This window comes from Schistocerca nitens, chromosome 6, assembly GCF_023898315.1.
Source record: "Schistocerca nitens isolate TAMUIC-IGC-003100 chromosome 6, iqSchNite1.1, whole genome shotgun sequence".
Lineage (NCBI taxonomy): Eukaryota > Metazoa > Arthropoda > Insecta > Orthoptera > Acrididae > Schistocerca > Schistocerca nitens.
In genome coordinates, this window is record NC_064619.1 from 74,026,151 (window position 1) to 74,098,239 (window position 72,089).

Below are 72,089 nucleotides of genomic sequence, written 5' to 3' on the forward strand. Positions count from 1 at the left end.
AAGCTGATGAAACAGAAGAGAATAGCCATACTCAAGGGGGTCACATTTGAAATCAGGTATTTCATAAAAATACGTTAATGGACATCTGGTTGTAGATACTAATATTTCCCTTTTTTCATTTTTCAGATGCATATCGAGTGGACACCAAAAGACTTGTGAAACGAAGAAAAGGCTACTTGTGGTGGTTTGATGTTTAAAAGAGCAGCTATATATCCGCAAGTGACAGCTGCATACTAAAAGAAAATGAAAAGTGGAGATCCATCACATCTGAGGGCAAGTCGTACTTTATCTCAATACAGCGTCTATTAGAAATGCCTGCAGTCTGTTATTTTACAGAAAGTAATGCCATTCAGCTTTTTTCTTTCAGGTGGTTACAGATTAGACTGCTGATGGTTTGCGAAAGTGAGAACAAGGCCCATCTACTATCTCCTGATTAAAGACGACTTTAAATAACTTACAGTGGTACCCATCTTTTTACGAAGATGACTAATGACTGAAAATATATTGGACTCGTACGTAAGTCATACTTGAAGTGAAGTGGCGGTCATGTAATAAAAACAGTGATGCTCATTTTGTAACACGTAATCTTTCTCATGTTTGTGTTTCACTTGGGAATAAAATAAAGTCCATGACAGGTGTAAAGTTGAAAAAGAAAACTAACTGAGAAATATCGATCAAAAACTCAGTGATAGGGATATAATATACGACGCACCATTCTCCATGGCAGATAGCTGTGGAACGCAATTGGTGTTGGAGGTAAGTCGAAGTTTTTACAGATAGTTGCCCAGGAAACACTGCTGGTGTTGATGATGAATTAGAAATTAAATAATTTATTTTCTATTTCCAGATATATGTCGGATTAGCAGCGAAGTATTTAAATCATGAAACCGTGATGTTGGTCCTGATGACTGATTTAAGGCGTCAGGTACAGCGTGTAATGTACCCTCTAGCGGAATGGAAAGCTGATCAAACAGAAGTGAATAGGCATACTCAAGGGCGTCACATTTGAAATCAGGTATTTCATAAAAATACGTTAATGGACATCTGGTTGTAGATACTAATATTTCCCTTTTTTCATTTTTCAGATGCATATCGAGTGGACACCAAAAGACTTGTGAAACGAAGAAAAGGCTACTTGTGGTGGTTTGATGTTTAAAAGAGCAGCTATATATCCGCAAGTGACAGCTGCATACTAAAAGAAAATGAAAAGTGGAGATCCATCACATCTGAGGGCAAGTCGTACTTTATCTCAATACAGCGTCTATTAGAAATGCCTGCAGTCTGTTATTTTACAGAAAGTAATGCCATTCAGCTTTTTTCTTTCAGGTGGTTACAGATTAGACTGCTGATGGTTTGCGAAAGTGAGAACAAGGCACATCTACTATCTCGTGATTAAAGACGACTTTAAATAACTTACAGTGGTACCCATCTTTTTACGAAGAAGACTAATGAGTGAAAATATATTGGACTCGTACGTAAGTCATACTTGAAGTGAAGTGGCGGTCATGTAATAAAAACAGTGATGCTCATTTTTTAACAGGTAATCTTTCTCATGTTTGTGTTTCATTTGGGAATAAAATAAGGTCCATGACAGGTGTAAAGTTGAAAAAGAAAACTAACTGAGTAATATCGATCAACAACTCAGTGAAAGGGATATAATATACGACGCACCATTCTCCATGGCAGAAAGCTGTGGAACGCAATTGGTGTTGGAGGTAAGTCGAAGTTTTGACAGATAGTTGCCCAGGAAACACCGCTGGTGTTGATGATGAATTAGAAATTAAATAATTTATTTTCTATTTCCAGATATATGTCGGATTAGCAGCGTAGTATTTAAATCATGAAACCCTGATGTTGGTCCTGATGAATGATTTAAGGCGTCAGGTACAGCGAGTAATGTACCCTCTAGCGGAAAGGAAAGCTGATCAAACAGAAGTGAATAGGCATACTCAAGGGCGTCACATTTGAAATCAGGTATTTCATAAAAATACGTTAATGGACATCTGGTTGTAGATACTAATATTTCCCTTTTTTCATTTTTCAGATGCATACCGTGTGGACACCAAAAGACTTGTGAAACGAAGAAAAGGCTACTTGTGGTGGTTTGATGTTTAAAAGAGCAGCTATATATCCGCAAGTGACAACTGCATACTACAAGAAAATGAAAAGTGGAGATCCATCACATCTGAAGGCAAGTCGTACTTTATCTCAATACAGCGTCTATTAGAAATGCCTGCAGTCGCTTATTTTACAAAAACTAATGCTATTCATCTTTTTTCTTTTAGGTGGTTACAGATTAGACTGCTGATGGTTTGCGAAAGTGAGAACAAGGCCCATCTACTATCTTGTGATTAAAGACGTATTTAAATAACGTACAGTGGTACCCAGCTTTTTACGAAGACTAATGAGTGGAAATATAGTGGACTCGTACGTAAGTCATACTTGAAGTGAAGTGGCGGTCATGTAGTAAAAACAGTGATACTCATTTTGTAACACTTAATCTTTCGCATGCTTGTGTTTCACTTGGGAATAAAATAAGGTCCATGACAGGTGTAAAGTTGAAAATGAAAACTAACTGAGGACTATCGATCAAAAACTCAGTGAAAAGGATATAATATACGTCGCACCATTCTCCATGGCAGAGAGCTGTGGAACGCAATTGGTGTTGGAGGTAAGTCTAATTTTTGACAGATAGTAGCCCAGGAAACACCGCTGGTGTTGATGATGAATTAGAAATTAAATAATTAATTTCCTATTTCCAGATATGTTGGATTGGCAGCGTAGTATTTGAATAATGAAACCTTGATGTTGGTCCTGTTGTCTGGGTTAAGGTGTCAGGTACACCGTGTAATGTACCCTCTAGCGGAATCGAAAGCTGATCAAACAGAAGAGAATAGCCATACTCAAGGGGGTCACATTTGAAATCAGGTATTTCATAAAAATACGTTAATGGACATCTGGTTGTAGATACTAATATTTCCCTTTTTTCATTTTTCAGATGCATACCGAGTGGACACCAAAAGACTTGTGAAACGAAGAAAAGGCTACTTGTGGTGGTTTGATGTTTATAAGAGCAGCTATATGTCCGCAAGTGAGAGCTGCATACAACAAGAAAATGAAAAGTGGAGATCCATCACATCTGAGGGCAAGTCGTACTTTATCTCAATACAGCGTCTATTAGAAATGCCTGCAGTCGCTTATTTTACAAAAACTAATGCTATTCATCTTTTTTCTTTTAGGTGGTTACAGATTAGACTGCTGATGGTTTGCGAAAGTGAGAACAAGGCTCATCTACTATCTTGTGAGTAAGAAGGAATTTAAATAACTTACAGTGGTACCCAGCTTTTTACGAAGAAGACTAATGCGTGAAAATACACTCCTGGAAATTGAAATAAGAACACCGTGAATTCATGGTCCCAGGAAGGGGAAACTTTATTGACACATTCCTGGGGTCAGATACATCACATGATCACACTGACAGAACCACAGGCACATAGACACAGGCAACAGAGCATGCACAATGTCGGCACTAGTACAGTGTATATCCACCTTTCGCAGCAATGCAGGCTGCTATTCTCCCATGGAGACGATCGTAGAGATGCTGGATGTAGTCCTGTGGAACGGCTTGCCATGCCATTTCCACCTGGCGCCTCAGTTGGACCAGCGTTCGTGCTGGACGTGCAGACCGCGTGAGACGACGCTTCATCCAGTCCCAAACATGCTCAATGGGGGACAGATCCGGAGATCTTGCTGGCCAGGGTAGTTGACTTACACCTTCTAGAGCACGTTGGGTGGCACGGGATACATGCGGACGTGCATTGTCCCGTTAGAACAGCAAGTTCCCTTGCCGGTCTAGGAATGGTAGAACGATGGGTTCGATGACGGTTTGGATGTACCGTGCACTATTCAGTGTCCCCTCGACGATCACCAGTGGTGTACGGCCAGTGTAGGAGATCGCTCCCCACACCATGATGCCGGGTGTTGGCCCTGTGTGCCTCGGTCGTATGCAGTCCTGATTGTGGTGCTCACCTGCACGGCGCCAAACACGCATACGACCATCATTGGCACCAAGGCAGAAGCGACTCTCATCGCTGAAGACGACACGTCTCCATTCGTCCCTCCATTCACGCCTGTCGCGACACCACTGGAGGCGGGCTGCACGATATTGGGGCGTGAGCGAAAGACGGCCTAACGGTGTGCGGGACCGTAGCCCAGCTTCATGGAGATGGTTGCGAATGGTCCTCGCCGATACCCCAGGAGCAATAGTGTCCCTAATTTCCTGGGAAGTGGCGGTGCGGTCCCCTACGGCACTGCGTAGGATCCTACGGTCTTGGCGTGCATCCGTGCGTCGCTGCGGTCCCGTCCCAGGTCGACGGGCACGTGCACCTTCCGCCGACCACTGGCGACAACATCGATGTACTGTGGTGACCTCACGCCCCACGTGTTGAGCAATTCGGCGGTACGTCCACACGGCCTCCCGCATGCCCACTATTCGCCCTCGCTCAAAGTCCGTCAACTGCACATACGGTTCACGTCCACGCTGTCGCGGCATGCTACCAGTGTTAAAGACTGCGATGGAGCTCCGTATGCCACGGCAAACTGACTGACACTGACGGCGGCGGTGCACAAATGCTGCGCAGCTAGCGCCATTCGACGGCCAACACCGCGGTTCCTGGTGTGTCCGCTGTGCCGTGCGTGTGATCATTGCTTGTACAGCCCTCTCGCAGTGTCCGGAGACAGTATGGTGGGTCTGACACACCGGTGTCAATGTGTTCATTTTTCCATTTCCAGGAGTGTATATTGGACTCGTACGTATGTCATACTTGAAGTGAATTGGCGGTCATGTAATATAGACAGTGATGCTCATTTTGTAACACCTAATCATTCGCATGCTTGTGTTTCACTTGGGAATAAAATAACGTCCATGACAGGTGTAAAGTTGAATATGAATACTAACTGAGTAATATCGATCAAAAACTCAGTGAAAGGGATATAATATACGTCGCACCATTCTCCATGGCAGAGAGCTGTGGAACGCAATTGGTGTTGGAGGTAAGTCGAATTTTTGATAGATAGTTGCCCAGGAAACACCGCTGGTGTTGATGATGAATTAGAAATTAAATAATTAATTTTCTATTTCCAGATATATGTTGGATTGGCAGCGTAGTATTTGAATCATGAAACCGTGATGTTGGTCCTGATGTCTGGATTAAGGTGTCAGGTACAGCGTGTAATGTACCCTCTAGCGGAATGGAAAGCTGATCAAACAGAAGAGAATAGCCATACTCAGGGGGGCCACATTTGAAATCAGGTATTTCATAGAAATACGTTAATGGACATCTGGTTGTAGATACTAATATTTCCCTTTTTTCATTTTTCAGATGCATACCGAGTGGACACCAAAAGACTTGTGAAACGAAGAAAAGGCTACTTGTGGTGGTTTGATGTTTATAAGAGCAGCTATATGTCCGCAAGTGAGAGCTGCATACTACAAGAAAATGAAAACTGGAGATCCATCACATCTTAGGGCAAGTCGTACTTTATCTCAATACAGCGTCTATTAGAAATGCCTGCAGTCTGTTATTTTACAGAAAGTAATGCCATTCAGCTTTTTTCTTTCAGGTGGTTACAGATTAGACTGCTGATGGTTTGCGAAAGTGAGAACAAGGCCCATCTACTATCTCGTGATTAAAGACGACTTTAAATAACTTACAGTGGTACCCAGCTTTTTACGAAGAAGACTGATGCGTGAAAATATATTGGACTCGTACGTATGTCATAATTGAAGTGAATTGGCGGTCATGTAATAAAAACAGTCATGCTCATTTTGTAACACCTAATCTTTCGCATGCTTGTGTTTCACTTGGGAATAAAATATCGTCCATGACAGGTGTAAAGTTGAAAATGAAAACTAACTGAGGACTATCGATCAAAAACTCAGTGAAAAGGATATAATATACGTCGCACCATTCTCCATGGCAGAGAGCTGTGGAACGCAATTGGTGTTGGAGGTAAGTCGAATTTTTTACAGATAGTTGCCCAGGAAACACCGCTGGTGTTGATAATGAATTAGAAATTAAAAAATTAATTTTCTATTTCAAGATATATGTTGGATTGGCAGCGTAGTATTTGAATCATGAAACCGTGATGTTGGTCCTGATGTCTGGATTAAGGTGTCAGGTACAGCGTGTAATGTACCCTCTAGCGGAATGGAAAGCTGATCAAACAGAAGAGAATAGCCATACTCAAGGGGGTCACATTTGAAATTAGGTATTTCATAAAAATACGTTAATGGACATCTGGTTGTAGATACTAATGTTTCCCTTTCTTCATTTTCCAGATGCATACCGAGTGTACACCAAAAGACTTGAGAAACGAAGAAAAGGCTACTTGTGGTGGTTTGATGTTTAAAAGAGCAGCTATATATCCGCAAGTGACAGCTGCATACTACAAGAAAATGTAAAGTGGAGATCCATAACACCTGAGGGCAAGTCGTACTTTATCTCAATACAGCGTCTATTAGAAATGCCTGCAGTCGCTTATTTTACAAAAACTAATGCTATTCATCTTTTTTCTTTTAGGTGGTTACAGATTAGACCGCTGATGGTTTGCGAAAGTGAGAAAAAGTCCCATCTAGTATCTCCTGATTAAAGACGACTTTAAATAACTTACAGTGGTACCCATCTTTTTACGAAGAAGACTAATGAGTGAAAATATATTGAACTCGTACGTACGTCATACTTGAAGTGAAGTGGCGGTCATGTAGTAAAAACAGTGATGCTCATTTTGTAACACCTAATCTTTCGCATGCTTGTGTTTCACTTGGGAATAAAATAAGATCCATGACAGGTGTAAATTTGAAAATGAAAACTAACTGAGGACTATCGATCAAAAACTCAGTGAAAAGGATATAATATACGTCGCACCATTCTCCATGGCAGAGAGCCGTGGAACGCAATTGGTGTTGGAGGTAAGTCTAATTTTTGACAGATAGTAGCCCAGGAAACACCGCTGGTGTTGATGATGAATTAGAAATTAAATAATTAATTTCCTATTTCCAGATATATGTTGGATTGGCAGTGTAGTATTTGAATCATGAAACCGAGATGTTTGGATTAAGGTGTCAGGTACAGCGTGTCATGTACGCTCTAGCGGAATGGAAAGCTGATGAAACAGAAGAGAATAGCCATACTCAAGGGGGTCACATTTGAAATCAGGTATTTCATAAAAATACGTTAATGGACATCTGGTTGTAGATACTAATATTTCCCTTTTTTCATTTTTCAGATGCATATCGAGTGGACACCAAAAGACTTGTGAAACGAAGAAAAGGCTACTTGTGGTGGTTTGATGTTTAAAAGAGCAGCTATATATCCGCAAGTGACAGCTGCATACTAAAAGAAAATGAAAAGTGGAGATCCATCACATCTGAGGGCAAGTCGTACTTTATCTCAATACAGCGTCTATTAGAAATGCCTGCAGTCTGTTATTTTACAGAAAGTAATGCCATTCAGCTTTTTTCTTTCAGGTGGTTACAGATTAGACTGCTGATGGTTTGCGAAAGTGAGAACAAGGCCCATCTACTATCTCCTGATTAAAGACGACTTTAAATAACTTACAGTGGTACCCATCTTTTTACGAAGATGACTAATGACCGAAAATATATTGGACTCGTACGTAAGTCATACTTGAAGTGAAGTGGCGGTCATGTAATAAAAACAGTGATGCTCATTTTGTAACACGTAATCTTTCTCATGTTTGTGTTTCACTTGGGAATAAAATAAAGTCCATGACAGGTGTAAAGTTGAAAAAGAAAACTAACTGAGAAATATCGATCAAAAACTCAGTGATAGGGATATAATATACGACGCACCATTCTCCATGGCAGATAGCTGTGGAACGCAATTGGTGTTGGAGGTAAGTCGAAGTTTTTACAGATAGTTGCCCAGGAAACACTGCTGGTGTTGATGATGAATTAGAAATTAAATAATTTATTTTCTATTTCCAGATATATGTCGGATTAGCAGCGAAGTATTTAAATCATGAAACCGTGATGTTGGTCCTGATGACTGATTTAAGGCGTCAGGTACAGCGTGTAATGTACCCTCTAGCGGAATGGAAAGCTGATCAAACAGAAGTGAATAGGCATACTCAAGGGCGTCACATTTGAAATCAGGTATTTCATAAAAATACGTTAATGGACATCTGGTTGTAGATACTAATATTTCCCTTTTTTCATTTTTCAGATGCATATCGAGTGGACACCAAAAGACTTGTGAAACGATGAAAAGGCTACTTGTGGTGGTTTGATGTTTAAAAGAGCAGCTATATATCCGCAAGTGACAGCTGCATACTAAAAGAAAATGAAAAGTGGAGATCCATCACATCTGAGGGCAAGTCGTACTTTATCTCAATACAGCGTCTATTAGAAATGCCTGCAGTCTGTTATTTTACAGAAAGTAATGCCATTCAGCTTTTTTCTTTCAGGTGGTTACAGATTAGACTGCTGATGGTTTGCGAAAGTGAGAACAAGGCCCATCTACTATCTCGTGATTAAAGACGACTTTAAATAACTTACAGTGGTACCCATCTTTTTACGAAGAAGACTAATGAGTGAAAATATATTGGACTCGTACGTAAGTCATACTTGAAGTGAAGTGGCGGTCATGTAATAAAAACAGTGATGCTCATTTTTTAACAGGTAATCTTTCTCATGTTTGTGTTTCATTTGGGAATAAAATAAGGTCCATGACAGGTGTAAAGTTGAAAAAGAAAACTAACTGAGTAATATCGATCAACAACTCAGTGAAAGGGATATAATATACGACGCACCATTCTCCATGGCAGAAAGCTGTGGAACGCAATTGGTGTTGGAGGTAAGTCGAAGTTTTGACAGATAGTTGCCCAGGAAACACCGCTGGTGTTGATGATGAATTAGAAATTAAATAATTTATTTTCTATTTCCAGATATATGTCGGATTAGCAGCGTAGTATTTAAATCATGAAACCCTGATGTTGGTCCTGATGAATGATTTAAGGCGTCAGGTACAGCGAGTAATGTACCCTCTAGCGGAAAGGAAAGCTGATCAAACAGAAGTGAATAGGCATACTCAAGGGCGTCACATTTGAAATCAGGTATTTCATAAAAATACGTTAATGGACATCTGGTTGTAGATACTAATATTTCCCTTTTTTCATTTTTCAGATGCATACCGTGTGGACACCAAAAGACTTGTGAAACGAAGAAAAGGCTACTTGTGGTGGTTTGATGTTTAAAAGAGCAGCTATATATCCGCAAGTGACAACTGCATACTACAAGAAAATGAAAAGTGGAGATCCATCACATCTGAAGGCAAGTCGTACTTTATCTCAATACAGCGTCTATTAGAAATGCCTGCAGTCGCTTATTTTACAAAAACTAATGCTATTCATCTTTTTTCTTTTAGGTGGTTACAGATTAGACTGCTGATGGTTTGCGAAAGTGAGAACAAGGCCCATCTACTATCTTGTGATTAAAGACGTATTTAAATAACGTACAGTGGTACCCAGCTTTTTACGAAGACTAATGAGTGGAAATATAGTGGACTCGTACGTAAGTCATACTTGAAGTGAAGTGGCGGTCATGTAGTAAAAACAGTGATACTCATTTTGTAACACTTAATCTTTCGCATGCTTGTGTTTCACTTGGGAATAAAATAAGGTCCATGACAGGTGTAAAGTTGAAAATGAAAACTAACTGAGGACTATCGATCAAAAACTCAGTGAAAAGGATATAATATACGTCGCACCATTCTCCATGGCAGAGAGCTGTGGAACGCAATTGGTGTTGGAGGTAAGTCTAATTTTTGACAGATAGTAGCCCAGGAAACACCGCTGGTGTTGATGATGAATTAGAAATTAAATAATTAATTTTCTATTTCCAGATATATGTTAGATTGGCAGCGTAGTATTTGAATCATGAAACCGTGATGTTGGTCCTGATGTCTGGATTAAGGTGTCAGATACAGCGTGTAATGTACCCTCTAGCGTAATGGAAAACTGATCAAACAGAAGAGAATAGCCATTCTCAAAAGGGTCACATTTGAAATAAGGTATTTCATAAAAATACGTTAATGGACATCTGGTTGTAGATACTAATATTTCCCTTTTTTCAGTTTTCAGATGCATACCGAGTGGACACCAAAAGACTTGTGAAACGAAGAAAAGGCTACTTGTGGTGGTTTGATGTTTAAAAGAGCAGCTATATATCCGCAAGTGAGAGCTGCATACTACAAGAAAATGAAAAGTGGAGATCCATCACATCTGAGGGCAAGTCGTACTTTATCTAAATACAGCGCCTATTAGAAGTGCCTGCAGTCTCTTATTTTACAGAAAGTAATGCCATTCAGCTTTTTTCTTTCAGGTGGTTACAGATTAGACTGCTGATGGTTTGCGAAAGTGAGAACAAGGCCCTTCTACTATCTTGTGATTAAGAAGGAATTTAAATAACTTACAGTGGTACCAAGCTTTTTACGAAGAAGACTAATGGGTGGAAATATAGTGGACTCGTACGTAAGTCGTACTTGAAGTGAAGTGGCGGTCATGTAATAAAAACAGTGATGCTCATTTTGTAACACCTAATCTTTCGCATGCTTGTGTTTCACTTGGGAATAAAATAAGGTCCATGACAGGTGTAAAGTTGAAAATGAAAACTAACTGAGTAATATCGATCAAAAACTCGGTGAAAAGGATGTAATATACGTCGCACCATTCTCCATGGCAGAGAGCTGTGGAACGCAATTGGTGTTGGAGGTAAGTCGAATTTTTGACAGATAGTAGCCCAGGAAACACCGCTGGTGTTGATGATGAATTAGAAATTAAATAATTATTTTTCTATTTCCAGATATATGTCGGATTGGCAGCGTAGTATTTGAATCTTGAAACCGTGATGTTGGTCCTGATGACTGGATTAAGGTGTCAGGTACAGCGTGTAATGTATCCTCTAGCGGAATGGAAAGCTGATCAAAAAGACGTGAATAGGCATACTCAAGGGGGTCACATTTGAAATAAGGTATTTCATAAAAATACGTTAATGGACATCTGGTTGTAGATACTAATATTTCCCTTTTTTCATTTTTCAGATGCATACCGAGTGACACCAAAAGACTTGTGAAACGAAGAAAAGGCTACTTGTGGTGGTTTGATGTTTAAAAGAGCAGCTATATATCCGCAAGTGACAGCTGCATACTACAAGAGAATGAAAAGTGGAGATCCATCACATCTGAAGGCAAGTCGTACTTTATCTCAATACAGCGCCTATTAGAAATGCCTGCAGTGGCTTATTTTACAAAAACTAATGCTATTCATCTTTTTTCTTTTAGGTGGTTACAGATTAGACTGCTGATGGTTTGCGAAAGTGAGAACAAGGCCCTTCTACTATCTTGTGATTAAGAAGGAATTTAAGTAACTTACAGTGGTACCAAGCTTTTTACGAAGAAGACTAATGGGTGAAAATATATTGGACTCGTACGTAAGTCATACTTGAAGTGAAGTGGCGGTCATGTAGTAAAAACAGTGATGCTCATTTTGTAACACCTAATCTTTCGCATGCTTGTGTTTCACATGGGAATAAAAAAAGGTCCATGACAGGTGTAAAGTTGAAAATGAAAACTAACTGAGGACTATCGATCAAAAACTCAGTGAAAGGGATATAATATACGTCGCACCATTCTCCATGGCAGAGAGCTGTGGAACGCAATTGGTGTTGAAGGTAAGTTGAATTTTTGACATAGTACCCCAGGAAACACCGCTGGTGTTGATGATGAATTAGAAATTAAATAATTAATTTTCTATTCCAGATATATGTTGGATTGGCAGCGTAGTAATTGAATCATGAAACCGTGATGTTGGTCCTGATGTCTGGATTAATGTGTCAGGTACAGCGTGTAATGTACCCTCTAGCGGAATGGAAAACTGATCAAACAGAGGAGAATAGCCTTACTCAACGGGGTCACATTTGAAATCAGGTATTTCATAAAAATACGTTAATGGACATCTGGTTGTAGATACTAATATTTCCCTTTTTTCATTTTTCAGATGCATACCGAGTGGACACGAAAAACTTGTGAAACGAAGAAAAGGCTACTTGTGGTGGTTTGATGTTTAAAAGAGCAGCTATATATCCGCAAGTGACAGCTGCATGCTACAAGAGAATGAAAAGTGGAGATCCACCACATCTGAGGGCAAGTCGTACTTTATCTCAATACAGCGTCTATTAGAAATGCCTGCAGTCGCTTATTTTACAAAAACTAATGCTATTCATCTTTTTTCTTTTAGGTGGTTACAGATTAGACTGCTGATGGTTTGCGAAAGTGAGAACAAGGCCCATCTACTATCTTGTCATTAAAGACGTATTTAAATAACTTACAGTGGTACCCAGCATCTTACGAAGAAGACTAATGGGTGAAAATATATTGGACTCGTACGTAAGTCATACTTGAAGTGAGGTGGCGGTCATGTAGTAAAAACAGTGATGCTCATTTTGTAACACCTAATCTTTCGCATGCTTGTGTTTCACATGGGAATAAAATAAGGTCCATGACAGGTGTAAAGTTGAAAATGAAAACTAACTGAGGACTATCGATCAAAAACTCAGTGAAAAGGATATAATATACGTCGCACCATTCTCCATGGCAGAGAGCTGTGGAACGCAATTGGTGTTGGAGGTAAGTCGAATTTTTGACAGATAGTAGCCCAGGAAACACCGCTGGTGTTGATGATGAATTAGAAATTAAATAATTAATTTTCTATTCCAGATATATGTTGGATTGGCAGCGTAGTAATTGAATCATGAAACCGTGATGTTGGCCCTGATGTCTGGATTAAGGTGTCAGATACAGCGTGTAATGTACCCTCTAGCGGAATGGAAAACTGATCAAACAGAGGAGAATAGCCTTACTCAACGGGGTCACATTTGAAATCAGGTATTTCATAAAAATACGTTAATGGACATCTGGTTGTAGATACTAATATTTCCCTTTTTTCATTTTTCAGATGCATACCGAGTGGACACGAAAAACTTGTGAAACGAAGAAAAGGCTGCTTGTGGTGGTTTGATGTTTAAAAGAGCAGCTATATATCCGCAAGTGACAGCTGCATACTACAAGAAAATGAAAAGTGGAGATCCATCACATCTGAGGGCAAGTCGTACTTTATCTCAATAAAGCGTCTATTAGAAATTCCTGCAGTCGCTTATTTTACAAAAACTAATGCTATTCATCTTTTTTCTTTCAGGTGGTTACAGATTAGACTGCCGATGGTTTGCGAAAGTGAGAACAAGGCCCATCTACTATCTTGTGATTAAAGACGAATTTAAATAACTTACAGTGATACCCAGCTTTTTACGAAGAACACTAATGAGTGGAAATATATTGGACTCGTACGTAAGTCATACTTGAAGTGAAGTGGCGGTCATGTAGTAAAAACAGTGATGCTCATTTTGTAACACCTAATCTTTCGCATGCTTGTGTTTCACTTGGGAATAAAATGAGGTCCATGACAGGTGTAAAGTTGAAAATGAAAACTAACTAAGGACTATCGATCAAAAACTCAGTGAAAAGGATATAATATACGTCGCACCATTCTCCATGGCGGAGAGCTGTGGAACGCAATTAGTGTTGGAGGTAAGTCGAATTTTTGACAGACAGTAGCCCAGGAAACACCGCTGGTGTTGATGATGAATTAGAAATTAAATAATTAATTTTCTATTTCCAGATATATGTTGGATTGGCAGCGTAGTATTTGAATCATGAAACCGTGATGTTGGTCCTGATGTCTGGATTAAGGTGTCAGGTACAGCGTGTAATGTACCCTCTAGCGGAATGGAAAGCTGATCAAACAGAAGAGAATAGCCATACTCAAGGAGGTCACATTTGTAATCAGGTATTTCATAGAAATACGTTAATGGACATCTGGTTGTAGGTACTAATATTTCCCTTTTTTCATTTTTCAGATGCATACCGAGTGGACACCAAAAGACTTGTGAAACGAAGAAAAGGCTACTTGTGGTGGTTTGATGTTTAAAAGAGCAGCTATATATCCGCAAGTGAAAAGCTGCATACTACAAGAAAATGAAAAGTGGAGATCCATCACATCTGAGGGCAAGTCGTACTTTATCTCAATACAGCGTCTATTAGAAATGCCTGCAGTCGCTTATTTTACAAAAACTAATGGAATCCATCTTTTTTCTTTTAGATGGTTATAGATTAGACTGCTGATGGTTTGCGAAAGTGAGAACAACGCCCATCTACTATCTTGTGATTAAAGACGTATTAAAATAACTTACAGTGGTACCCAGCTTTTTACGAAGAAGACTAATGAGGGGAAATATATTGGACTCGTACGTAAGTCATACTTGAAGTGAAGTGGCGGTCATGTAGTAAAAACAGTGATGCACATTTAGTAACACTTAATCTTTCGCATGCTTGTGTTTCCCTTGGGAATAAAATAAGGTCCATGACAGGTTTAAAGTTGAAAATGAAAGCTAACTGAGGACTATCGATCAAAAACTCAGTGAAAAAATATAATATACGTCGCACCATTCCCCATGGCAGAGAGCTGTGGAACGCAATTGGTGTTGGAGGTAAGTCTAATTTTTGATAGATTGTAGCCCAGGAAACACCGCTGGTGTTGATGAAAATGGAAATTACAAATTAATTTTCTATTTCCAGATATATTTTGGATTGGCAGCGTAGTATTTGAACCATGAAACCGTGATGTTGGTCCTGATGACTGGATTAAGGTGTCGGGTACAGCGTGTAATGTACCCTCTTGCGGAATGGAAAGCTGATCATACAGAAAAGAATAGCCATACTCAAAAGGGTCACGTTTGAAATCAGGTATTTCATAAAAATACGTTAATGGACATCTGGTTGTAGATACTAATATTTCCCTTTTTTCATTTTTCAGATGCATACCGAGTGGACACCAAAAGACTTGTGAAACGAAGAAAAGGCTACTTGTGGTGGTTTGATGTTTAAAAGAGCAGCTATATATCCGCAAGTGAGAGCTGCATACTACAAGAAAATGAAAAGTAGAGATCCATCACATCTGAGGGCAAGTCGTACTTTATCTCAATTCAGCGTCTATTAGAAATGCCTGCAGTCGCTTATTTTACAAAAACTAATTTTATTCATCTTTTTTCTTTTAAGTGGTTACAGATTAGACTGCTGATGGTTTGCGAAAGTGAGAACAAGGCCAATCTACTATCTTGTGATTAAAGACGTATTTAAATAACTTACAGTGGTACCCAGCTTTTTACGAAGAAGACTAATGAGTGAAAATATATTGGACTCGTACGTAAGTCATACTTGAAGTGAAGTGGCGGTCATGCAGTAAAAACAGTCATGCTCATTTTGTAACACCTAATCTTTCGCATGCTTGTGTTTCCCTTGGGAATAAAATAAGGTCCATGACAGGTGTAAAGTTGAAAATGAAGCTAACTGAGGACTATCGATCAAAAACTCAGTGAAAGGAATATAATATACGACGCACCATTCTCCATGGCAGAGAGCTGTGGAACGCAATTGGTGTTGGAGGTAAGTCGAATTTTTGACAGATAGTAGCCCAGGAAACACCGCTGGAGTTGATGATGAATTAGAAATTAAATAATTAATTTTCTATTTCCAGATATATGTCGGATTGGCAGCGTAGTATTTGAATCATGAAACCGTGATGTTGGTCCTGATGACTGGATTAAGGTGTCAGGTACAGCGTGTAATGTATCCTCTAGCGGAATGGAAAGCTGATCAAACAGACGTGAATAGGCATACTCAGGGGGGTCACATTTGAAATACGGTATTTCATAAAAATACGTTAATGGACATCTGGTTGTAGATACTAGTATTTCCCTTTTTTCATTTTTCAGATGCATACCGAGTGGACACCAAAAGACTTGTGAAACGAAGAAAAGGCTACTTGTGGTGGTTTGATGTTTATAAAAGAGCAGCTATATATCCGCAAGTGACAGCTGCATACTACAAGAGAATGAAAAGTGGAGATCCATCACATCTGAAGGCAAGTCGTACTTTATCTCAATACAGCGTCTATTAGAAATGCCTGCAGTCGCTTATTTTACAAAAACTAATGCTATTCATCTTTTTTCTTTTGGGTGGTTACAGATTAGACTGCTGATGGTTTGCGAAAGTGAGAACAAGGCCCATCTACTATCTTGTGATTAAAGACGTATTTAAATAACTTACAGTGGTACCCAGCTTTTTACGAAGAAGACTAATGAGTGAAAATATATTGGACTCGTACGTAAGTCATACTTGAAGTGAAGTGGCGGTCATGCAGTAAAAACAGTCATGCTCATTTTGTAACACCTAATCTTTCGCATGCTTGTGTTTCCCTTGGGAATAAAATAAGGTCCATGACAGGTGTAAAGTTGAAAATCAAGCTAACTGAGGACTATCGATCAAAAACTCAGTGAAAAGATATAGTATACGTAGCACCATTCTCCATGGCAGAGAGCTGTGGAACGCAATTGGTGTTGGAGGTAAGTCTAATTTTTGACAGATAGTAGCCCAGGAAACACCGCTGGTGTTGATGATGAACTAGAAATTAAATAATTAATTTTCTATTCCAGATATATGTTGGATTGGCAGCGTAGTAATTGAATCATGAAACCGTGATGTTGGTCCTGATGTCTGGAATAAGGTGTCAGGTGCAGCGTGTAATGTACCCTCTAGCGGAATGGAAAGCTGATCAAACAGACGTGAATAGGCATACTCAAGGGGGTCACATTTGAAATCAGGTATTTCATAAAAATACGTTAATGGACATCTGGTTGTAGATTCTAATATTTCCCTTTTTCGTTTTTCAGATGCATACCGAGTGGACACCAAAAGACTTGTGAAACGAAGAAAAGGCTACTTGTGGTGGTTTGATGTTTAAAAGTGCAGCTATATATCCGCAAGTGACAGCTGCATACTACAAGAAAATTGAAAAGTGGAGATCCATCACATCAGAAGGTAAGTCGTACTTTATCCCAATACAGCGTAATTAGAAAAGCCTGCAGTCGCTTATTTTACGGAAAGTAATACCATTCAGCTTTTTTCTTTTAGGTGGTTACAGATTAGACTGTTGATGGTTTGCTGAAGTGAGAACAATGCCAATCTACATTCTTGTGATTAAAGACGAGCTTAAATAACTTACAGTGGTACCCAGCTTTTTACGAAGAAGACTAATGAGTGAATATATATTGGACTCGTACGTAAGTCGTACTTGAAGTGAAGTGGAGGTCATGTAGTAAAAACAGTGATGCTCATTTTGTAACACCTATTCTTTCGCATGCTTGTGTTTCACATGGGAATAAGATAAGGTCCATGACAGGTGTAAAGTTGAAAATGAAAAGTAACTGAGGACTATCGATCAAAAACTCAGTGAAAAGGATATAATATACGTCGCTCCATTCTCCATGGCAGAGAGCTGTGGAACGCAATTGGTGTTGGAGGTAAGTCGAATTTTTGACAGATAGTAGCCCAGGAAACACCGCTGGTGTTGATGATGAATTAGAAATTAAATAATTAATTTTCTATTTCCAGATATATGTCGGATTGGCAGCGTAGTATTTGAATCATGAAACCGTGATGTTGGTCCTGATGACTGGATTAAGGTGTCAGGTACAGCGTGTAATGTATCCTCTAGCGGAATGGAAAGCTGATCAAACAGACGTGAATAGGCATACTCAAGGGGGTCACATTTGAAATAAGGTATTTCATAAAAATACGTTAATGGACATCTGGTTGTAGATACTAATATTTCCCTTTTTTCATTTTTCAGATGCATACCGAGTGGACACCAAAAGACTTGTGAAACGAAGAAAAGGCTACTTGTGGTGGTTTGATGTTTAAAAGAGCAGCTATATATCCGCAAGTGACAGCTGCATACTACAAGAGAATGAAAAGTGGAGATCCATCACATCTGAAGGCAAGTCGTACTTTATCTCAATACAGCGTCTATTAGAAATGCCTGCAGTCGCTTATTTTACAAAAACTAATGCTATTCATCTTTTTTCTTTTAGGTGGTTACAGATTAGACTGCTGATGGTTTGCGAAAGTGAGAACAAGGCCCATCTACTATCTTGTCATTCAAGACGTATTTAAATAACTTACAGTGGTACCCAGCGTTTTACGAAGAAGACTAATGGGTGAAAATATATTGGACTCGTACGTAAGTCATTCTTGAAGTGAAGTGGCGGTCATGTAGTAAAAACAGTCATGCTCATTTTGTAACACCTAATCTTTCGCATGCTTGTGTTTCACATGGGAATAAAAAAAGGTCCATGACAGGTGTAAAGTTGAAAATGAAAAGTAACTGAGGACTATCGATCAAAAACTCAGTGAAAAGGATATAATATACGTCGCACCATTCTCCATGGCAGAGAGCTGTGGAACGCAATTGGTGTTGGAGGTAAGTCGAATTTTTGACAGATAGTAGCCCAGGAAACACCGCTGGTGTTGATGATGAATTAGAAATTAAATAATTAATTTTCTATTTCCAGATATATGTCGGATTGGCAGCGTAGTATTTGAATCATGAAACCGTGATGTTGGTCCTGATGACTGGATTAAGGTGTCAGGTACAGCGTGTAATGTATCCTCTAGCGGAATGGAAAGCTGATCAAACAGACGTGAATAGGCATACTCAAGGGGGTCACATTTGAAATAAGGTATTTCATAAAAATACGTTAATGGACATCTGGTTGTAGATACTAATATTTCCCTTTTTTCATTTTTCAGATGCATACCGAGTGGACACCAAAAGACTTGTGAAACGAAGAAAAGGCTACTTGTGGTGGTTTGATGTTTAAAAGAGCAGCTATATATCCGCAAGTGACAGCTGCATACTACAAGAGAATGAAAAGTGGAGATCCATCACATCTGAAGGCAAGTCGTACTTTATCTCAATACAGCGTCTATTAGAAATGCCTGCAGTCGCTTATTTTACAAAAACTAATGCTATTCATCTTTTTTCTTTTAGGTGGTTACAGATTAGACTGCTGATGGTTTGCGAAAGTGAGAACAAGGCCCATCTACTATCTTGTCATTAAAGACGTATTTAAATAACTTACAGTGGTACCCAGCGTTTTACGAAGAAGACTAATGGGTGAAAATATATTGGACTCGTACGTAAGTCATACTTGAAGTGAGGTGGCGGTCATGTAGTAAAAACAGTCATGCTCATTTTGTAACACCTAATCTTTCGCATGCTTGTGTTTCACATGGGAATAAAAAAAGGTCCATGACAGGTGTAAAGTTGAAAATGAAAAGTAACTGAGGACTATCGATCAAAAACTCAGTGAAAAGGATATAATATACGTCGCACCATTCTCCATGGCAGAGAGCTGTGGAACGCAATTGGTGTTGGAGGTAAGTCTAATTTTTGACAGATAGTAGCCCAGGAAACACCGCTGGTGTTGATGATGAATTAGAAATTAAATAATTAATTTTCTATTCCAGATATATGTTGGATTGGCAGCGTAGTAATTGAATCATGAAACCGTGATGTTGGTCCTGATGTCTGGATTAAGGTGTCAGGTACAGCGTGTAATGTACGCTCTAGCGGAATGGAAAACTGATCAAACAGAGGAGAATAGCCTTACTCAACGGGGTCACATTTGAAATCAGGTATTTCATAAAAATACGTTAATGGACATCTGGTTGTAGGTACTAATATTTCCCTTTTTTCATTTTTCAGATGCATACCGAGTGGACACGAAAAACTTGTGAAACGAAGAAAAGGCTACTTGTGGTGGTTTGATGTTTAAAAGAGCAGCTATATATCCGCAAGTGACAGCTGCATACTACAAGAGAATGAAAAGTGGAGATCCACCACATCTGAAGGCAAGTCTCAATACAGCGTCTATTAGAAATGCCTGCAGTCGCTTATTTTACAAAAATTAATGCTATTCATCTTTTTTCTTTTAGGTGGTTATAGATTAGACTGCTGATGGTTTGCGAAAGTGAGAACAAGGCCCATCTACTATCTTGTAATTAAAGACGTATTTAAATAACTCACAGTGGTACCCAGCTTTTTACGAAGGAGACTAATGAGTGGAAATATATTGGACTCGTACGTAAGTCATACTTGAAGTGAAGTGGCGGTCATGTAATAAAAACAGTGATGCTCATTTTGAAACACCTAATCTTTCGCATGCTTGTGTTTCACTTTGGAATAAAAAAAGGTCCATGACAGGTGTAAAGTTGAAAATGAAAACTAACTAAGGACTATCGATCAAAAACTCAGTGAAAAGGATATAATATACGTCGCACTATTCTCCATGGCGGAGAGCTGTGGAACGCAATTGGTGTTGGAGGTAAGTCGAATTTTTGACAGATAGTAGCCCAGGAAACACCGCTGGTGTTGATGATGAATTAGAAATTAAATAATTAATTTTCTATTTGCAGATATATGTTGGATTGGCAGCGTAGTATTTGAATCATGAAACCGTGATGTTGGTCCTGATGTCTGGATTAAGGTGTCACATACAGCGTGTAATGTACCCTCTAGCGGAATGGAAAACTGATCAAACAGAAGAGAATAGCCATACTCAAGGGGGTCACATTTGAAATCAGGTATTTCATAAAAATACGTTAATGGACATCTGGTTGTAGATACTAATATTTCCGTTTCTTCATTTTTCAGATGCATACCGAGTGGACACCAAAAGACTTGTGAAACGAAGAAAAGGCTACTTGTGGTGGTTTGATGTTTAAAAGAGCAGCTATATATCCGCAAGTGACAGCTGCATACTACAAGAGAATGAAAAGTGGAGATCCATCACATCTGAGGGCAAGTCGTAATTTATCTCAATACAGCGTCTATAAGAAATGCCTGCAGTCTCTTATTTTACAGAAAGTAATGCCATTCAGCTTTTTTCTTTCAGGTGGTTACAGATTAGACTGCTGATGGTTTGCGAAAGTGAGAACAAGGCCCATCTACTATCTTGCGATTAAAGACGTATTTAAATAACTTACAGTGGTACCCAGCTTTTTACGAAGAAGACTAATGAGTGGAAATATAGTGGACTCGTACGTAAGTCATTCTTGAAGTGAAGTGGCGGTCATGTAGTAAAAACAGTGATGCTCATATTGTAACACCTATTCTTTCGCATGCTTTTGTTTCTCTTGGGAATAAGGTAAGGTCCATGACAGGTGTAAAGTTGAAAATGAAATGTAACTGAGGACTATCGATCAAAAACTCAGTGAAAAGGATATAATATACGTCGCACCATTCTCCATGGCAGAGAGCTGTGGAACGCAATTGGTGTTGGAGGTAAGTCTAATTTTTGACAGATAGTAGCCCAGGAAACACCGCTGGTGTTGATGATGAATTAGAAATTAAATAATTAATTTTCTATTTCCAGATATATGTCGGATTGGCAGCGTAGTATTTGAATCATGAAACCGTGATGTTGGTCCTGATGACTGGATTAAGGTGTCAGGTACAGCGTGTAATGTATCCTCTAGCGGAATGGAAAGCTGGTCAAACAGAAGAGAATAGCCATACTCAAGGGGGTCACATTTGAAATAAGGTATTTCATAAAAATACGTTAATGGACATCTGGTTGTAGATTCTAATATTTCCCTTTTTCGTTTTTCAGATGCATACCGAGTGGACACCAAAAGACTTGTGAAACGAAGAAAAGGCTACTTGTGGTGGTTTGATGTTTAAAAGAGCAGCTATATATCCGCAAGTGACAGCTGCATACTACAAGAGAATGAAAAGTGGAGATCCATCACATCTGAAGGCAAGTCGTACTTTATCTCAATACAGCGTCTATTAGAAATGCCTGCAGTCGCTTATTTTACAAAAACTAATGCTATTCATCTTTTTTCTTTTAGGTGGTTACAGATTAGACTGCTGATGGTTTGCGAAAGTGAGAACAAGGCCCATCTACTATCTTGTGATTAAAGACGTATTTAAATAACTTACAGTGGTACCCAGCTTTTTACGAAGAAGACTAATGAGTGAAAATATATTGGACTCGTACGTAAGTCATACTTGAAGTGAAGTGGCGGTCATGCAGTAAAAACAGTCATGCTCATTTTGTAACACCTAATCTTTCGCATGCTTGTGTTTCCCTTGGGAATAAAATAAGGTCCATGACAGGTGTAAAGTTGAAAATCAAGCTAACTGAGGACTATCGATCAAAAACTCAGTGAAAAGATATAGTATACGTAGCACCATTCTCCATGGCAGAGAGCTGTGGAACGCAATTGGTGTTGGAGGTAAGTCTAATTTTTGACAGATAGTAGCCCAGGAAACACCGCTGGTGTTGATGATGAACTAGAAATTAAATAATTAATTTTCTATTTCCAGATATATGTTGGATTGGCAGCGTAGTATTTGAATCATGAAACCGTGATGTTGATCCTGATGTCTGGAATAAGGTGTCAGGTGCAGCGTGTAATGTACCCTCTAGCGGAATGGAAAGCTGATCAAACAGACGTGAATAGGCATACTCAAGGGGGTCACATTTGAAATCAGGTATTTCATAAAAATACGTTAATGGACATCTGGTTGTAGATTCTAATATTTCCCTTTTTCGTTTTTCAGATGCATACCGAGTGGACACCAAAAGACTTGTGAAACGAAGAAAAGGCTACTTGTGGTGGTTTGATGTTTAAAAGTGCAGCTATATATCCGCAAGTGACAGCTGCATACCACAAGAAAATTGAAAAGTGGAGATCCATCACATCAGAAGGTAAGTCGTACTTTATCCCAATACAGCGTAATTAGAAAAGCCTGCAGTCGCTTATTTTACGGAAAGTAATACCATTCAGCTTTTTTCTTTTAGGTGGTTACAGATTAGACTGTTGATGGTTTGCTGAAGTGAGAACAATGCCAATCTACATTCTTGTGATTAAAGACGAGCTTAAATAACTTACAGTGGTACCCAGCTTTTTACGAAGAAGACTAATGAGTGAATATATATTGGACTCGTACGTAAGTCGTACTTGAAGTGAAGTGGAGGTCATGTAGTAAAAACAGTGATGCTCATTTTGTAACACCTATTCTTTCGCATGCTTGTGTTTCACATGGGAATAAGATAAGGTCCATGACAGGTGTAAAGTTGAAAATGAAAAGTAACTGAGGACTATCGATCAAAAACTCAGTGAAAAGGATATAATATACGTCGCACCATTCTCCATGGCAGAGAGCTGTGGAACGCAATTGGTGTTGGAGGTAAGTCGAATTTTTGACAGATAGTAGCCCAGGAAACACCGCTGGTGTTGATGATGAATTAGAAATTAAATAATTAATTTTCTATTTCCAGATATATGTCGGATTGGCAGCGTAGTATTTGAATCATGAAACCGTGATGTTGGTCCTGATGACTGGATTAAGGTGTCAGGTACAGCGTGTAATGTATCCTCTAGCGGAATGGAAAGCTGATCAAACAGACGTGAATAGGCATACTCAAGGGGGTCACATTTGAAATAAGGTATTTCATAAAAATACGTTAATGGACATCTGGTTGTAGATACTAATATTTCCCTTTTTTCATTTTTCAGATGCATACCGAGTGGACACCAAAAGACTTGTGAAACGAAGAAAAGGCTACTTGTGGTGGTTTGATGTTTAAAAGAGCAGCTATATATCCGCAAGTGACAGCTGCATACTACAAGAGAATGAAAAGTGGAGATCCATCACATCTGAAGGCAAGTCGTACTTTATCTCAATACAGCGTCTATTAGAAATGCCTGCAGTCGCTTATTTTACAAAAACTAATGCTATTCATCTTTTTTCTTTTAGGTGGTTACAGATTAGACTGCTGATGGTTTGCGAAAGTGAGAACAAGGCCCATCTACTATCTTGTCATTAAAGACGTATTTAAATAACTTACAGTGGTACCCAGCGTTTTACGAAGAAGACTAATGGGTGAAAATATATTGGACTCGTACGTAAGTCATTCTTGAAGTGAAGTGGCGGTCATGTAGTAAAAACAGTCATGCTCATTTTGTAACACCTAATCTTTCGCATGCTTGTGTTTCACATGGGAATAAAAAAAGGTCCATGACAGGTGTAAAGTTGAAAATGAAAAGTAACTGAGGACTATCGATCAAAAACTCAGTGAAAAGGATATAATATACGTCGCACCATTCTCCATGGCAGAGAGCTGTGGAACGCAATTGGTGTTGGAGGTAAGTCGAATTTTTGACAGATAGTAGCCCAGGAAACACCGCTGGTGTTGATGATGAATTAGAAATTAAATAATTAATTTTCTATTTCCAGATATATGTCGGATTGGCAGCGTAGTATTTGAATCATGAAACCGTGATGTTGGTCCTGATGACTGGATTAAGGTGTCAGGTACAGCGTGTAATGTATCCTCTAGCGGAATGGAAAGCTGATCAAACAGACGTGAATAGGCATACTCAAGGGGGTCACATTTGAAATAAGGTATTTCATAAAAATACGTTAATGGACATCTGGTTGTAGATACTAATATTTCCCTTTTTTCATTTTTCAGATGCATACCGAGTGGACACCAAAAGACTTGTGAAACGAAGAAAAGGCTACTTGTGGTGGTTTGATGTTTAAAAGAGCAGCTATATATCCGCAAGTGACAGCTGCATACTACAAGAGAATGAAAAGTGGAGATCCATCACATCTGAAGGCAAGTCGTACTTTATCTCAATACAGCGTCTATTAGAAATGCCTGCAGTCGCTTATTTTACAAAAACTAATGCTATTCATCTTTTTTCTTTTAGGTGGTTACAGATTAGACTGCTGATGGTTTGCGAAAGTGAGAACAAGGCCCATCTACTATCTTGTCATTCAAGACGTATTTAAATAACTTACAGTGGTACCCAGCGTTTTACGAAGAAGACTAATGGGTGAAAATATATTGGACTCGTACGTAAGTCATACTTGAAGTGAGGTGGCGGTCATGTAGTAAAAACAGTCATGCTCATTTTGTAACACCTAATCTTTCGCATGCTTGTGTTTCACATGGGAATAAAAAAAGGTCCATGACAGGTGTAAAGTTGAAAATGAAAAGTAACTGAGGACTATCGATCAAAAACTCAGTGAAAAGGATATAATATACGTCGCACCATTCTCCATGGCAGAGAGCTGTGGAACGCAATTGGTGTTGGAGGTAAGTCTAATTTTTGACAGATAGTAGCCCAGGAAACACCGCTGGTGTTGATGATGAATTAGAAATTAAATAATTAATTTTCTATTCCAGATATATGTTGGATTGGCAGCGTAGTAATTGAATCATGAAACCGTGATGTTGGTCCTGATGTCTGGATTAAGGTGTCAGGTACAGCGTGTAATGTACCCTCTAGCGGAATGGAAAACTGATCAAACAGAGGAGAATAGCCTTACTCAACGGGGTCACATTTGAAATCAGGTATTTCATAAAAATACGTTAATGGACATCTGGTTGTAGGTACTAATATTTCCCTTTTTTCATTTTTCAGATGCATACCGAGTGGACACGAAAAACTTGTGAAACGAAGAAAAGGCTACTTGTGGTGGTTTGATGTTTAAAAGAGCAGCTATATATCCGCAAGTGACAGCTGCATACTACAAGAGAATGAAAAGTGGAGATCCACCACATCTGAAGGCAAGTCTCAATACAGCGTCTATTAGAAATGCCTGCAGTCGCTTATTTTACAAAAATTAATGCTATTCATCTTTTTTCTTTTAGGTGGTTATAGATTAGACTGCTGATGGTTTGCGAAAGTGAGAACAAAGCCCATCTACTATCTTGTAATTAAAGACGTATTTAAATAACTCACAGTGGTACCCAGCTTTTTACGAAGGAGACTAATGAGTGGAAATATATTGGACTCGTACGTAAGTCATACTTGAAGTGAAGTGGCGGTCATGTAATAAAAACAGTGATGCTCATTTTGAAACACCTAATCTTTCGCATGCTTGTGTTTCACTTTGGAATAAAAAAAGGTCCATGACAGGTGTAAAGTTGAAAATGAAAACTAACTAAGGACTATCGATCAAAAACTCAGTGAAAAGGATATAATATACGTCGCACTATTCTCCATGGCGGAGAGCTGTGGAACGCAATTGGTGTTGGAGGTAAGTCGAATTTTTGACAGATAGTAGCCCAGGAAACACCGCTGGTGTTGATGATGAATTAGAAATTAAATAATTAATTTTCTATTTGCAGATATATGTTGGATTGGCAGCGTAGTATTTGAATCATGAAACCGTGATGTTGGTCCTGATGTCTGGATTAAGGTGTCACATACAGCGTGTAATGTACCCTCTAGCGGAATGGAAAACTGATCAAACAGAAGAGAATAGCCATACTCAAGGGGGTCACATTTGAAATCAGGTATTTCATAAAAATACGTTAATGGACATCTGGTTGTAGATACTAATATTTCCGTTTCTTCATTTTTCAGATGCATACCGAGTGGACACCAAAAGACTTGTGAAACGAAGAAAAGGCTACTTGTGGTGGTTTGATGTTTAAAAGAGCAGCTATATATCCGCAAGTGACAGCTGCATACTACAAGAGAATGAAAAGTGGAGATCCATCACATCTGAGGGCAAGTCGTAATTTATCTCAATACAGCGTCTATAAGAAATGCCTGCAGTCTCTTATTTTACAGAAAGTAATGCCATTCAGCTTTTTTCTTTCAGGTGGTTACAGATTAGACTGCTGATGGTTTGCGAAAGTGAGAACAAGGCCCATCTACTATCTTGCGATTAAAGACGTATTTAAATAACTTACAGTGGTACCCAGCTTTTTACGAAGAAGACTAATGAGTGGAAATATAGTGGACTCGTACGTAAGTCATTCTTGAAGTGAAGTGGCGGTCATGTAGTAAAAACAGTGATGCTCATATTGTAACACCTATTCTTTCGCATGCTTTTGTTTCTCTTGGGAATAAGGTAAGGTCCATGACAGGTGTAAAGTTGAAAATGAAATGTAACTGAGGACTATCGATCAAAAACTCAGTGAAAAGAATATAATATACGTCGCACCATTCTCCATGGCAGAGAGCTGTGGAACGCAATTGGTGTTGGAGGTAAGTCGAATTTTTGACAGATAGTAGCCCAGGAAACACCGCTGGTGTTGATGATGAATTAGAAATTAAATAATTAATTTTCTATTTCCAGATATATGTCGGATTGGCAGCGTAGTATTTGAATCATGAAACCGTGATGTTGGTCCTGATGACTGGATTAAGGTGTCAGGTACAGCGTGTAATGTATCCTCTAGCGGAATGGAAAGCTGGTCAAACAGAAGAGAATAGCCATACTCAAGGGGGTCACATTTGAAATAAGGTATTTCATAAAAATACGTTAATGGACATCTGGTTGTAGATACTAATATTTCCCTTTTTTCATTTTTCAGATGCATACCGAGTGGACACCAAAAGACTTGTGAAACGAAGAAAAGGCTACTTGTGGTGGTTTGATGTTTAAAAGAGCAGCTATATATCCGCAAGTGACAGCTGCATACTACAAGAGAATGAAAAGTGGAGATCCATCACATCTGAAGGCAAGTCGTACTTTATCTCAATACAGCGTCTATTAGAAATGCCTGCAGTCGCTTATTTTACAAAAACTAATGCTATTCATCTTCTTTCTTTTAGGTGGTTACAGATTAGACTGCTGATGGTTTGCGAAAGTGAGAACAAGGCCCATCTACTATCTTGTCATTAAAGACGTATTTAAATAACTTACAGTGGTACCCAGCGTTTTACGAAGAAGACTAATGGGTGAAAATATATTGGACTCGTACGTAAGTCATACTTGGAGTGAGGTGGCGGTCATGTAGTAAAAACAGTCATGCTCATTTTGTAACACCTAATCTTTCGCATGCTTGTGTTTCACATGGGAATAAAAAAAGGTCCATGACAGGTGTAAAGTTGAAAATGAAAAGTAACTGAGGACTATCGATCAAAAACTCAGTGAAAAGGATATAATATACGTCGCACCATTCTCCATGGCAGAGAGCTGTGGAACGCAATTGGTGTTGGAGGTAAGTCTAATTTTTGACAGATAGTAGCCCAGGAAACACCGCTGGTGTTGATGATGAATTAGAAATTAAATAATTAATTTTCTATTCCAGATATATGTTGGATTGGCAGCGTAGTAATTGAATCATGAAACCGTGATGTTGGTCCTGATGTCTGGATTAAGGTGTCAGGTACAGCGTGTAATGTACCCTCTAGCGGAATGGAAAGCTGATCAAACAGAGGAGAATAGCCTTACTCAACGAGGTCACATTTGAAATAAGGTATTTCATAAAAATACGTTAATGGACATCTGGTTGTAGATACTAATATTTCCCTTTTTTCATTTTTCAGATGCATACCGAGTGGACACGAAAAACTTGTGAAACGAAGAAAAGGCTACTTGTGGTGGTTTGATGTTTAAAAGAGCAGCTATATATCCGCAAGTGACAGCTGCATACTACAAGAGAATGAAAAGTGGAGATCCATCACATCTGAAGGCAAGTCTCAATACAGCGTCTATTAGAAATGCCTGCAGTCGCTTATTTTACAAAAATTAATGCTATTCATCTTTTTTCTTTTAGGTGGTTATAGATTAGACTGCTGATGGTTTGCGAAAGTGAGAACAAAGCCCATCTACTATCTTGTAATTAAAGACGTATTTAAATAACTCACAGTGGTACCCAGCTTTTTACGAAGGAGACTAATGAGTGGAAATATATTGGACTCGTACGTAAGTCATACTTGAAGTGAAGTGGCGGTCATGTAGTAAAAACAGTGATGCTCATTTTGTAACACCTAATCTTTCGCATGCTTGTGTTTCACTTGGGAATAAAATGAGGTCCATGACAGGTGTAAAGTTGAAAATGAAAACTAACTAAGGACTATCGATCAAAAACTCAGTGAAAAGGATATAATATACGTCGCACCATTCTCCATGGCGGAGAGCTGTGGAACGCAATTGGTGTTGGAGGTAAGTAAAATTTTTGACAGATAGTAGCCCAGGAAACACCGCTGGTGTTGATGATGAATTAGAAATTAAATAATTAATTTTCTATTTCCAGATATATGTTGGATTGGCAGCGTAGTATTTGAATCATGAAACCGTGATGTTGGTCCTGATGTCTGGATTAAGGTGTCGGGTACAGCGTGTAATGTCCCCTCTTGCGGAATGGAAAGCTGATCAAACAGAAAAGAATAGCCATACTCAAAAGGGTCACGTTTGAAATCAGGTATTTCATAAAAATACGTTAATGGACATCTGGTTGTAGATACTAATATTTCCCTTTTTTCATTTTTCAGATGCATACCGAGTGGACACCAAAAGACTTGTGAAACGAAGAAAAGGCTACTTGTGGTGGTTTGATGTTTAAAAGAGCAGCTATATATCCGCAAGTGACAGCTGCATACTACAAGAAAATGAAAAGTGGAGATCCATCACATCTGAGGGCAAGTCGTACTTTATCTCAATACAGCGTCTATTAGAAATGCCTGCAGTCGCTTATTTTACAAAAACTAATTTTATTCATCTTTTTTCTTTTAAGTGGTTACAGACTAGACTGCTGATGGTTTGCGAAAGTGAGAACAAGGCCCATCTACTATCTTGTGATTAAAGACGTATTTAAATAACTTACAGTGGTACCCAGCTTTTCACGAAGAAGACTAATGAGTGAAAATATATTGGACTCGTACGTAAGTCATACTTGAAGTGAAGTGGCGGTCATGTAGTAAAAACAGTCATGCTCATTTTGTAACACCTAATCTTTCGCATGCTTGTGTTTCACTTGGGAATAAAGTAAGGTCCATGACAGGTGTAAAGTTGAAAATGAAGCTAACTGAGGACTATCGATCAAAAACTCAGTGAAAAGATATAATATACGTAGCACCATTCTCCATGGCAGAGAGCTGTGGAACGCCATTGGTGTTGGAGGTAAGTCTAATTTTTGACAGATAGTAGCCCAGGAAACACCGCTGGTGTTGATGATGAACTAGAAATTAAATAATTAATTTTCTATTTCCAGATATATGTTGGATTGGCAGCGTAGTATTTGAATCATGAAACCGTGATGTTGATCCTGATGTCTTGATTAAGGTGTCAGGTACAGCGTGTAATGTACCCTCTAGCGGAATGGAAAGCTGATCAAACAGACGTGAATAGGCATACTCAAGGGGGTCACATTTGAAATCAGGTATTTCATAAAAATACGTTAATGGACATCTGGTTGTAGATTCTAATATTTCCCTTTTTCGTTTTTCAGATGCATACCGAGTGGACACCAAAAGACTTGTGAAACGAAGAAAAGGCTACTTGTGGTGGTTTGATGTTTAAAAGTGCAGCTATATATCCGCAAGTGACAGCTGCATACTACAAGAAAATTGAAAAGTGGAGATCCATCACATCTGAAGGTAAGTCGTACTTTATCCCAATACAGCGTAATTAGAAAAGCCTGCAGTCGCTTATTTTACGGAAAGTAATACCATTCAGCTTTTTTCTTTTAGGTGGTTACAGATTAGACTGTTGATGGTTTGCGGAAGTGAGAACAATGCCAATCTACATTCTTGTGATTAAAGACGAGCTTAAATAACTTACAGTGGTACCCAGCTTTTTACGAAGAAGACTAATGAGTGAATATATATTGGACTCGTACGTAAGTCATACTTGAAGTGAAGTGGCGGTCATGTAGTAAAAACAGTGATGCTCATTTTGTAACACCTAATCTTTCGCATGCTTGTGTTTCACTTGGGAATAAAATAAGGTCCATGACAGGTGTAAAGTTAAAACTGAAAACTAATTGAGGACTATCGATCAAAAACGCAGTGAAAGGGATAAAATATACGTCGCACCGTTCTCCATGGCACAGAGCTGTGGAACGCAATTGGTGTTGGAGGTAAGTCGAATTTTTGACAGATAGTAGCCCAGGAAACACCGCTGATGTTGATGATGAATTATAGATTAAATAATTAATTTTCTATTTGCAGATATATGTTGGATTGGCAGCGTAGTATTTGAATCATGAAACCGTGATGTTGGTCCTGATGTCTGGATTAAGGTGTCAGGTACAGCGTGTAATGTACGCGCTAGCGGAATGGAAAGCTGATCAAACAGAAGAGAATAGCCATACTCAGGGGGGTCACATTTGAAATCAGGTATTACATAGAAATATGTTAATGGACATCTGATTGTAGATACTAATATTTCCCTTTTTTCATTTTTCAGATGCATACCGAGTGGACACCAAAAGACTTGTGAAACGAAGAAAAGGCTACTTGTGGTGGTTTGATGTTTAAAAGAGCAGCTATATATCCGCAAGTGACAGCTGCATACTACAAGAGAATGTAAAGTGGAGATCCATCACATCTGACGGCAAGTCGAATTTTATCTCAATACAGCGTCTATTAGAAATGCCTGCAGTCGCTTATTTTACAAAAACTAATGCTATTCATCTTTTTTTCTTTTAGGTGGTTACAGATTAGACTGCTGATGGTTTGCGAAAGTGAGAACAAGGCCCATCTACTATCTTGTGATTAAGGACGAATTTAAATAACTTACAGTGGTACCCAGCTTTCTACGAAGAAGACTAATGAGTGAAAATATATTGGACTCGTACGTAAGTCATACTTGAAGGGAAGTGGCGGTCATATAGTAAGAACAGTGATGCTCATTTTGTAACACCTTATCTTTCGCATGCTTGTGTTTCACATGGGAATAAAATAAGGTCCATGACAGGTGTAAAGGTGAAAATGAAAACTGAGTAATATCGATCAAAAACTCAGTGAAGAGGATATAATATAGTCGCAGCATTCTGCATGGCAGAGAGCTGTGGAACGCAATTGGTGTTGGAGGTAAGTCGAATTTTATACAGATAGTAGCCCAGGAAACACCGCTGGTGTTGATGATGAATTAGAGATTAAATAATTAATTTTCTATTTCCAGATATATGTTGGATTGGCAGCGTAGTATTTGAATCATGAAACCGTGATGTTGGTCCTGATGTCTGGATTAAGGTGTCAGGTACAGCGTGTAATGTACCCTCTAGCGGAATGGAAAGCTGATCAAACAGAAGAGATTAGCCATACTCAAGGGGGTCACATTTGAAATCAGGTATTTCATAAAAATACGTTAATGGACATCTGGTTGTAGACACCAATATTTCCCTTTTTTGATTTTTCAGATGCATACCGAGTGGACACCAAAAGACTTGTGAAAAGGAGAAAAGGCTACTTGTGGTGGTTTGATGTTTAAAAGAGCAGCTATATAAACGCAAGTGACAGCTGCATACTACAAGAAAATTGAAAAGTGGAGATCCATCACATCTGAAGGTAAGTCGTACTTTATCCCAATACAGCGTAATTAGAAAAGCCTGCAGTCGCTTATTTTACAGAAAGTAATGCCATTCAGCTTTTTTCTTTCAGGTGGTTACAGATTAGACTGCTGATGGTTTGGGAAAGTGAGAACAAGGCCCATCTACTATCTTGTGATTAAAGACGAGTTTAAATAACTTACAGTGGTACCCAGCTTTTAACGAAGAAGACTAATGAGTGAAAATATATTGGACTCGTACGTAAGTCATACTTGAAGTGAAGTGGCGGTCATGTGGTAAAAACAGTGATGCTCATTTTGTAACACCTAATCGTTCGCATGCTTGTGTTTCACTTGGGAATAAAATAAGGTCCATGACAGGTGTAAAGTTGAAAATGAAAACTAATTGAGGACTATCGATCAAAAACTTAGTGAAAGGGATAAAATATACGTCGCACCGTTCTCCATGGCACAGAGCTGTGGAACGCAATTGGTGTTGGAGGTAAGTCGAATTTTTGACAGATAGTAGCCCAGGAAACACCGCTGGTGTTGATGATGAATTAGAGATTAAATAATTAATTTTCTATTTCCAGATATATGTAGAATTGTCAGCGTAGTATTTGAATCATGAAACCGTGATGTTGGACCTGATGTCTGGATTAAGGTGTCAGGTACAGCGTGTAATGTACCCTCTAGCGGAATGGAAAGCTGATCAAACAGAAGAGATTAGCCATACTCAAGGGGGTCACATTTGAAATCAGGTATTTCATAAAAATACGTTAATGGACATCTGGTTGTAGACACCAATATTTCCCTTTTTTCATTTTTCAGATGCATACCGAGTGGACACCAAAAGACTTGTGAAAAGGAGAAAAGGCTACTTGTGGTTGTTTGATGTTTAAAAGAGCAGCTATATAACCGCAAGTGACAGCTGCATACTACAAGAAAATTGAAAAGTGGAGATCCATCACATCTGAAGGTAAGTCGTACTTTATCCCAATACAGCGTAATTAGAAAAGCCTGCAGTCGCTTATTTTACAGAAAGTAATGCCATTCAGCTTTTTTCTTTCAGGTGGTTACAGATTAGACTGCTGATGGTTTGCGAAAGTGAGAACAAGGCCCATCTACTATCTTGTCATTAAAGACGAGTTTAAATAACTTACAGTGGTACCCAGCTTTTAACGAAGAAGACTAATAAGTGAAAATATATTGGACTCGTACGTAAGTCATACTTGAAGTGAAGTGGCGGTCATGTAGTAAAAACAGTGATGCTCATTTTGTAACACCTAATCTTTCGCATGCTTGAGTTTCACTTGGGAATAAAATAAGGTCCATGACAGGTGTAAAGTTGAAAATGAAAACTAATTGAGGACTATTGATCAAAAACTCAGTGAAAGGGATGAAATATACGTCGCACCGTTCTCCATAGCACAGAGCTGTGGAACGCAATTGGTGTTGGAGGTAAGTCGAATTTTTGACAGATAGTAGCCCAAGAAACACCGCTGGTGTTGATGATGAATTAGAGATTAAATAATTAATTTTCTATTTCCAGATATATGTTGGATTGGCAGCGTAGTATTTGAATCATGAAACCGTGATGTTGGTCCTGATGTCTGGATTAAGGTGTCAGGTACAGCGTGTAATGTACCCTTTAGCGGAATGGAAAGCTGATCAAACAGAAGAGAATAGCCATACTCAAGGGGGTCACATTTGAAATCAGTTATTTCATAAAAATATGTTAATGGATATCTGGTCGTAGATACTAATATTTCCCTTTTTTCAATTTTCGGATGCATACCGAGTGGACACCAAAAGACTTCTGAACTGAAGAAAAGGCTACTTGTGAGGGTTTGATTTTTAAAAGAGCAGCTATATATCCGCAAGTGACAGCTGCATACTACAAGAAAGTTGAAAAGTGGAGATCGATCACATCTGTATGTAAGTCGTACTTTATCTCAATACAGCGTAATTAGAAAAGCCTGCAGTCGCTTATTTTACAGAAAGTAATGCTATTCAGCTTTTTTCTTTTAGGTGGTTACAGATAAGGCTGCTGATGGTTTGCGAAAGTGAGAACAATTCCCTGAAGTAAATGATAACTAACTGACAACCTCAGCTGCTGACAGGTGTTGTTGTTATACCTCGATGTGGACAGCTGAAAATGTGTGCCCCGACCGGGACTCGAACCCGGGATCTCCTGCTTACATGGCAGACGCTCTATCCATCTGTTAACGTCTGTAGACGTCTCTCCATTGAGAACAAGCAATTGGAGTGTAAGTCGTACTTTGTACCACATGGTTGCGAAGGAAATACCGTTGGCGTTTTCCATCGATGAGTGAATAACTTATTAATTATCTTTTGTCAGATATGTGCTGGATGACTGTAGTATTTGAAGCAGAAAAAACACAGGATATTATTGGTCATATCTTGATTAAGAAATGAGCTACAGCTTGTAAAATACCCTCCAGCGGAATGGAATGCTGATAAAACGAGAGAGACAAGCTATTATTCAAGGGAGTTGCGTGTTAAATCAGCCCTATTTGAGTGAAACCACTTAGTGAAGAACTTGTTGTAGACATTAATTCTTCCATTTTTTCATTTTTCAGATTCATACCACATCAGCACCAGCAGATTTACGAAATGAAAAACAAGCTATTCTTCGTGGGGATTTGGTGTTTAAAAATCAGCTAAATTTTTGTATGTCATACCAGCACCCTACAAGACATTTGAAATACTGGAAAATGATCGCATCCGAAGGTGAGTCGTACCTTTACTAAAAAAAAAAAAAAAACTGTATAGCAGAGTCCCTTTTAGTCGCTAATTTGGCAAAAGCTAATATTATTGTCCTTTTATATTTTAAGTGGTTTCAAATGAGACTGTTGCTGGATTTCAAAAGTCAGAAGGACACGCTTCTGCTATCTTACTGATGAATTTAAACCAGTTACAATGCTATCCAGCACATTGCAAGGATGCTTAATGAATGGAAATGTGTTGGACTTGTAGGTAAGTCCTACTTGAAGTGAAATAACTCACATGTAGCGTAAAATCATTATGCTCATGCTGTAGAAACTAGTCATACCCATGCTTGTGTTGCACATGAGTACAAAATAGACTGCATAAGAAGTACAAAGTAAAAATGAACTCAATATTGTGGATTGTCAGTCACAAACTCAGCGACAACTCATGAATGTATCTCGTAACAATCAGCCCGAAAGTGAGTTGTGGAAACGAATTGGTGTGGAATGTAAGTCGAAATTTGTGACACATAGTTACCAAGCTAATACGATTGGTGTTGAAGATCGACTAGAAATTAACATATTAATTTCCTTTTTTTCAGTTATATGTTGCATTGACTGCGTAGAATTTGACCCAGGAATGTTGCTACTGATTTCAGGATTAAGTTGTTAGCTATAGCTTGTACAGTATCCTCTAGCTGAATGGAAAGCTGACAAAACGGAAGACACGAGGTTTATTTAAGGGAGTAGCGTTTTCAATTAGATGTTAGATTAAAATAAGTTAATGGACATCTGGCCGTAGATACTAATATTACCCTTTATTCATTCTTCAGATGCATGCCAAACGGACACCAGAAGACTTGCGAAACGAAAATAAAGCTATTCGTGGTGGTTTGGTGTTTCAAAAGCAGCAAGATATTCTTAAGTGATACCAGCACACTACAACAGAATTGAAAAACTGGAAATCCATAGTATCCGAAGGCAAGTCGCACCTTTTCTCAATACACCGTCAATTAGAAAAGCCTGTAGTCGCTTATTTTGTAAAAACCAATACTCAACGGGGTCACGTTTGAAATCAGATATTTCATAAAAATGTGTTAATGGACATCTGGTCGTAGATACTAAAATTTCCCCTTTTTCATTTTTCAGATGCATACCGAGTGGACACCAAAAAACTTGTGAAACGAAGAAAAAGCTACTTGTGGTGGTTTGGTGCTTAAAAGAGCAGCTAGATATCCGTAAGTGACAGCTGCACACTACAAGAAAATTGAAAAGTGGAGATCCATCACATCTGAAGGCAAGTCGTACTTTATCTCAATACAGCGTCAATTAGAAATGCCTGCAGTCGCTTATTTTACAGAAAGTAATGCCATTCAGCTTTTTTCTTTTAGGTGGCTACAGATTAGACCCCTGATAGTTTGCGAAAGTAATAAAAAGGCCCATCTGCTATCTTGTTGATTAAAGACGAATTTAAAGAACTTACAGTGGTACCCAGCTTATTACGAGGAAGACTAACGAGTGAAAATATATTGGACTCGTACGTAAGTCGTACTTGAAGTGAAGTGACGGTCATGTAGTAAAAACCGTGATGCTCATGTTGTAACACTTAATCCTTCCCATGCTTGTTTTTTTTTTTCAGATGGGTACAAAATAGGGCGCGTGACAGGTGCAAAGTTGAAAATGAAAACAATATTGAAGATAATCCTGAGTTAATAACGAGCATCAAAACCGATTCAGGGATTAGTGAACACAGAGTTGTGGTAGCGAGATTGAATACTGTAATCCCCAAATCCTCTAAAAATAAGCTAAAACTATACCTTTTCAAAAAAGCAGATAAAAAATCACTTGACGCCTTCTGAAGAGACAATCTCGACTCATTCCAAATTAATAATATAAGTGTAGACCAGATGTGGCTTAAATTCAAAGAAATAGTAACGGCAGCAATTGAGTAATTTATACCAAATAAATTATAACAAACGACGGAGCTTATCTTCCTTGGTACACAAAACGGGTTAGAAAACTGTTGCAGAAACAACGAAACAAACATGCCAAATTTAAACAGACGTAAAATCCCCAAGATTAGCGATCTTTTACAGAAGCTCGAAATTTACCGCGGACTCCAATGCGAGATGCCTATAACAGTTCGCACAACGAAACTTTGTCTCGAAACATGGCAGAATATCCAAAGAGATTCTGGTCGTATGTGAAGTATGTTAGCGGCAAGAAACAATCAGTGCCTTCTCTGCGTGATAACAATGGAGATACTATCCAAGACAGTGCTGCCAAAGCAGAGTTACTAAACACAACCTTCCGAAATGCCTTCACAGAAGCAGACGAACTAAATATTCCAGAATTCGAATCGAGAACAGCTGCCAACATGAGTAACGTAGAAGTAAATATCCTCGGAGTAGTGAAGCAACTGGAATCACTTAATAAAAGCAAGTCTTCTGGTCCAGACTGTATACCAATTTGGTTCCTTTCGGAGTATGCTGATGCATTAGCTCCATACGTAACAATCATATACAACCGTTCGATCGACGAAAGATCCGCACCCAAAGACTGGAAAGCCGCACAGGTCACACCAATATTCAAGAAAGATAGTAGGAGTAATCCACTAAATTACAGGCCCATATCGTTAACGTCGATATGCAGCAGGATTTTAGAACATGTATTGCGTTCGTACATTATGAATTTCCTCTAAGAAAACGGTCTGTTGAGACTCAGTCAACATGGGTTTAGAAAACATCATTCCTATGAAACACAACTAGCTCTCTATTTACATGAAGTGTTGAGTACTATTGACAATGGATTTCAGATTGATTCTGTATCGTCTCAGTTGTGTGACTGGATTTGTGATTTCCTGTCAGAGAGGTCACAGTTCGTAGTAACTGACGGAAAGTCGTCGATTAAAACAGAAGTGATTTCTGGCGTTCCCCAAGGTAGTGTTATATGCCCTTTGCTGTTACTTATCTATATAAACTATTTGGGAGACAATCTGAGCAGCCGTCTTCCGTTGTTTGTACGAGTAGATGACACTGTCGTTTATCGATTAATAAAGTCATCAGAAGACCAAAACAAACTGCAAAACGATTTAGAAAAGATATCTGAATGGTGCGAAAAGTAGTAGTTGACCCTAAATAACGAAAAGTGTGAGGTCATCCACATGAGTGCTAAATGGAAGTCGTTAAACTGCGGTTACACGATAAATCAGTCTAATATAAAAGTCGTAAATTCAACTAAATACCTAGGTATCACAGTTGCGAACAACTTTAATTGGAAGGAACACATAGAAAATGTTGTGGCGAAGGCTAACCAAAGACTGCGTTTTATTGGCAGGACACTTAGAAAATGTAACAGACCTACTAAGGAGACTACCTACACTATGCTTGTCCGTCCTCTTTTAGAATACTGCTGCGCGGTGTGGGATCCTTATCAGACAGGACTGACGGAGTACATCGAAAAAGTTCAAAGAAAGGCAGCACGTTTTGTATTATCGCGAAATGTGGGAGAGAGTGTCACAGAAATGATACAGAATTTGGGCTGGAAATCATTAAAAGAGGGCCTTTTTTCGTTGCGACGGAATCTTCTCACGAAATTCCAATCACCAACTTTCTCCTCCGAATGCGAAAATATTTTGTTGACACCGACCTACATAGGCAGGAACGATCACAAAGATAAAATAAGGGAAATCAGAGCTCGTACGGAAAGACATAGGTGTTCATTCTCTCCGCGCGCTATACGAGATTGGAATAATAGAGAATTGTGAAGGTGGTTCGATGAACCCTCTGCCAGGCACTTGAATGTGATTTGCTGAATATCCATGTAGATGTAGATTGCAGGTCACAAACTCAGCAACTACTCACTAATATACCTCGTACCATGTAGCCAAAAAGAGAGATGTGGAAAGCAATTGGAGTGGGAAGTAAGTCACACTTTGTAACACATAGTTGCTGACAGAACGGGAGTGATGAGCTATTATTCAAGAGAGTCGTGTTTTAAATCAGATATTTGAAGAAAATCACTAAATGAGAACTTGCTGTAGAACCTAATATTTCCCCTTTTCATTTTTCAGATACATACCACATGGGCTCCAGTAGACTTGCGAAACGAAAAACAAGTTATTAGTGGGGGGTTGGTTTTTTTAAAAAAAAGCAGCTATATTTTCTTAGGTAACACCAGCACCCTAAATAACATTTAAGAAACTGGAAAATGATTGCATCAGAAGCTAAGTCCTACCTTTTCTCAAAAAACTGTCTAGTAGAGTCGCTTTCAGTCGCTAATTTCGCAAAAACTAATGTTATTGACCTTTTATATTTTAGATGGTTTCAAAGGAGACTGTTACTGGTTTACCAAAGTCAGAAGGACACCCTTGTGCTATCTTACTGATGAGAAACTTATGTAAACCAGTTACAATGCTACCCAGCTCATTGCAAGGAAAATTAATGAGTAGAAGTGTATTGGGCTTGTAGGTAAGTCCTCCTTGATTTGAAATGACTGTCATCTAGTACGAAATCGTGATGCTCATGCTGTAAAAGGTAATCTTACCAATGCTTGTTTTTCAGATGGGTACAAAATAGACTGCATGAGAGGTGCAGAGTAAAAAGTGAACTCAATATTGCGGATTGTCGGCCACAAACATAGCGACAACTCTCTAAAATGCTTCGTACCATGTAGACCGAATGTGAAATGTGGAAAGGAATTGGAGTGGGATGTAAGTTGCCATGCAAATACCATTGGTGTTGATGATCGATTAGAAAATAACAAATTAATTTTCTTTTTTCAGATATATGATGAATTGACTTCGTAGTATTTGACCCAGGAAGACATGATGTTGGTCTTGATTTCAGGATTAAGGGGTCAGCTACAGCTTGTAGAGTACCATCTGGCGGAATGGAAAGCTGACAAAAAGGGAGAGATGAGTTATTATTCGAGGGAATTGCGTTTTAAACCAGAGAGGTGAGTAAAATCACTTAATGGAGATCTTGCTGTATATACTGATTTTTCCCTGTTTTCAGTTTTCAGATGCGTATCAAAGGTAGCTAGATTTTCTTAACCCTTTGGTCATTGCGGCCTCATATAAGGACATATTAAATAAATGCTTAGTACATTAGAATTCTTTAAATTTTACCATTTGTGATTTTGACCTCATATTGTCACAAGTAGTTTATTTTAGAACAGTGTCGGCATCTCGTGTCAACCTGTGGTAGCACAAAACAAAACTGAATGTGCTCAGTCACATGGACGCTTCCCAGAAGTCTTTGTACCTCCCATCAGCAGTATAATATCTTCTGATTTTAGGTTAAAAAATTTATTTGTGCGTAGAATGGTGCATTATTGAAGGTGAAAAATAACTTTATACATGTCTCCAAATGAGGACACTGTGATTGGAAAGTGTAATAGCATAGAAATTTAAGACATTATTTCGCTACCTTTTTAGTCATCTTACGGTGATTTCACATTTCCCCGAGTCCAAGATAGACGAAGGCCACTTACTGAAGAGGAAGTTACAGATCTCCTTAATTCATCTCAAACTGACGATCTATCCGACGATCCTGGCGATAATTTTGAAAGGGAGGATACAGAGGGAGGTAACGTTAGACGTTTTATATCATACGGTAGATTGAAAGCTGAGTAGCCCAGACGCAAAGCCCGCTAACTGCGTGATAAGTAACCCTGGGATAATCACGAAACACTCCTCCCATCCAAACGACAATGCAGTGGCAACGAGAATATTATTGTTGTGTACGAATTTGTTGCAGCACAGCCAACCTAAAGCGCAATAAGAAAAATATCCGTTCTAATCGATACAGACTGAAAGGTAGCTTTGAACGTCCAGATTGGTAAGTCTGGTGTCTGTTCACATGCTTTGCATCCGCACATGGCAGGTAACAGCCACGCCTATTGGGGCATTTAGCGGGCTTCGCAGCAGAAGACAACACACTGTTAGGTGCTTCTGAAACCGAACACGACTTTCGACAGCCATTTTCGACGGTTTATAGCCGGTTTTGCAACCGGAAACGCATTCCATCGTGTAGGCACCAAGAAAACCTATGCGGCCGTGTGCTTACCTCAAAATCGCCATAAAATAAATTTTTCACTGTCAATATATTTCACCAACAGCCGTATACTTTAAGATATTTTATTCTGAAAGCCGGTTTCGGCAATTCATTTTGCCATCTTCAGGCCCCATACGCTTTTATCCAAATAAACGAACTTATCGTAAAGTGCAATAAAAAACGCTTAGTGGAACGCTCAAAAACGACAGGAAATAATCGATTAAGACAAAGAGTAGTCATGCTCGATCTTGATAGGATCAAGCTGGACACGCGACAGGTAGATCAGCGCGAACAACGCCGAGACAGAAAACGTAGAAATACCGAAAGAGACCGAAAATACAACACATGATGTTCAACAATGATCCAAAGAATGGACATGAGAACGGCGTTGCTAATGAATCAGACGCTAAGTCTGTAGATAATGATTTACAGTATATTGAACCAAACGTAATCATACTGAATCAGTCAGCCTTGCAATTACATGAAGGAACGAGTGTTAGTGCTCCTTCACTATGTTCGGAAGTGAAGGAAATGGCTCACGAAAAACGAGATAGGGAACGGTTGCATCAGATGGCAACTGGCGAAAATGGTGTAGATGAAAACGCCAACATATCTGGAATGTTGCAGGGTTTATTACAACAACTTCAGGAATCAGAAAATCGTATAGAGGGGCGCGTAACACATCAAACAACAGAGTTTCAAATATCAGAAAAGCGTATAGAAGGGCGTATAACACAAGGGCAAAAACAATTAGAAGGGCGTATAACACAGGCTGTAAAAAGCTAACAAGGAAATACTAAACAAAAAACAAAAAAACAAAAACGCGGGAAAATAATCAAGGCCAACTAGATCAAATGCGAACTGAAGCTAAGGAAGAGCAAATCACGCTTCAAACGCTCGTTACCGGCCACAAACAATTGAGAATAGACGTTGTCACTGTCCAAACAGACATGATTACGTTGCGTGAAGATACGCAACAAAGTGTCAAAAAGGTTAAACATAGATCGAAGCTTTTGCCATCAAAGCGACGACAAAGGCGAAACATGTTATTGCTGAGACGACGTCTCACAAAAGAACGACAAAAGCAGCATTAAAGAAATTCGATGTTCGTGTTTAAAAAATACAAGAGAAAAACGAACACCAGTTTCAACGGCTGAGATCGGAAATTTTACGTTCGAGCGAAAGTCGTGGTGACGTAGAAAGCGTTAGTGAGGAGTCGCATACACGTCAGAATCCACTTTAGTGTCGGTAGATACTACTGTGAATACTGCAAAATCAATAGTTGCCGATAATACGACAGAAAGGGTACGCGAAATTACGTGTGACGTAAGACGGAAAGGAACATGTGAATGCCAGTCCGAAACCGCAAACCGCGAGCGGGAAAATTAGTCCAAACCAGCGTGTGCCAAAACATCACGGTAACCGTAGGGAACAGTTTGGATTGCCACCACTTGTTCAAGAAAGAATAACAGGTCAATCTGGAATACAAGAGCGTGGTTTGCAGCAGGGTTCAGTACGTCAAGCACAAAGCGTGACATAACGCTGATCAAACGATAGTGACGCGTCACGCAACGCCACAACCTGTAGGACGAACGCCGACGGGTTGCAGTACGGCGTCTAACGAGCCAGAATTGCTTACTCGTCAAGATACAGAGCCGGTAGGGGGCGTTACGCACGCATTTTGCGCAATGAGACCTGCAAGTCATTCTACGGCACAAATGTCACAGAATGAACCAAGTTACACACGTTTGCGTAGATTTGACGCAAACCAAGGATAGAATTACAGTCTTCAAAACCCAGCAGATACATAACAGAGAGAAGCGAGAGGTTTTGATGATAACAACTTTCTTACAGTGCGGAAATACTAGCACTATAAAGAAAGACACAAATATTCTCCACCCCCACATATTTATCGACCAATTTAAAGTAGGAATACCGACACATTGGCCATTGAAACATGTTACATTTTATTTGCGCACATATGGAGTGAAGTGTTGCTGCAACTGTGCAGAAGATGGTAGAAACTTGCGATTCGTATGATTCGTTTAGAGCTGCCTTTATAGCAGGATATTGGTCTTCTGAGGCTGAGATGAGAATAAAATAAGGATTATTACAAAATGTCTCATTCAAAAATTCACATGAGAAAAAAGCATTCAGATTCTTTGATGAAATGGCTAAAAGAAACCAATACTTAGATAACCAATATAGCGACGGAGAATTGATTCAGATATGCAAAACGAAACTGCCAATGAAGTATCAACAAGCCTTGATAGGACGTGGGGGCTATAATGTAGAAACTTTCAAAGGTGTTTTGAGAGAAGTAGAGTTCATGTATGAATACGACGCTCAAAGACATCGCGATTCAGGACAGAGTAATTCTGAAAGAAAAGGCAATAGTAAGGAGAATAACAATAATGATAGCGTTGGTAGGCCAGTATTGGGATTGAATTTTGGACGAAATGGGAATAATTACGGAAATAGGAGTAGTGGAAACACTAGACCACAGCGTAATAGATATGGTTTTAATAGTGGTTGGAACAGGCGGAGTACAGAAGAAAACAGGAATGGAAACTGGAGAACTCGGGATAACGGACAGACTGACTTTAATCAGCGATCTCCAGGTTCATGGAGAGAAAGCAATGGGAAGGCGGTGCGAGAAAGCAGCCACAGGCAAATACTTCGGGTAATTACTGTAGAAACGAACGACAGATGAAGGTTAAATTACGACCACCAAATCCTGGGAAGCGTGAGGATTGATTGTGGTTAGGTATTGCAGGAGTTCAAGCAGATAAAACACTTTCTGCAGAAACGGATGACAAGGCGTCCACAGCAATAAATAAGTTTAGGTGTAACGTACAAGAGTCGTAATTGGGAACAGGAACGACAGAAGGATCCTCAAAGGTTTCCACACAGATACTACATATAGGGAGGAACTCACAACTGAAGAGTCGGGACGAGATAGGTTGGACTGACACTGACGATGAGGATGGACTTCCAGCATTACCTAGTAATGAAGTATTTGATTATGACGAAGCATTAATGCATATAGCGCGGATGTTTGATTCTGTAAAGACGAAAAATGATTTTCAGCAGGATAATACATGCGACACAACGATTGATCAAGGCGATAGTATTAACTGACAAAATACGGCTAATACAGGTCATAGGAAAAAGAAGGAAGTATGGATAAGTACACCTGATCAAAAGTTCGACACGATACAGGATCTACTAAAATCCTTCCACAAAACTTTGGAAGAAAAGCAGAAAGAGTCTGAGGCATTGTGGATAGTGGGAATCGAACACAATTGGGAAGAACAAGTTGATAATGGAGAGGAAAATGACAGGGAAATATCCTGTCGGTATCGGAATGCCAACCAGATTACAAAGTATGTGAACGGTCTGATAAATCAGATTCAAATATATACAATTTTGGCACATACGAGGACGTAGTATGGCCGGCCAGAGTGGCTGAGCGGTTCTAAGCACTACGGTCTGAAACTGCGCGACCGCTACGGTCGCAGGTTCGAATCCTGCCTCAGGCATGGATGTGTGTGATGTCCTTAGGTTAGTTAGGTTTAAGTATTTTTAAGTTCTATGGGACTGATGGCCTCAGAAGTTAAGCCCCATAGTGCTCAGAGCCATTTGAGGACGTAGTATGGCAGTATTACCGAGACTATGTAATCATCACACCAGACACAGTAAACAGCGTCGTAATAAATGACGTCACAGCTGAAAATTTGAATCTGCAGCTCTCAGTGGCAGATAACAAATAATGAGTTGAATCAGGGTGCTAGTACAGAGGCACTTAACGTAAAATCTGATGACTCCCCAGAATCTAAGTGTGAAGTACTTTCACACTTAAAGAATACTTGAGAGATTGCAGGGCACTTTCACTTCTGATTCGGTGTAGGGAATACTATCTTTGGCGATTTGACTTCATACATTGTGATGAAATGGTGGGCAGCAGTTTATGGTCTTGTTTGCGTGCTCTAGGGAAAGAAATACGGTAAGCTTTACATGCGCTCAAAGGAACAGGGTGCCAAATTAAACGATTGCAGTAAAAGCACGGTGTTGGTTGGCTGACAAAGCGCGTTTTTTCTGGGGAACAATGAAGAGACCTTTCCAGATGACCGCGTGCAGTGATCGCATTATGCAAAATACATTAGCTTTGGCGCCAGACAGGGGGCAGATGTCCAGGTATACGGCCTAGCACCGAAAAGTCGCCGACAGCGCATTGTAGGCCGTGTTAGCGGGCAATCCGCCAAAAGAAATGTAAACGTTCTGTAATTGTCCGTGGGACAGGGAAACTGGCACCCAGACATCCAGACTCTGTTTCAAAACATGTTCTTGTCAGTGCGAGTTTATGACCGTTCTTTGCAAACTTTGAAATGGACATAACAGGGGAGATAACAAGCTGCTTATGGAGGGCTCTCCTTCCAGCCTGTATAGTGTTAGCAAAAGACACGTGAAACGTGTGGGAAAGAGGCTGCGAAGCTGAATTTTTTTCCGTTTTCTGCCAATTAACTTTAAAGTCTCTGATTGGTCAAATCGTGCTAAGACCATTCTCCGAGCTTAGAATGCCAGGCCCCAGCTCGTGATTGGCTTGTGTGTGAGTGGGGGAAATCAAAAAAGAGAAATGTGCTTTTGGAACCGAGCTGAGGAAGAAACGTGGAGAAAGAAAGAAGGCACTCTTGTACAAGTCCCTTGTACTGGCACTTCGCTAGTAAAGAACTACAGGTCTCTACCTAAACGGTGAGACTTGTGTACTTTGCTAGTGTGTGACTTAGAACCTGTGCCAGTCACCTTCTGAACCTTCAGAGGTACTGCTTATATCATCATGGTCACAACGAGTGATTCATGCATGTACTTATTTGTCTTGCGTCGGCCGTCTAAACATTTGATGTATTCCAACATGCTGAGTTGTGGCACGGAGTCAAATTGGTTTGGCAGACCAGCAAATGGGTCCACCTGCATACTGGAATCCATTGGGGTTTCAGAGGCTCTTAGGGAAGTACCTGAATTCTGAATTAACCGAACGCAAGACCACGTAGTTCTTTCGAACCATATTTTTCCTTTTTTTTGTTTGTATAGTAGAATATAGATGCTTGGTGGTGGCGTAGTTAGATGCCATAACCTGGATTCATGTGTATGAAGTGAGATAGAGCGAGTAGTGTTCTGGTTAGTGTCGTGCGTCGATCCCCAGCAGATCACTTTGTCCACCATAGATCCCATTTTAGTAAGGCTTTTCTTAATTAAATATTTTTGTATGATATTTCTTTAATAATTTTGTTGTTTTGTCATGTTTAAGATCAATAAATCGATTGTCAATTAGACTAAAACTTCTCCCTGAGTTCTAATTAACAGTTGCTTCCCATTTTTTTTATGACAGTTTAGATCAGACACATAAGGAGTAGCTTTTTCACTTGGTGTCCACTGCGTGGATCTTTACTTCATTAACAATAATCTACTCATCTTTCACACTTGCCAGGCTCTAAAATCCAAATTAAACACGATTACACAGATGTGTGACGAGGAGAGAAACTTAAAGGAAGTAGCAGGGTGTGGAAATGAGGATTTAAAATCTAGATTTGTTACTTTAGAAGCTGATCTAGAAGCAGCGAGACTAAAGCTGGACAATTTGAATAAGGGAAGTACTTCTCCCCAAACTCTCAATGAAGACTATCAAATGTTAATGGAAAATGACGCAACTTTGGATGTCCATAAACATCCAGTTGTGCCAAAACAAATACACATACATCAGTTAAATTACGAAGTAATTGAGGACTTATTAATGGAGGAAATCGAAGGCGAGAGTACTTAAGAGATAAGTCTGATAACTCCGCGTAACAGTCAAGGATATTGTCGTTAACGCAATAGTAGACAGTGGGAGTGAGTTAACAGCGATATCAGAGCCATTATCCAATCGTTGCAGTTGTGACAATGACTTATTAGTGTTAAAAACCAGAAAGGTCATAGTATGTGGACCAGTTATGGGACGTTCGTCATACATCACAAGGCAGACAAGAATTGCATTTGACTGCCAGGGTCATGTAATAGAAACGAATTTTTCCTAGTACCAAAGATGTCATTCAATGTGATTATCAGAGGTGACTTACTCAATCAACATAAAGCTGTGTTGGATGTGGGCAGAGGAAGTGTCATTTTAGGAGAAATTACCTTAAAATTCAAGGAAAACCTGAGACATGAAGAAATGTGTGGAAATTATACAGTTACAAATGCAATTAGATGGAGATATTGCTTGTCAGAATAATCCGCAATATCTAAGGACAAAGGAACCAGAGCCTATGGATTTGGGAATACTTGATGACATTTACACAGAGATCTAAAAAAAAAAAAATACGAAGTCTAGAGGGGTTAACAGATCAGCAAAGGTTAGAATTAGATGGAATATTACGCCAGCATGTGATTGTATTAGGACTGAAACCTGGAGCAATTAAAGATCTACAATACAGATTCGAAGTTACGGACCATCCGCCTTTCAGAGTAGCTCCATATCACATCCATTGAGTTACTGATGTGTGGTATTCTTGGAGTTAAATAAGATGGAACAATACGGTGTTATTGAACGGGTACCATAAACTTATAACAGCCCATTACGCGTTGTGAAAGAAAAGGGTGGAATGATACATTTCGTGTTAGATTCCAGACAAATTAACAATTATAGTTCTAGAAACAGATTGCCCAGAGAGACTAGAAGAGTTACTCCAAAAATTTCATAATGTAAAAGTATTCTCGTCACTAGATTTATGATATAGCTTTTGGCAAATGGAATTAGCTCCTGAATGCAGGAAATTTACTGCATTTACCACTTTTGGAAGGTGTTATAGGTTTAAAAGACTCCCTTTCGGATTGAATATTTCATCTGCAGCTTTTATTCGAGGTATAGGAAGTATTCTTCCTAGGGAGTTAAAGGAGCAATTGACATGTTATGTGGATGACATCTCATAGTAGATTCATCGTGGGAGAAACATAATGAAATTCTGGATACCTTACTGAAATATGGGGTAGCTGTAAACTTGGAAAAATCCAAATTTGGGACACAACACATAAACTTCCTAGGACATGTCATATCTGCACAGGGAATAAAACTGAACCCAGAAAAACTAGAGGCAATAAGAAATTTTGTAACATCATATAATAGGAAGATGCTCAGAGGCTTTCTGGGACTTGTAACTTTTTAAAAGGTTCATCTGTATAGACACTCTAGCTACACTCCAATTATGCAGTTTAACTGGTACAAACACTCCATGGATATGGGATGATACTGCAGAACAAGAATTTCAGAAGTTGAAAAGGCGTTAGTGGAAGCACCGATATTGTCCCCAACCATTGGGGACATAAGTCCTCATTTCTCAGCTGGAGAAGTGTTAGTCTTTTTTGGTTCCTCTCGCTAGGGAGGGGTCCCTTGGGTCCCTCTCTTCCCATGTTTCTACTAGTGGGAAAGATGACAACTGCCAGTGGCTGACGTGCTCAAAAGCAGCTGGTCGTAAGGCTTCACCATTCTCCTGTCTTGGAGATTAAATCAAAGAAGCCTTCCCAGCCAGAGAAACTCAAGAAGCAGCAAGATAAATCCAAAAAGAAGACCCCCCCTCCCCAAGACAAATAAACTTGGGTGCCACCCACACCACCGCTATCTACAAGCTCTGCATCTGAGGATAAGGTAGAGATTATGACGTCCGCTGAGGACCTAGATCTCGCCGGACCCTCAGACACAATGGATATAGACTGCTCAGGAACTAAGTCGTTGGCAACAGGTGACCCTGAGGCGTGAGCTGCCTCATTGAGCATTTCATGCCTTCCCTGCCTCACGATAACGTCATCCTCCAGTGGAATTGCGGCGGTTTTTTCCTCCGCCTGGCTGAGATATAGCGACTGTTAAGCTTTACACCTGCTTGCCTGGTTCCCGGCAATGTGGAACCCTGCTCTCTGTGGCTATAGGGGATATTACAAGAACCATAGCGAATACGGGTATAATAGAGTGTCAAGTGGAGTTTGCGTCTATGTCCTAAACTTGGTATGTAGTGAACCTGTGCCCTTCACACTCCTCTTGAAGATGTGGCTGTCAGGATAAGGATGGTGCAGGAAATAACTGCTGCAATGTACATCCTCCTCCAAATAGTGTGGTACCCATGAACGTCTCTGCTGCACTGGTTCATTAACTCCCTTAACCTTTTCTACTTTTGGAACATTTTAACACCCATAACCCCTTGTGGGGTGGCATCATGCTTACTGGCCGAGGTAGAGAGAACGAAAATTTACCGACTCAGCTTGACTTCTGCCTCCTAAATACTGGGGCTCTCACACATTTCAATGTGGTTCATGGCACTTATTCGGCCACTGATTTATCACTCTGCAGCCCAGGACTTCTCCCATCTGTCCACTGAAGAGTCGACGATGACTTGTGTGGTAGTGACCATTTCCCCACCTTTCTGTCACTCGCCAGGCGTCATGCCCACGAACGATTACCCAGATGGGCTCTAAACAAGGCAGACTGGGAAGCTTTCACCTCTGCTGTCACCATTGAATCTCCCCCACATGGTATCATAGATGTGTTGGTTGAGCGGGTCACTATAACGATCGTTTCTGCGGCGGAAAATGCGATCCCTTGTTCCTTAGGGTGCCACCAGCGAAAAACAGTTCCTTGGTGGTTGCCGGAAATTGCTGAGGCCATTAAAGAGCGTAGGCGGGCTCTTCAGCTGCATAAGCTGCACCCATCTCTGGAGCACCTAAGAGCTGTTAAACGACTCTGTGCCCGCATTCGGCAACTTATAGAAAGACAGAAACAGGAGTTTTGGGAGAGGTACGTCTCGACCATTGGGTGTCACACGTCACCTTCCCAAGTCTGGACGAAGGCCAGACGTGTTTTTGGGTACCAGACCCTAACAGGTGTCCCTGGCGTTACCATAGATGCCGACGCAAACGCCATTGCCTAGCACTTTGCTGATCACTATGCTCGAGTCTGTGCATTGGAGAATTATCCCCCAGCCTTTCGCACTCTCAAATGGCGGATGGAAGGGAAAGTCCTTTCGTTCATACACGCCACAGTGAACCGTATAACGCCTCATCTACACAGTCGGAGATCCTCAGCGCCCTTGCAAATTACCCCAACACAGGTCCTGGCCTGGATCAGATCCACAGTCAAATGATTAAACATCTCTCGTACGACTACAAGCGACATCCCCTCGTCATCTTCAACTGGATATGGTGCTATAGCATCTTTCCATCGCAATGGCGGGAGAGCACCATCACTTCAGTGTTCAGACCGATAAAAACCCTCTTGATGTGGATAGCTGTCGGCCCATCAGCCTCACCAACGTTCTTTGTAAGCTTCTAGAACGTATGGCGTGGTGACGGTTGTATTGGGTCCTGGAGCCACGTGGCCTACTGGCCCCATGCCAGGGCGGTTTCCGCCAGGGTCGCTCTACCTCTGATAATCTTGTGTCCCTCGAGGCTGCCATCCAAACAGCCTTTTCCAGACGCCAACACCTTGTTGCTGTCTTTTTGATTTACGAAAAGCTTACGACACGACTTGGCGACATCATATACTTGCCAAATTGTATGAGTGGGCTCTCCGGGGCCTGCTCCCGATTTTTATTCACAATTTCTTGTCACTCCGTACTTTCCGTGTCCAGGTTGGTGCCTTCCATAGTTCCTCCCATATCCAGGAGGGTCCCGCAGGTCTCTGCATTGAGTGTCCCTCTATTTTTAGTGGCCATTAGCGGTCTAGTAGCAGCTGTAGGGCCGTCTGTCTCAACTTCTCTGTGTGCAGATGACTTCTGCATTTCGTACTGCTGCTCCAGTACTGGTGTCGCTGAGCGGCGCCTGCAGGGAGCCATCCAGCCATCCACAAGGCCCAGTCATGGGCTCTAGCCGACAGCTTCCAGTTTTCAGCAGCAAAGTCGTTTGTCATGCACTTCTGTCGACGTTGTACCGTTCATCCAGAAACCAGAACTTTACCTTAATGACGATCCACTCACTGTAGTGGAGATATATCGATTCTTAGGACTGGTTTTCGACTCCCGATTGACTTGGCTTCCTCACCTTCATCAGCTTAAGCAGAAGTGCTGGAACACCTCAATGCCCTCCGCTGTCTGAGCAACACCAACTGGGGTGCAGATCACTCTACACTGCTGCAGCTCTACAGAGCCGTTGTTCAATCCCGCCTTGACTGTGGGAGTGTGGTTTATGGTTTGGAGGCACCTTCAGCGTTGCGTTAACTCGACTTATGCACCTCTGTGGCGCTCGACTAGCGACGGGAGCTTTTAGGACAAGTCCGGTGACCAGCGTTCTGGTGGAGGCCTGAGTCCCTGCGTTGAAGGTTAGGCGTGCACAACAGCTCGCCAGTTACCTTGCACATATTCATAGTTCTTCTGCGCATCCGAGTTACTGTCTCGTTTTCCCAACCATTGCGGTTCATCTCCCGCATCTGATGCCCAGGTCAGGGCTCACGATTGATGTTCATGTCCGATCATTTCTGTCTGAACTGGAGTCCTTCCCTTTACCACCTCTACTAGAGATCCATTCACGTACACCTCCATAGATTAAACCTCGGCCGAAGCTTGGCCTGCACCTTTCACTTGGCCCTAAGGGCTCAGTTACCCTCGGGGCTCTCTGCTGCCACTTCCTCTCGATTCTTGACGTGTTATGGGGCTCTGAAGTGGTTTACACCGACGGCATGATGGATGATGGGCACGTTGGCCTCGCCTACGTTCATAGAGGTCATGCTGAACAGCATTCCTTGCCCAATAGCTGCATTGTTTTCACTGCAGAGCTGGTGGCTATATCTCGTGCTCTTGAGCACATCCATCATCCCCTGGGGAGTCGTTTCTTCTGTGTACTTACTCCTTGAGCAGCCTACAAGCTATCGACCAGTGCTACCCTCGTCATCCTTTGGTAGCGACTATCCACCAGTCCATCTATGCCCTGGAACGATACAGTCGTTCAGTGGTGTTTGTCTGGACCCCAGGTCACATCGGAATCCCAGGCAACGAACTTGCCGGCAGGATGGCCAAACACGCTACACGGAAACCACTTATGGAGATCAGCATTCCAATAACTGACCTGTGTTCTTTATTACGCCGCAAGGTTTTTCGGCTTTGGGAGACGGAATGGCGTAGTCTCAGTACACACAACAAACTGCGTGCCATTAAGGAGACTACAAAAGTGTGGAAGTCTTCGATGAGCGTCTCTCACAGGGACTCTGCGGTTCTCTGCCGGCTCCGCATTGGCCACGCAAGGGCGCCCCACAGCTATCTCCTGCGTCGTGAAGAGCCACCTCAGTATTGAAGCGGCACCCGGTTCACAGTGGCCCATATTCTTTTGCACTGTCGTAGTTTCGCTGCCCTGAGACATCATCTTCGGTTATCGGACTTGTTACCAATAGTTTTAGCAGACAACGACTCATCGGCTGATCTGGTTTTACGTTTCAGATGTGAGGGTGGGTTTTATCGTTTGATCTAAGTTTTAGCGCATTTCCTTTGTCCCTCAGTGTCCTCCACCCCTAGTGCTTTTAGGGTGGAGGTTTTAATGTGTTGTAGAGTGACTGGTTTCTCCTTTTATTCTCGTGGTCAGCCAGCCACGGTAATCTGCTCTCCAGGTTTACTCTCTTCTACCTGTTCCTTGTGCCTCTGTCTACTTTTCTTCTCTTATTTTGTTCCTTGTAGTGTTCGTTGCTCTTCTGTCGTTCTTGTGGTTTTTCTTTCCTCTTGGTATTGTGCTGCATGTCTAGTTTGTTTCATTCTTTCCCTTGTGGAATTGTTACAGTAGGAACAAGGGATCTATGGCCAAGCAGTTTGGTCCCTTTCCCCCCTTTTAACCCAACCAACCAACCCAATCGGTATCAGTCACTAATTTTGTAAAAACTAATCTTATTGACCTTTTGTATTTTCGATGGCTGGAAATTAGACTGCAGTTGGTTTCCGAAAGTCTTAAGTACACACTTGTGCTATCTTGTTGATTAAAAAGGGACTCAAACGAGTTATTACGCTACCCAGCACATTGCGAGAAAGATTAATAAGTGAAAATGTGTTGGACTCGTAGGTAAGACTAACTTCAAGTCAAATCATTCTCATGTAGTACAACATCGAGATGCTCATGCTGTAAAAACTAATCTTGCCCATGCTTGTGTTTCAGATGGGTACAAAATAGACTGCATGAGAAGTGTAAAGTTGAAACTGAACTCAGTATTGAGGACTGGAGGACTGTCGATCAAAAACTCTCAACAACTCACTGATATACCTCGTACCATGCAGCCGGAAAGTGAGATGGGGGAAGGAATTGGAGTGGGAGGTAACAATTAGTTGCCAAGCAAATACCATTGCTGTTGGTGATCGACGAGAAAACAAATTATTAATATTCTGTTTTCAGATGTGTGTTGAAATGACAGAGTAGTATTTGATCCAGGAAAACACAATATTGTTGCTGATTTCTGGATTAAGGTGTCAGCTGCAGCTTGTAAAGTACCCTCTAGTGGGATGGAAAGAAGACAAAACGGGAGAGACGAGTTATTATTCAAGGCAGTTGCGTTTTAAAACAGATAGTAGAGTAAAATCATTTAATGGAGATGTATCTGTAGATACAATTTTTTTCCTTTTTTTCATTTTTGAAATGCATACCAAATGGACACCAGAAGACTTGCGAAACGAAAAACAAGTTATTTCCGGTGGTTTCGCGTTTAAAAAAGCAGCTACATTTTCTTAAGTGAAACAGCACACTACAAGAGAATTAAAAAAGTGGAAATCCATCGCATCCAAATGTATGTCGTACTTATTGTCAGACAACTGTCAAGTAGAATAGCTTTCAGTCGCTCATTTTGAAAAAAACTAATATTATTGAGGTTTTATTTATTAGATGGTTATAAATTAGACTCCTCTGAAGGACACACTTCTGCTATCGTTTTGATTAAAAAGGGTTGTAAACCAGTTACAATGCTACCCAGCAGATTAATGAGTCAAATTGTATTGAACTTGTAGGTAAGTCGAGCTTGAAGGTAAGTAAGTGTCATGTAGTGCAAAATCGTGGTGCTCATGCTGTAAAAACGAATCATACCCATGCTCGTAATTCAGACGGTGCAAATGTTAGTATATGTGATGTGCAAAGTTAAAAAAGATCTTATTATGGAGGACTGTCGATCAAAAATCAGCGAACTCTTTCTAATATTATTTATACTATGCAGTCCCAAAGTGAGATGTGAAAAGGAATTGGACTAAGAGGTAAGTCGTACTTTGTAACGCATAGTTGCCAAGAAAATGCTATTGGTGTTCGTGATCGATGAGAAAATAACTTATAAATTTTCTTTTCTCAGATATGTTTTGAAGTGACTGCAAAGTATTTGACCCGGGAAAACATGATATTGCTGCTGATTTCTTGTGCTACCGATTGTATAATACCCTCTAGCAGAATGCAAGGGTGAGAAAAGGGTGGACACGAGCTATTATCCAAGGGAGTTGCGTTTTAAATCACACAGATGAGTAAAATCATTTAGTGGATATAATCCTGTGGATACTAATTTACCTTTTTTTTCTATTTTTCAGATGCGTGTCAAATGGACGCCAGAAGATATGCGAAGGGTACAACAAGCTATTCGTTGTAGTTCCGTGTTTAATAATGCAGATAAATTTTACTCATCTACCACAAATTAATTTATTCGTTTTCTATGTTTCAAATGTCTGTTGGATTGACTAGATAGTACTTCGCCAAGGAAAACGTGATACTTTTGTTGATTTATTGGTTAAGGGGTCAACTACAGCTTGTAAAGAAACACTGTGGGACAATGCAAGGCGACAAAGTGGGAGAAACAAGATATTACGCAAGGGAGTCCGTTTTGTATCAGATGAATTAATGAATGAATAAAAAAAGCCTGTGCTGTACCATTGAGGGCAAAGGCCTCCTACAAGTAGGGGTAGCTGCTTTTAAGGACTCACCCGGTGAGCTAGTCCGCATGAGAGGGTGCCACACGTAACGCACACTACACATTGAATTACACTTGATCACTTAGTTGTAGTTCTAGCTCTTGCCACTCCTTTCTGTTTCTGGCTTTGATGGTCCACTGTCTTCCTTCTTGTTTTCTGAATAAGACCGCCCATTTGCGTCTTGGTCTACCTGGGAGTCTCTTGGCGGTGTAGGGGTTTCATTTGGTAGCTCGTGCCGTCCATCGGTAGTCTTGCAGCCCCGCCACATGGCTGCCCCACTTCCATTTGGTCTTCGTAGCCTGTTGTGCTATGTCTGTTGTCGGTTACATCTTGTGTATCGAGGTGTTCGATATTCTGTCTTTCAGAGAGATGCCGGGGATCTCCCATTGAATTTTGCTTTGGCATACCTGTAGAGTGTTTCTCTCTTTCGCTTTGTGAGCTCATGTCTGACATCCATATAACAACACTGGAAAGACGCAACTTTCGAGTGCCTCCATTTTGAGGTTCCTGTTCAGGGTTCAAATGGTTCAAATGGCTCTGAGCACTATGGGACTCAACTGCTGTGGTCATAAGTCCCCTAGAACTTAGAACTACTTAAACCTAACTAACCTAAGGACAGCACACAACACCCAGCCATCACGAGGCAGAGAAAATCCCTGACCCCGCCGGGAATCGAACCCGGGCGTGGGAAGCGAGAACGCTACCGCACGACCACGAGATGCGGGCCCTGTTCAGGGTCCTGTCTAGCAATATAAACTGTAAGGCCCAGAAAGCTTTCCATGATAAGGAAACTCTTCGTTTTATTTCTTTCTCCATTTTGTCGTTATGGAAATTATTTGACCTAGGTATATATATTGTGGTGCATACATTAGTTCCGTTCCCTCAGGATACATTGGGGTTTCTAATCCATTTGTCATTACTTGCATTTTAGATTTGTCCATTGTGAGTTCTACCATCTTGATTTATGTGTTAAGCTCCTGGAGTATTGACTGCAGTTCCCTTGCAGTTTTGGCGAAGAGCACTATGCCGTCAGCGAACCTCAAATTTGTTGTCTCTTACTGTTGAGGCATATTCCATCTTTCTTATTCAATTTATTTTCCTGACTATGTCCTCCAGTATTCTGGTAAGTAGTTTTGGAGTGTTGGGGTCCCCTTGTCTAACTCCTCTTTCCACACGGAGATGTTGGCCTGTCTTTTCGGTTTTAAGTCAAGCGAAGCTGTGGTTTTGAATGTTTCGTAGCAATTGGATGAATTTCGCTTCTACTCCTTGATTTCTTAGTACTTGAATTATGTTTGGGTGTTCGATGCTGTCCAATGCTTTGCTGTAGTCAACAAAAGCAAATTATATTTAGAGGTGGCGATCTTCCGATTTTTCTACCATCTGATTAATGGTTTGAATATGGTCCACAGTGCTGAATTCTTTCCTGCATGTTCTGAGGGTGGTTCTCGCCTAGTGTTTTTATTAATCACCTTGTTAGTAGTTTCGTGAACAGTTTATACAAGTTAGACATCACGCTTATGGCCCTATAGTTGTTCATGTCATCTTTCGTACCTTTTTTGTACAAAAGTGCAATTGTATTCGTTTTCCACTTACCGGGAATGTCTTCGGTTTGTATGATTTTGTAGAACACTTCTGTGATGATTGGTGCTAGGAGGTCTTCTAAGGGCTCGTTGTATATGTTGTCTTTTCCAGGTGACTTTCCATTTTTCAATTCAGTGATGGTTGTTTCAACCTCACTGTGTATTATAGCGGGTATGGTTTCAGTGATGATTGGGTCTGGATCGACAGGGTTGCTGTCTGTAGCTTTGTTTGGTAGAGAACTTGTGTATATTGCTTTGTAGAATTCCGTTGCTGATTTGATTATATCCTCTCTTGTGTTTAGATGTGCTTGTATCCCTTAATAAAATCCAGCTGCTTTTGTAAACTTCAAACCATCACGAATAGCTTGTTTTTCATTTGGCAAGTCTTCTGGTGTCCATTTGGTACGCATCTGAAAAAGAAGAAAACGTTAGATTATTACCTAACAGAATATCCCCATTAAGTGATTTTTCTCGACTATCTGATTTAAAACGCAACTCACTGGAATTATAGCTCGTCTCTCCCGTTTTATCAGTTTCCCATTCCGCTAGAGGGATCTCTACAAGCTGTAGCTGACACCTTAATCCTGAAGTCAGCAACAATATCATATTTTCCTGGGTCAAATACTACGCAATCAGTTCAACACATATCTGAAACAAGAAAATTAATCAGTTATTTTCTCATCGATCAACAACACCAATGGTGTTTGCTTGACAAATATGTGTTACAAAGTACGACTTACCTCCCACTCCAATTCCTTTGCACGTCTCATTTTCGGGCTGCATGGTACGAGGCATATTAGAGAGTTTAGATACAATTTTTCCCTTTTCTAATTTTTCAGATGTGTTCCAAATGGAGGCCAAAAGATGTAAGCATACTGTAATATCGGTGGCTTAGTTGTGGAGTACGTTTGCGGGCAGGCGCGTCTGCAGAGTCGAGCACGAGACACGGAGCTGATATGTTGTGTTGTGGGTAGCTCTGCATGTGAGGGGCATTGTTAGTATGGAGGTTGAAGTGTTGCTACAAGTGCTATTACAGTAAAAATGATGAAATATGGAAGTGATTCAGAGGAAAGTGCGTCAAGATGTAATTAAAAATGAGCTGTGCCGCCTATAACGTATTTGTGTATCCTCTCGTTGCGTGTCGTACCGTACAGTATCAGTCATCCGCGCCGTGTTCGGTCTCCCAGAATGAACTAATGTTATCAGTAAAAATTAGTTACCACAAAAGAGTGCAATCACGTGCCAGTGTCTTGTAGCGAGCGTGAGAAAGTGCGTTCGGTCATCGAGTTTCCGCATCATCAACAATCAGCCACGTCGCGACGGTTACGCCCACGCTCGTACAAGTGAGAACTGAGAATTGAATAATTAACTCTGTGAACAGTGTTATATCATTACTGGTGTCAAGGAGGACTGGTACCAAAAGAAAACTGCGTATGCGTGGCGAGCGTAAGAACTTTCGTTCGATTATTCGGCTTCCGCGTCATCAACAATCACCCGCGCCGTGTTCGGTTACGCATACGCTCGTCAGAGTGTTATTGTGAACTGGTAATTATCCATTAACTGGGATAAACACTTATAACTTAGAATATAAACAGCGCAACCTGCGATTTTCTTTTATCGTCTCAGAATATAGTTGTTCATACCAGATGTAGGACAGTGTTGTGTTTTAATGTTGAGTGGCTCCCCTAAACCCGCTTGCATATTTAGATAGATAATTTCAGGCAAGCCAGCAGCAGTGTGGAGCATAACAATACGTCCGCCGCGGGGTTACCAGGTATGTGGTGTGGACAGGGCGCACGGTCCAGAAGCCAAAAAACAGTTTAAGTGTCCCTCGCCATTTGTACCCTCGGGCGTGTTACAAAGGCTTGCGAAACGCCCAGCAAGCTATTTGTGGTGGTTTCGTGTTTAAAAATGCAACTAAATTTTCGCAAGTGTTACTAGCGAATTACAAGACAATTGAAAAAGTGGAAATCCATCGTGTCCATAGCTCAGTCGCTCGTTTTTTAAAAACTAATCTCATTCACCTTTTTTTATTTTTTAGATGGTTACAAATCAGACTGGAGTTGGTTTGCGAGAGTGAAATGAAGACATATGTGCTGTCTTGATGATTAAAAAGGGATTTAAACCAGTTCATAATACTACCCAAAATACTGTGACCAGAGTGAAAATGTATTGGACTCGTAGCTAAGTCCTACTTGATGTGAAATAACTGTCATGAAGTACAAAATCGTGATGCTCAAGTTGTAAAAACTAATCATACCCATGCTTGGGTTTTAGATGGAATAAAGTAGAGTGCATGAGATCTGAAAAGCTGAAAATGAACTCAGTAGTGAGTTCTGTCGATCAAAAACTCAGCGACAGCTACCTAATATACCTCGTACCATTGTGAGTTAAAGAGCATTTCGCTCTCATTTAAGTAAATGGCCGAAAGAGTCAGCGTACAGGAATTGTGAAACGAACCCTGTCGTCCAGGACCGTATACCACAAAGAACGCAGATTCGCCACGAGATGGGGAAATTCACAGACGTCTATTGGGCTGAATGAAGCTTAAGCGCTGTAGTGGGCGAGTGAGACAGACCAGAACCTACGTCATAGGGAAACCCCGTAGAAGCTGTTTCTGATCAAGGAGGCGTAGCAGTGTTAAATATATTGGACCTAAGATCGTCCATAAAGGAAAACATTTAGGAAAACCATTTAATTCTGTAGTAATTCAGGGAATAAAATTTTTGAACAGCACGCTTCATTCGATTGTCCTTTGCAACAGTTTTCAATTGAAATGAACGAAGAGTATGGAGACTTCATGAATTACTGCTAAGTACGCTGGTTAAGTAAGGGGCATGCCTGGAACGTTGTCTGATTTAAAACTACCTAGTGTTGAATTTCTGAAGCAAAAAGAAATGCAAGAACGAAAATTAGAACCTCCGGAATGGATTGCAGACTTTACATTATAAGTGTACTAGACTTCACACTGCCCACAGTAAGACATTGCAAAGTAACTTGTTCATGATTTGATGGGGATGCATTTAAAAAGGAAGTTGCGTTTTAGAAGGGACAGATTCTGACAAAGACAGTCCAGTTCCCTAAGCTCTTAAAGAAACTATCTGTAACACTAATTTCTTCACGTGCTCCTTGTCTGCAAATTTAGCACAAAATGCTTCTCGATGTGCAGAACAACGCCTCCAGTCTGTTGATCGTTCTAATTTTTTGCTCTTTTATTGCAACTAAATCTTTAAATTCTTTCTGAATGATACTGTAATGTTGTTTCATGGAAAGTATGCAGTACCAGTCGCTTATGCGAACTGGGAATTCTCATCCCTCTCCTCTGCCACTCCAGTTCATTTGAAAGGATTGTCGCGATGGATCGCTAGATACCACTTTTTATGCAAACATCCAATGGACCTGTTAACGTCTTTCTACCACGAAGAAATAGGGATGGGTAAATAGCGATGACACCAGGTTCTGTCGAGCTCAAGACAGTTTTGCCGACCGAAACACACCGCACAGCAACGCTAAATGAAATGTCACGCCGTCGTGAGTCGTTCCGAGAAGGACGGAGCAAATCCAACTGACACACGGCCCGCGCAGGCTGCACGGACAAAGTCTGACACGCCGTGGGCGGCCCAGTGCGAGACCTTTTAAATAATAATGAGAAGCAATGTTTGCCAGAGAGCAGAAGCAGCTAAAACAAAACAGAACGTTCTGCGAGCATTCGTGGTTCCTCCTTCTGCCCGTTATCTCATCAATTGCACTAAAATGAGTAGGACTGTAACGAAGAATAAGTAAATTCCCAATTTTTGCTTTACTTGTGAGTGCAAGCCTACTCACATGGCAGACTTGTAGATTTATGAGTTTGTTGTGTAACGAAGGCAATGATTACATTGTTACCCAAATTATGCGTTGGTAAATTGTATGTTTCTCTAAAATCTGGTTTCTGTACTTCAAAACGCATCTGTCACTGACAATAGTAAATTTATATATGAGTTGGCATTTATGTAACAGCTGTGGTATTAAGTTCATGTTATCTTAATTCCTTTAAAGTGTTGGCGAGTCTTTTACTGCAGTTAAGTAAATTTTTTTTTGTTCTTCTGAAAGTTCAAATTTTGAATTAAATATTGTGTAATATGAGGTAACTGAAAGACCATAAGAACATTTTCAAATAATTTGTCAGTAATTAGAGTTACTAAGGGCTGAAGAACATCGTGTATCGCGTAATTCCTTTTTTTTCTTTTGGAACATATTGTTCCTTGGGCCTTATGTGACTGGTAGCTGGAATGTAATGTCTCGTAAAAGATGTCAAGTTATTGACTCGTAACACACACGTTCATATCCATGATGTGCTGGAGGTTTTTAATTCTTGTTTTGCTTATCCGTCTTTTGGCTGGTTTGATATGGCCCTCGACAAATTCCTCTTCTGTGCCAATCTTCTAATCTCATAGTAACACATCGAACGTAATCGATTACTTGTTGGAGATATTCCAATGCCTTTTTTGTTACAGTTCTTGTCCTCTGCGGCTCCCTCCAGAATGATACAAACTATTATCTGGTGCCGTAACCCATGCATGGGCGCCTGCAAAATTTTTTTTTGTATAAATGAGTTGGTGAGTTTTGAGACATATCCTACCATAAGAACTAACTTTAGGAGTGTATTCCACATGGAGAGGGGATGCGCCACCACTTTTAAAATTTTCGGCATATTTGTTTCCTTATTGATTCTGAGGGCGACCCCCTCATTACTTATTTTCATCAGCGTACTTAATTTTCAGCGTCCTTCTGTAACACCGTGTCTCACGCGTTTGGGCGATTCTCTTCTTATCGGTTTTGCCACAGTCATCGTTCACTGGTATACAATGCTGTGCTCCAAACTTCCACCCCGAGAAATCTCATGCTCCTCTTAAGACCTACGTTCAATATTAGGAGACTTATTTTATAGAGGAATGCTCCCCTAGCCTTCGCTAGTTTGCACCCTATTCCTCCTTACTAACGGATGACATATTGTGAAGAGAGATGCCGCGACTGTATAAATTTTTTAAAAGTATTTATTGTAACACTGTCAGTTACAATTAGTCACACTTTATAACTAGTTTCGGTCAAATTTAATGATCTTAAGATCGAAAAATGAAATGAAACTTTCATAAATGACTATCTAGGTATCATAGACTGAAAATATTTAAAATTATTAAAACTGTAGTCTACTTAATTACGAATTGCGAAAAGTCAAAGACCTTTAAAAATAACTTAGTCATAAGCTGTAAAATAAAAATAACACAGCACTACACTTGTGACAACATTCCGTGGCATCCAGCATTTTGCTAAACCCACTTACCATCGTACACACCAATGTATCATGGATGACATGTAGGGGGTGGGAGGAAGGATGGAGCGGGAGAGGAAAGGTACTAATACTGTGCGGTATTAAAATGTAACAAAGACGATGTCTAAAGGATTTAATGCAGTTAATTTTAACCTAGGAAGCAATTTGGATAATGAACGTAATATTGATACATGAGACATCTTTCTAAAATTGATAATTAAACTAAAACGTAGGGCGCATAAAGTTTTTACCAGAGGCATCTGAGATGTTTTTTTTTTTTTTTTGCTTATGTACACAGAGCTGTTTGCCCGTCGCCACTCTGCTTGCAATTGCGGCGGTCTTTTAACGTCGTCTTTCGCCGAGTGGCGCCGTAGAAAACCTGGAGAGTTACTGCTGACTGGAACGTCTGAATACGTCGTCAACGTTCTTGAAGAACGCAGAATCCTTGAAGTCACACTGGAGACTGAGTATTTTATCTGGTTCTTTCAGGTAAAGTCCATATATTTCAAGTTCTTCCAAGTCGTTCAAGAAACGTCCCTAAGGAGCCGTGTGTAAAATTTCAAGATGTGTCTCTATTGGTCCTACCGAGTCTTTTATTTCAATCACATGGTGAAAGTATCCTTTAAAATATTTTAATACTCGTATGATTATGAAATCCGTCGGTAAAATATGCAAAGCTGAGCAATTGAGAAATGTTGACTGAAAATATTTGAAGCTGGAAATACGCGAAGCTCACGCTACACGATAGGAAATCTAAAGTAACCGGTCGATCAAACTATACGGCTGCGAGAATGGATTTTATTCTCAATCTAATTTACGCACGCTATCTGACTCTGTCACAAAATGACTTATTGTTAAATGTTGGCCCTGAATGTTGCGAATCTTTATTACCTTTGAAAATAATTGCGGTACCAGAAATATTGTCGTAATTACTCAACAAATGATCACCGAATTAATGGCATCTGGCTTTGTCTCTTAAATCTGTTTCAAACCACAATGTAGCACGTTCATAAAAACGATTCTACTTATGAATCTCAGTGGGACGTCTGCTCTTCCTACTATTGTGTTTTATGTGGTCATTCCACTTAAGGTCGCTCTGAATAATTACTCCTAGATTTTGTTTTTACAGTAAATACTGGTTGGAGCAATTTGTCATCAATAGTGTAGCTGTACAGCAGTGGATTTCTTTTCCAGTGTAAGCGCAATATGTTACATTCATTTACGTTCAGGGTCAACCCCCAGAGCCAACACCATTCATCAATCCTCTGCAGATCATTCTACAGATAGATACTGTCTTCTGGCGCTGCTACTTTCATCTGCGAACAGTCCGACGCTTTCTACTAGATCATTTATATATCTTGTAAACAGTAAGGGTCCTATTCTTTACATCAGTCGATATTGTTTTGTTAAGAGAGAAGTGTTGAGTTTTATCTGTCAGATAGTTTTAAATCCAGTCGCAAATGTGCTCCGACACTCGATAAGCTTTTATTTTTTTTTGATTAAACGGCAACCCGGGACGGTTTCAAATGCCTTACTGAAATCAAGGAACACGACATCAGCCTGAGTGCCATTGTCTACGGCGCTGTGGATCCCACGGCGGAACAGAGAGAGCTGAGTTTCACAGGATCTCCGTTTGCGGAACCCATGTTGGTTTTTATAGAGGAAATTTTCGTTCTGCAAAGCTGTCGTAATTCTTGAACATCAAACATGTTCCATAAGTCTACACCAGATTGACCTCAATGATGTAGGTCTATAATCATGTGCATTTGTCCCTCGGACCTTCTTAGAAACGGGAATGACATGCGCTTTCTTCCGGCCGCTAGGAGGTATCGTTCGTTGCTCAAGCAATATACGACAAATTAGTGCTAGAAGGGGAGTAAGCTCTTTTGCATAATCTTCGTGTAATCTTATTGGTATTTCATCTGGTCCAGACGCCTTTCCATTACTAAGCGATTGTAGTAGTTTTTCTAGTCCGTGATCGGTCATCTCAGTACCTGCCATTTCGACGTTCCTACGATAGTTGAAAAGAGGGACCGTGTTACGATCTCCCGCGGTGAAACAGTTTCGGAAGATGGAACTCAGTATTTCGGGCGTCTCTCTGTTATCTTCGTTTTCGGTGCCGGTATGGACACTGATTTTAAATAAGACCAAAAAGTTTCAGGTTTTTTACTTAGACCGGTAGACGAAATTGTGTTTTCAAAGTCATTGAACACTTCTTTCATTGCTATCTCTATGCTCACTCCTGCTTCGTTCAGCTTTCATTTGTCAGATTTTGACTTCTCTTCAATCTGAGATGAAGTTCTCTTTGTTTACGTAGCAGTTTCCTGACACGGCTATTAAATTATGGTGGGTCTTCCCATCGCTTAAGATCTTGCTAAGGTATATTGTCTAAGGCATATTATTTGTTTGTTATTTCTTTTATGTCTACTGTATTTGGTACTTTTTAATTATTAGTTTTTATGGAGGAGGGAAGAGGGGGCTATTGCTGCACTTGAGAATCACTGAGTCATTCCTGATGACTGACTTAAAACTTCTCAAGTACAGCAATAGCCCCTTACAAAAAAATCTAACAATTTTCAAAGAGCATTTCTGCTGTTTAACAGAAAGAAAATAAAAACCCACTGGTGATGCTATGACCTCAGCTAAATGTGTCTGGGTAAAAGAAGAAAATATTGTGTTTGACTCAAGGCGCATCCCATTCAAAAACAAATTTAAATTCCTGGGTGCGCGCTGTAGATAGTCTAACCTTGTCTTTGCAGTCCCTTCAGCAGTTATACGAAGGGCACTGAAGTAATTTCACGAGAGGCGTTCAGTGAGTAACGCAATAAATTTATTTCTGAAAGCAGGTTGGTTTTATTCGGAATTCCAATACACTATATTACCCCCCCCCCCCCCCCTCACCGTTTTGGCTACAAAATCATATTTTTCAACATAAATGCGATGACCTTACGCCACCTTACTGGCAGGGCCTGAATGCCCGGATGGTACCACTCTACTGGTCGATCTCCCCATCAAACACATACTGCTTCCTGCCCTGTGTATTCTTCACTAGGAAAAAAAGATGATAGTCGAAAGGTATAATGTCCAGACTGTATGGCGGATGAGGAAGAACAGTCCAATGAAGTTTTTTGAGCTCCTCTCGTGTGTGTAGACCTCTGTGAACCTTTCGTTATCATGGAGAAGTAGAACTTCGTCTACATTTTTGTGGCGATGAACACGCTGAAACTGTTTCTTCAGCGTTGATCGTTGTACCAGGAGAGAGGACATAAAACATAATTACCCCTTCAGGGTCTCAAAAGACCTTCACCACGACTTTACCGGCTGAGGGTGCGGCTTCACACATTTTATGCGGAGGAGAGGTCGTGTGTGCCACTCCATGGATTGGAGTTTTGTTTGCGCTTCGAAGTGATGGTCCCAAGTTTCATCGCCTGTGACGATGTTCGACAAAAAATTGTCACGATCAGTTTCGTAACGCGCAAGCAATTCCGCACAGATGGTCCTTCGTCGCTCTTTATGGTCTTCTGTTAGGCGGCGAGGAACCCCGCGGGCACACATCTCTCAATGCCTCAGCTGATGTTCGAGTCTGTCAGAACTACCAACAGAAACGTCAGGTTGAGGAGCGAGATGTCTGATTGTAATACGTTGATCACCTCGAATGAGAGTGTCCGCAAGTTCCAACGTTGCAGGCTTCACAGCTGCGCGCGGCCGGCCGGCACGTGGAACATCGGACCGATTGCGCTACCTTACTGCGATGATGAGAGACGTCTCGCCCAACGACTCGCCATGCTTTTGTTCACTGCCAGGTCTCCGGACACATTTTGCGGGCACCTATGAATATCTGCGGTGCTCTGGTTTTGCGCCAAAAGTAACTCAGCGACAGCTTTCCTGTGGCTGAGCGGTTCTAGGCGCTTCAGTCTGGGACCGCGCGACCGCTACGGTCGCAGGTTCGAATTCTGCCTTGGGCATGGATGTGTGTGATGTCCTTAGGTTGGTTAGGTTTAAGTAGCTGGAAGTCTAGAGGACTGATGACCTCAGATGTTAAGTCCCATAGTGCTTAGAGCCATCTGAACCATCTGACAGCTTTCTCCTTGGAACGCATCTCGGTTACAGACGCCGTTTTGAACGCTACGTATAGCGTCGCCACCAGTCGGAACTTCATGAAACTATAGAGGCTGAAGCAGGAATATTTCCCGATGTACCACAACAAATTCGCCCCTTTTCAACCGAAATTTCCCGAGAAGAGAAACTGTTGCATCACTTGTTGAAGGGTCCTCGTGTATTCTTTAGTTAATACTGGTTTCTGAACTCTGTCATTGGTTTTTCGCGAGTAACTAGCGTCTACTTCCAGGCGCCTGCCAGTTTAGGGTTTTCAGATTTTCCGGGACGCCTTCCTGAGACTCAGGCCTCTGACCATTCGTGCTGCCATTAACTGTGTAACTTTAGTATTCTCTGTTAGTCTTACCTGGTAAGCGACCCGCACACTTGAACAATAATGTTGCGCAAGGGGGTTCTCCTTCGTGGACTGTTTGCACGTTCGTGGTACCCTACTAATGAGCAGATATGTGCCACCTGCTTCACCTACGATGAAGATTTTATCGTCAGTCCATATCATATCCCCACAAATTACTGAACTCAGGTTTCGTGTGAGTTGGCTGAGTTAAGGAGAGTCAGTCCGCCATACATCTACGATGACAAAATTACAATATCGAGGACCCATTATCTGAGAAACTTTGATAGCTAGAGGTCTCAAATTTTTTGGGAGTGTTGTACAGCTCCCTTTCTGATTACTGAACCAAATTCATAATATACAGACAAATAATTAGTTACCAGTTTTTAAAATTATATTCAATTTTTATTTAAATACTCCACTTTTCTCTCTGTAAGTAAAAAACCGTTAGAGGTAGATGTATTTTGGTGGTTCAGTAGTTACAGTATACTCAGACGTAACAAAATATAAAATCGGGTATACATATCTGCAATGCAATGACGGAAAAAACTGCAAATCCAAGGAGGAATTGTGCGATATAAACGAAAAGTTAGTCGGCGTATTTCTATATTTTAAAGATGATGTCGATTAAAATTTTGCGCCAGTGGTATAAGAGTGGCGCTAATAGCGACACTATGGGAATGCAAATCAGGTTTTCTTCAAATACGTACTGTAACGGGTATGAGCGTTAGTTACCTTTGAGATTGGACGTGGCAATTTGATGCTAGTCAAGAACGCCTTTAAGGCGACAAAGGCACCATTATCAGTACCTCACTGAGTTTAAACGATGTCGTATAATAGGGCTAAGACAAGCTAAATATTCCTTTTGCGATACTGCAGGAAGACTTGGCAAGAATGCAGCCAACGGTATGTACGGTCGCGAGAAGACTGGTCTCCGCGCGGTGTCGAGAAGGAAGACCGTCGTGTTTTGTATATGGCTCTGGAGAATCGCGCGGCATCTGCAACGCAATTTGAGCAGCAGATGGCATCACAGTGACACAACGAACTGCTACAAATCGTTTATTTCAAGGACAGCTCCGTGTCAGACGCCCTGAGCGTGATTTCCACTGACCCCAAACCACCGCCATTTGCGACTTCAGTGGTGTCAAGCCAGAGATCATTGAAGGACAGAGTGGAAGTCTGTTATGTTTTCTGATGAAAGCTGGTTCTGCCTCGGTGTCAGCGATGACCGTGTGTTGGTTAGGAGGAGATCAGTTGAGGACCTGCAACCAACCTATCTCCGTGCTAGACACAGTTAACCTACACCTGGAGTTATGGTCTGGGTTGCGATTTAGTATGATAACATTAGTAGTCTCGTGATTATCCCACACACCCTGACTGCAAATTTGTACGTCAGTATGGTGATTCGACATGTTCAGCTCCCATCCATCAACTGCATTCCAGGGACGGTGTTTTCCAACAGGATACCGCTCGCCCACGTACCGCTGTTGTAACCCAACATGCTCTAGAGTGTCAGCATCTTGCCTTTTCCTGCTCGATCACCAGATCTGTCTCCTATCGAGCACATATTGGACATCATAGGATGTAAACTCCAGTGTCATCCACAAACAGCGTTAACCGTCCCTGTATTGGACCGACCAAGTGCAACAGGCATGGAACTCCATCCCACAAACTGACATCCGGCACCTGTACAACACAATGCATGCACGTTTGCATGCTTACATTCAACATTCTGGCGATTGCACCCGTTATTAATGTACCAACATTCCACATTTGCAATGGCTTATCTCGCGCTTACGTTAACCTCTCATCTTGCGATTTTCATCACTTAAATATGTAACCTAGATAAACGTATCCTTGAAATTTCATTACTCTACATTAATTGTTTTTTGGTGTTGCGATTTTTTTTGTCAGTGTAGCTCCTGAGACAATAGGTCAAATATTTAACAAATTCGTTTCCAGGAAATAAACTTTAGATGATATCAACTCACATAGGGAAGCATGGTATCTTATAGAAAGAGCCAGACCCATCAGCACTTTCTACATCCTGTTCTTGGTCGTCCTGAAAGACTAGATGCTTCCTGCTTTCCCTGCAGCTCGCTTCTGTAGTCATTTCTTCTGCAGCAGGCCAGGCTTTCATGGTTCTAAATCGATCCATTTGGTGGAAGGCTTGAAGAGAGTTGGCTCCTGGAGTTCTATCAAGTTGCTCCAGTACCAGTCCTATCAAGTTTCTCTAGTACCACAATTCTTCCCTTATCACCATCATTAAACGTTATTACCGCATCAAAACACCCAGATTAGAATTTTCTTTTCTACAAACGTATGTATTGCTGTGCGAGTCCATATGACATAACTGTAAGACTCATTCGAGTTTTGCGTTCGGACGCGGAGACATTTGGAAAGACGGTTAAGAATGAGCTTGCGAGTCCATATGACGTAACTGTAAGACTCATTCGAGTTTTGCGTTCGGACGCGGAGACATTTGGAAAGACGGTTAAGAATGAGCTAACTCCGAATACACTGCTTCAATAACTCCCACAACGGCAGGTCGTATGCTCTCCCTGTGCCTTAATTGTTCCTCCTTACCTGCTGCCTGAACAAAGATCATGCATAGGGCTATCATCAGTGGATGATAAGTGGACGAATGTGGCCCACACTGCTTTCACTTCTTGTGGCGCATATGTGTTTATCTTACTGCCATTCGATAGTAACTCTGGAGTTCATGAATATTTTCATCTGTAAGTCTTGGAGCGTGGTACAGGACTATACGATAAACAAAGGGTGGCTTGACTGATTGAGTTCAGTGACATTTATGCACTTCACTTTTAATGTGCACCATTTCATACTACAACAGGTTTTGAAACATTGTCATACAAACAGCAAATAATTAGAAAACAATTTTACAGAAAACAATGATTCACAGTTACAAATAAGCACTACAGCAAGACTAATTTAAATATCAATAAAACATGACTCTTATCCCACACATTAGAATGCGGTAAGAACTGGGTATGAGACTCGTGTACATACCTTAAACAATAAATACCAGGATCACCACTGAGATGAAATTTGAAAGAAAAGGTGAGAAGTCACTTAATAAAACACAAAGACACACTGTCTCTTACGAAAGTTTTACCTTCAACTGATTTAATCTTGACTACTCACAAATCTGCTTTAGTTTAAAGACTCAATATTGGCCAGTCGGAAAGTTTACAATATTTGAGTAATGGTAACCTAACCCTAAGCATTAAATCTTTATTTCCGCAACTACGTAGATTAAAAAAAGTAAAATAAAATTAAAAAAAGGGAAAACAGACAACACACAACATCTAAACAATTGTTAATGTTTTCGTAAAAGTAAATGTGGCAACTATTAGTTTTAATCGAAGTAGGACAACGTGTAAAGCACCTATTCTTGACTTGCATTTTTAGACTAACAGGTATTCAGACAATGCGCTACAGCCAATATCTAACAGGGAGGTCAAAACCAATGCCTCTGTACCTATTATCAAACATCAAAGGCTATAAGAAGCGGTTCCTTCCCTTACTTGTCAGTCAAAAAACTGTGTGTGAAATCTTATGGGACTTAACTGCTAAGGTCATCAGTCCCTAAGCTAACACAGTACTTAAATTATCCTAAGGACAAACACACACAACCATGCCCGAGGGACTCGAACCTCCGCCGGGATCAGCCGCACAGTCCGTAACTGCAGCGCCTAAGACCGCTTGGATAATCTCGCGCGGCTACTTGTCAGTCAGTTTGGATCTCTGGATTCTACATCCAGTCCTCTGGCATCCACATCAGAGCTCCGTGCTAAACACAGACTATAGCAGGATCTGAGATGGCACCCGAAACAGGCCAGTGTTAGACAAAAGCGGCACACAAACAAAAGCGACACACAATATACTGACACAGGCGCTTCCAAGAACAAGCAACGAGCCTTAAAATCAAGTCTGTCAGCGCAGCTTACATCAGGGTGAAAATGCATCACCGTAACAGAGAGGGTAGCAGAGCAGGATGGTATTAACCAAACAAATATTCTACCCGCGAACTACGGCGACTGAATCGTTATACATCCACGGAATTTATATTGCATGAAAGCTCAAAACAGGCCCTTCATCAATTAGCGTCCCACTGTAGGTGAACGAAAGACAGAAATCGTGGCGACATGGCCACGCGTGCACAGTAGCTGAATAACAGTGCACAACCCAGTTGTGATAACGACGCCAGATTTCCCGTCCGACGAGAGATTTCACGTGCGCCATATTTTCATAGACAGTCTGCTCGTGTTCCATCTGTCCAAAACCATGCGGCGTGCGACAGCAAACCTTCTCTTCGCACGGGCACTGCAGGAGAACAGATTGCCAATTCACCGCGCCGTGTATCCCGACGGCAAACAATAATTTCCGCCTACTAGCAGACGCCGCCGCCACACTCCCAGCTCCCGTTTCAGTTTCCGGGCCCCGCGGTCGACCAAATGAACCACTCGTAGCCAAGAGAGATCGCAAAAAAGGGCGCCCATACCACGGGGGAAGAGAATGTGTCACCGCCCTTAGGGAAAGAAAAAAGGAAAAAAAAACGGTGTAGTCAGGTGTTTTTCTTTCAAGAAAATGATTGAAAAGTCGATATTAAACAGGTTTTTCGACGGGGTTAGAACCGGAACTTTTCTGTGGCTGCTTACAAGCCGCCATTCGTCTTCCAAAATATTAAAAGCTCTCCACATCCTCATGTCTTTGAACCGCCCTCTATCCGTACAAACTGTCATATGGGATACCTCGGTTGCAAACGCAGTTGAGACGAAGTATGGCCAACCTAAGTGGCTAGAGGCAACCTAGGCTTATAGTGCCGTATGCGGCATAGTCTTCCTTTCCCATTTACATTTTATTACTTTCACAATTCAACACTTAGAAGGCATTAGATGCATGTGGAATAACTCCACGTCTGTTTAGAGACAGTGCATCCAACCTCTTAACATGAACATAATTTCAAGGAATAAATAGCTGAAAACGACAGCCATCTAGACTGAACACTTACAGGGACAGAGATACTAAGTAAGTCAACGCAGAACGATTAGATTTTATGACGTTCGCACTATTTTCCTTGAAATGATAAAGTGCTCAATTATAACTGAAATTATTAGACAATTAATACATGAAATTGTTTGGGGTAGATCAAATGTTATTAAGAGTTTGTAATAGGAAATTGTGACTTTTAGGTCGGTTTGACCATACTTAACTCCCCTTTCTATAGTGACTCATTGATGTCGGAATCATATTGTGGTCTTCATTCCAAAGACTGGTCTGATGCAGCTCTCTCGTTCTCATGCAGTTCTCTTCATCTCTGCGAAACTGCTGCACTTTTCATCCATCTCAACGTGATTATTGTAACCAAGGCCAAGGCTTTGTCACCTACTGCAGTTTCCTTGCCTCCCCCTCCCCGCTCTCTCCACTTCCATCCGTTACCAACTAACTGTTTTTTGATGCCCCGTGATGTGCCCCGTCAACGTGTTCCTTTTTTTACGCACGTTGTGCCATAAAGCTCTTTTCTCCCCAAATAGATTCAGTACCTTTTCGTTACTTATACGATCTACTCAGCTACACAGTCTGCTCAAAGAGTTCCGAGACTGATTTTGTACCTGCAGAAATTCACACGAAGATCTGTGCTTTGACGATGTAACTCACGTTCAAGCCGAGTACTGTATTTCAACGTGGTACACTCACTGGTCAAGGTTATTGTAACACAGTA